The sequence below is a fragment of the Lytechinus pictus genome, chromosome 19 (genome assembly GCF_037042905.1).
Source record: "Lytechinus pictus isolate F3 Inbred chromosome 19, Lp3.0, whole genome shotgun sequence".
Taxonomy (NCBI): Eukaryota; Metazoa; Echinodermata; class Echinoidea; order Temnopleuroida; family Toxopneustidae; genus Lytechinus; species Lytechinus pictus.
The window spans coordinates 3,569,474-3,641,562 of record NC_087263.1 but is presented as its reverse complement, the minus strand read 5'-3'; the positions used below and the strand labels follow the sequence as shown (position 1 = coordinate 3,641,562).

Sequence of the window (72,089 nt, the reverse complement as noted above, 5' to 3'; positions counted from 1 at the left end):
ATACCAAATACGACATAGGTTACAACAGAAAATTTCAAGATAAGCCAATCTGAACACATGGTATACTACTCACAATGCACACATTATCAATAATAGAATTGTATACAATGTCTATGGCATAACGTATTATGCATGATCATCGTTCTGATACGTACTTTACACTGAGTTACGTTAATGAACTGTCAGGGAAACTTATATGCTTGTTCATATCACTCTCAGCGGCCATATGGTCTAAAAATGGACGAAATCTGTTTGACTCGAGAATGTAACTTCCTATGGAGGGCAAAATGTACCAAAATCCACTTTGATTAACATGTAATTTGTGTTAGTCCTCCCGTGCCTCCGCTCCTCATCCAAATTCATTCCGATTTGGTAAACATGATGTCCATGATGCATTATTGTGTACCTCTTATTTCATTTTCAAAAATCATTCATGCATGACAGTGCATGCGCCATTTTGAGTGAGTGACATCATCATCTCTCTCATTTGGATGTAACTGGCTCGTTAATATATAACTATTTTGTTAAAAATAAGCGAAACTTTGAAATGTCATAACTTTCTTATTTTACATCCGATTTTGATGGAATTTTCAGCATTGCGCTTGTCTGATTTTTCCCTATTGATTTAAATCAACATATTTCTGAGGTAGACTTGACCTTTCAATCAGACGCGTCAATGCATGCACATCGTTCTGAAACGATTGCAGTTCTAGTCTTCTTTGCATTGACGCCCAACGGCGACAATGCATTGTTCTTGTTCCGTATTCCTATTCCGTCGTCTTCTTCTTCTTCTTCTTCTTCTTCTTCTTCCACAAAATCCCATTTGTTTAACACATGGTGTTTGTTAGCTCTGCCCTGGCTCCGTCCCTCATCCAAATTCATCCAAACTTGGTAGACATGTTGTCCAGCATCCTTAGTTGTGCCCTTCGTCTTCCTTTTTTCAAAATCACTCATGCATGACCATCTAGGCGCCATTTTGTAAATTTCAAGTCCATTTGCATACCATTACTAATCTCGTCCTAACTCCCGCATCCTGCATTCTACAGACTTCTAACAAATTGCTATAGATAGTCAAAGAGTTGCCCCATCATTTGCGACGCATAACTTGACCTTCAAAATGCAATCTTCATGCCCTAAATTCAAATCCGAAATAGCCTTCCTTCAAAAACGTCATATTTATTGAAATGTAAAGTAAAAAAATCGTAAAATGGCCATAACTTTCTTGTTTTTATTCATTTCGAGCTCATATTTTAAGGAATTGATACTGGTACCATATCATACATAGGAATTAGTTTTCACGCATCACTGAATTTCCGTTACTGAAATAGCGCCCTCTAAAGTTTCAAAAACGCTTATCTTTGAATGCTCCTCATTGCGTCATGCATGGCCAAACCCGTACCCTTTTTTAGATTTAGGGTGTTCAAGATATGCCCTTTCATGCCATTTAGAAAAAAATATACCTTACCACTGACGAAATATCTGAAAAATGCTCCCGAAAATCAGCAAAATACGCAAAAATGCACTATAATGCCAGCACAACTTGAACTTGCTCTTATTTCCTTATTATTTAAGTTTATCCTTTCTAACTTGGCAGATATGAGTATTGATATATACTTCAACCGTTCGTTAACCTTTTGTGACAGAAACTGACATAGAGCTGACGTCAGCTCAAAATTATTGTGCAAAACTGTAATTTTTAATGTCTTTCTTTATATGGCATTTACTTCCGGTCTATTGCTTGCGCAAAAATAAAAGTGGTATCAATGTCACCGCATTGGAATGCCCTATCCAGTGATACCAAATACGACATAGGTTACAACAGAAAATTTCAAGATAAGCCAATCTGAACACATGGTATACTACTCACAGTGCACACATTATCAACAACAGAATTGTACACAATGTCTATGGCATAACGTATTATGCATGCACATCGTTCTGCTATGTACTTTACACTGAGTTACGTTAATAAACTGTCAGGGAAATGTGTATGCTTATTCATATTACTCTCTGTGTCTTTCTCTCCCTTCTCTCTCTTTTATTTGAGCGGCCATATGGTCTAAAAATGGCCCAATGGACGAAATCCTTTTGACTTGAGAATGTAACTTCCTATGGAGGGCAAAATGTACCAAAATCCACTTTGATTAACATGTAATTTTTGTTAGTCCTCCCCTGCCTCCGCTCCTCATCCAAATTCATTCCGATTTGGTAGACATGTTGTCCATGATGCATTATTGTGTACCTCTTATTTCATTTTCTAAAATCATTCATGCATGACAGTGCATGCACCATTTTGAGTGAGTGACATCATCATCTCTCTCATTTGGATGTAACTGGCTCGTTCATATAACTCTTTTGTTAAAAATAAGCGAAACTTTGAAATGTCATAACTTTCTTTTTTTACATCCGATTTTGATGAAATTTTCAGCATTGTGCTTGTCTGATTTTTCCCTATTGATTCAAATCAACATTTTTATGAGGTGGACTTGACCTCTAAATCAGACACGTCAATGCATGCACATCGTAATGAAACGATTGCAGTTCTAGTCTTCTTCTTCTTCTTCTTCTTCTTCTTCTTCCACAAAATCCCATTTGTTTAACACATGGTGTTTGTTAGCTCTGCCCTGGCTCCGTCCCTCATCCAAATTCATCCAAACTTGGTAGACATGTTTTCCAGCATCCCTAGTTGCGCCCCTCTTCTTCCTTTTTTCAAAATCACTCATGCATGACCATCTAGGCGCCATTTTGTAAATTTCAAGTCCATTTGCATACCATTACTAATCTCGTCCTAACTCCCGCATCCTGCATTCTACAGACTTCTAACAAATTGCTATAGATAGTCAAAGAGTTGCCCCATCATTTGCGACGTATAACCTGACCTTCAAAATGCCATCTTCATGCTCTAAATTCAAATCCGAAATAGCCTTCCTTCAAAAACGTCATATTTATTGAAATGTAAAGTCAAAAAATCGTAAAATGGCCATAACTTTCTTGTTTTTATTCATTTTGAGCTCATATTTTCAGGAATTGATACTGGTACCATATCATACATAGGAATTAGTTTTCACGCATCACTGAATTTCCGTTACTGAAATAGCGCCCTCTAAAGTTTCAAAAACGCTTATCTTTGAATGCTCCTCATTGCGTCATGCATGGCCAAACCCGTACCCTTTTTTAGATTTAGGGTGTTCAAGATATGCCCTTTCATGCCATTTAGAAAAAAATATACCTTACCACTGACGAAATATCTGAAAAATGCTCCCGAAAATCAGCAAAATACGCAAAATGCACTATAATGCCAGCACAACTTCAACTTGCTCTTATTTCCTTATTATTGAAGCTTATCCTTTTTAACTTGGCAGATATGAGTATTGATATATATTTCAACCGTTCGTCAACCTTTTGTAACAAAAACTGACAAAAATCTGACGTCAGCTTAAAATTATTGTGCAAAACCTTCATTTTTAATGTCTTTCTTTATATGGCATTTACTTCCGGTCTATTGCTTGCGCACAAATAAAAGTGGTATCAATGTCACCGCATTGGAATGTTCTTTCCAGTGATACCAAATACGACATAGGTTACAACAGAAAATTTCAAGATAAGTCAATCTGAACACATGGTATACTGCTCACAAAGCACACATTATCAACAACAGAATTGTACACAATGTCTATGGCATAACGTATTATCCATGCACATCGTTCTGCTATGTACTTTACACTGAGTTACGTTAATGAACTGTCAGGGAAATGTGTATGCTTATTCATATTACTCTCTGTGTCTTTCTCTCCCTTCTCTCTCTTTTTTTTGAGCGGCCATATGTTCTAAAAATGGCCCAATGGACGAAATCCTTTTGACTTGAGAATGTAACTTCCTATGGAGGGCAAAATGTACCAAAATCCACTTTGATTAACATGTACTTTTTGTTAGTCCTCCCCTGCCTCCGCTCCTCATCCAAATTCATTCCGATTTGGTAGACATGTTGTCCATGATGCATTATTGTGTACCTCTTATTTCATTTTCTAAAATCATTCATGCATGACAGTGCATGTACCATTTTGAGTGTGTGACATCATCATCTCTCTCATTTGGATGTAACTGGCTCGTTCATATAACTATTTTGTTTGAAATAAGCGAAACTTTGAAATGTCATAACTTTCTTATTTTACATCCGATTTTGATGAAATTTTCAGCATTGTGCTTGTCTGATTTTTCCCTATTGATTCGAATCAACATTTTTCTGAGGTAGACTTGACCTTTCAATCAGACGCGTCAATGCATGCACATCGTTCGGAAACGATTGCAGTTCTAGTTGCATTGACGCCCAACGGCGACAATGCATTGTTCTTGTTCCGTATTCCTATTCCGTCGTCTTTGCATTGACGCCCAATGGCGACAATGCATTGTTCTTGTTCCGTATTCCTATTCCGTCGTCTTCTTCTTCTTCTTCTTCCACAAAATCCCATTTGTTTAACACATGGTTTTTGTTAGCTCTACCCTGGCTCCGTCCCTCATCCAAATTCATCCAAACTTTGTAGACATGTTGTCCAGCATTCCTAGTTGTGCACCTCGTCTTTCTTTTTTCAAAATCACTCATGCATGACCATCTAGGCGCCATTTTGTAAATTTCAAGTCCATTTGCATACCATTACTAATCTCGTCCTAACTCCCGCATCCTGCATTCTACAGACTTCTAACAAATTGCTATAGATAGTCAAAGAGTTGCCCCATCATTTGCGACGTATAACTTGACCTTCAAAATGCCATCTTCATGCCCTAAATTCAAATCCGAAATAGCCTTCCTTCAAAAACGTCATATTTATTGAAATGTAAAGTCAAAAAATCGTAAAATTGCCATAACTTTCTTGTTTTTATTCATTTCGAGCTCATATTTTCAGGAATTGATACTGGTACCATATCATACATAGGAATTAGTTTTCACGCATCACTGAATTTCTGTTACTGAAATAGCGCCCTCTAAAGTTTCAAAAACGCTTATCTTTGAATGCTCCTCATTGCGTCATGCATGGCCAAACCCGTACCCTTTTTTAGATTTAGGGTGTTCAAGACATGCCCTTTCATGCCATTTAGAAAAATATATACCTTACCACTGACGAAATATCTGAAAAATGCTCCCGAAAATCAGCAAAATATGCAAAAATGCACTATAATGCCAGCACAACTTCAACTTGCTCTTATTTCCTTATTATTGAAGCTTATCCTTTCTAACTTGGCAGATATGAGTATTGATATATACTTTAACCGTTCGTCAACCTTTTGTGACAGAAACTGACATAGAGCTCACGTCAAATTAACATTATTGTGAAAAACTATCATTTTTAATGTCTTTCTTTATATGGCATTTACTTCCGGTCTATTGCTTGCGCACATATAATAATGGTATTAATGTCACCGCATGGAAATGCTCTTTCCAGTGATACCAAATACGACATAGGTTACAACAGAGAATTTCAAGATAAGCCAATCTGAACACATGGTATACTACTCAAAATGCACACATTATCAACAACAGAATTGTACACAATGTCTATAGCATAACGTATTATGCATGCACATCGTTCTGCTATGTACTTTACACTGAGTTACGTTAATGAACTGTCAGGGAAATTTGTATGCTTATTCATATCACTCTCTCTGTGTCTTTCTCTCCCTTCTCTCTCTTTGTTGAGCGGCCATTTGGTCTAAAAATGGACGAAATCTGTTTGACTCGAGAATGTAACTTCCTATGGAGGGCACAATGTACCAAAATCCACTTTGATTAACATGTAATTTTTCTTAGTCCTCCCCTGCCTCCGCTCCTCATCCAAATTCATTCCGATTTGGTAGACATGTTGTCCATGATGCATTATTGTGTACCTGTTATTTCATTTTCTAAAATCATTCATGCATGACAGTGCATGCGCCATTTTGAGTGAGTGACATCATCATCTCTCTCATTTGGATGTAACTGGCTCGTTCATATAACTCTTTTGTTAAAAATAAACGAAACTTTGAAATGTCATAACTTTCTTATTTTACATCCGATTTTGATGAAATTTTCAGCATTGTGCTTTTCAGATTTTTCCCTATTGATTCCAATCAAGATTTTTCTGAGGTGGACTTGACCTTTCAATCAGACGCGTCAATGCATGCACATCGTTCGGAAACGATTGCAGTTCTAGTCTTCTTCTTCTTCTTCTTCTTCTTCCACAAAATCCCATTTGTTTAACACATGGTGTTTGTTAGCTCTGCCCTGGCTCCGTCCCTCATCCAAATTCATCCAAACTTGGTAGACATGTTGTCCAGCATCCCTAGTTGTGCCCCTCGTCTTCCTTTTTTCAAAATCACTCATGCATGACCATCTAGGCGCCATTTTGTAAATTTCAAGTCCATTTGCATACCATTACTAATCTCGTCCTAACTCCCGCATCCTGCATTCTACAGACTTCTAACAAATTGCTATAGATAGTCAAAGAGTTCCCCCATCATTTGCGACGTATAACCTGACCTTCAAAATGCCATCTTTATGCCCTAAATTCAAATCCGAAATAGCCTTCCTTCAAAAACGTCATATTTATTGAAATGTAAAGTAAAAAAATCGTAAAATGGCCATAACTTTCTTGTTTTTATTCATTTCGAGCTCATATTTTCAGGAATTGATACTGGCAAATTATCATACTTACGAGTCAGTTTGCACGCATCACTGACCTTCCGGTATTGAAATAGCGCCCTCTAAAGTTTCAAAAACGATTACCTTTGAATGCTCCTCATTGCGTCATGCATGGCCAAACCCGTACCCTTTTTTAGATTTAGGGTGTTCAAGATATGCCCTTTCATGCCATTTCGAAAAATATATACCTTACTGCTGACGAAATATCTGAAAAATGCTCCCGAAAATCAGCAAAATACGCAAAAATGCACTATAATGCCAGCACAACTTCAACTTGCTCTTATTTCCTTATTATTGAAGCTTATTCTTTCTAACTTGGCAGATATGAGTATTGATATATACTTTAACCGTTCGTTAACCGTTTGTGACATAAACTGACATAGAGCTGACGTCAGGTTAAAATTATTGTGCAAAACTGTCATTTTTAATGTCTTTCTTTATATGGCATTTACTTCCGGTCTATTGCTTGCGCGCAAATAAAAGTGGTATCAATGTCACCGCATTGGAATGCTCTATCCAGTGATACCAAATACGACATAGGTTACAACAGAAAATTTCAAGATAAGCCAATCTGAACACATGGTATACTTCTCACAATGAACACATTATCAACAACAGAATTGTACACAATGTCTATGGCATAACGTATTATGCATGCACATCGTTCTGTTATGTACTTTACACTGAGTTACGTTAATGAACTGTCAGGGAAATTTGTATGCTTATTTATATCACTCTCTGTGTCTTTTTCTCCCTTCTCTCTCTTTGTTGAGCAGCCATATGGTCTAAAAATGGACGAAATCTGTTTGACTCGAGTATGTAACTTCCTATGGAGGGCAAAATGTACCAAAATCCACTTTGATTAACATGTAATTTTTGTTAGTCCTCCCCTGCCTCCGCTCCTCATCCAAATTCATTCCGATTTGGTAGACATGTTGTCCATGATGCATTATTGTGTATCTCTTATTTCATTTTCTAAAATCATTCATGCATGACAGTGCATGCACCATTTTGAGTGAGTGACATTATCATCTCTCTCATTTGGATGTAACTGGCTCGTTCATATAACTCTTTTGTTAAAAATAAGCGAAACTTTGAAATGTCATAACTTTCTTATTTTACATCCGACTTTGATGAAATTTTCAGCATTGTGCTTGTCTGATTTTTTCCTATTGATTCAAATCAACATTTTTCTGAGGTGGACTTGACCTTTCAATCAGACGCGTCAATGCATGCACATCGTAATGAAACGATTGCAGTTCTAGTTGCATTGACGCCCAATGGCGACAATGCATTGTTCTTGTTCCGTATTCCTATTCCGTCGTCTTCTTCTTCTTCTTCCACAAAATCCCATTTGTTTAACACATGGTTTTTGTTAGCTCTACCCTGGCTCCGTCCCTCTTCCAAATTCATCCAAACTTTGTAGACATGTTGTCCAGCATCCCTAGTTGTGCACCTCGTCTTCCATTTTCCAAAATCACTCATGCATGACCATCAAGGCGCCATTTTGTAAATTTCAAGTCAATTTGCATACCATTACTAATCTCGTCCTAACTCCCGCATCCTGCATGCTACAAACTTCTAACAAATTGCTATAGATAGTCAAAGAGTTGTTCCATCATTTGCGACGTATAACCTGACCTTCAAAATGCCATCTTCATGCCCTAAATTCAAATCCGAAATAGCCTTCCTTCAAAAACTTCATAATTATTGAAATGTAAAGTCAAAAAATCGTAAAATGGCCATAACTTTCTCGTTTTTATTCTATTCGAGCTCAAATTTTCAGGAATCAATACTGGCAACATATCATACATACGAGTCAGTTTTCACGCATCATTGACCTTCCGGTATTGAAATAGCGCCCTCTAAAGTTTCAAAAAAGCTTACCTTTGAATGATCCTCATTGGGTCATGCATGGCCAAACCCGTACCCTTTTTTAGATTTAGGGTGTTCAAGATATGCCCTTTCATGCCATTCAGAAAAATATATACCTTACCACTGACGAAATATCTGAAAAATGCTCCCGAAAATCAGCAAAATAGCAAAAATGCACTATAATGCCAGCAGAACTTCAACTTGCTCTTATTTCCTTATTATTGAAGCTTATCCTTTCTAACTTGGCAGATACGAGTATTGATATATATCCTAACCGATCGTCAACCTTTTGTGACAGAAACTGACATAGAGCTGACGTCAGTATAAAATTATTGTGAAAATCTGTCATTTTTAATGTTTTTCTTTATATGGCATTTACTTCCGGTCTATTGCGTGCGCACACATAAAAGCGGTATCAATGTCACCGCATGGGAATGCTCTTTCCAGTGATACCAAATACGACATAGTTTACAACAGAAAATTTCAAGATAAGCCAATCTGAACACATGGTATACCACTCATAATGCACACATTATCAATAACAGAATTGTATACAATGTCTATGGCATAACGTATTATGCATGCACATCGTTCTGATACGTACTTTACACTGAGTTACGTTAATGAACTGTCAGGGAAATTTGTAAGTACGCTAGTGCCGGGGGGAGGGGCACTCAAATCATTTTTTGATGGGGGCGTGCCTCACGAAACTCTGAAATGGGGGTCTATTAGGAACTGACTAAAAGGGTAAAATACGGGGTCTTGGGAACTAAATATATACCGAGCGGTGTGAAAAACAGGGTCTACGGAATAGGATCGCAGCGCTGCAAATACGTTGCACCATAGCGATGTGCATGCACTCGCCATGCATAGAGCGGCTACTAGTAGGTAGCTTTCGATTGTCTGCGACTGCAACGTATTCCTAGTTCACCGGAAGTGGTGACACAGCTCGTTCAGTATCACGTTCGTACATTAATGAAAACAGTTTCGATTTAAGTCGACGTATACCCGTACCAGGCCACAGCATATACCAGCGTGATAGCGAGCGGGCCGTGGGCCGATGCTCGGCCGGAAAATCAGGCGTAGCATCACGCTACGAACCAGTGGGGCGACTGTGGGTGCAACATTTGCACTCTTGCGCAAAAAGCCGAAAAAACACAGTTGTTTGGAAATAGAACATCAGTTACCTATCGGATTTGTAAAGTCTGAAAACAGGACACATTAAATGTAATGGAAAAGCAGGTAACAAGCAGTATTTTGCAGTTTACCAGCCCTGCTGAATCAACGAAACTCAAGTGTTGATGCGGCTTCGTTCATTTTTGCTAAGCTGGGATGACGTCATCATGTACGAACAAACGCTCGTTCGAGCACTATGACACCGAACGTCAAAACCCTCAAATACGAGTCACAGATTTGGGCAGTGAACGAGAAGGCTCGTCACAGATTACTTCGCGCGTGCGCAGCGCTCCCAAAATTCCTTAATCTCGTACGTTCACATGGCACGTCACAGAAAACGAAAGCTCTCTAGTATTATGTAGGGAGTTGCAAAGACGTACGTGCATCTCTCATATCATATGCGGTGCTCACGCTGGACAACTTTGGTAGAACTGAGATGGATGGTAACGGGGGTCTTGCGAGCGGGGCTGGGCGGCTACTGAACTGAAGTTTTGTCATTCGGAGTACGAGTATCTAGAGAACTGAAAATTGGGTCTGAAAAAGGGGGTCATCAAAGCGGCACGTCCCCGTACCACCAATATATGTGAGTGCTCCCCCCCCCCCGGGGCTAAATGTACCAAAATCCACTTTGATTAACATGTTTTTGTTAGTCCTCCCCTGCCTCCGCTCCTCATCCAAATTCATTCCGATTTGGTAGACATGTTGTCCATGATGCATTATTGTGTACCTCTTATTTCATTTTCTAAAATCATTCATGCATGACAGTGCATGCACCATTTTGAGTGAGTGACATCATCATCTCTCTCATTTGGATGTAACTGGGTCGTTCATATAACTCTTTTGTTAAAAATAAGCGAAACTTTGAAATGTCATAACTTTCTTATTTTACATCCGATTTTGATGAAATTTTCAGCATTGTGCTTGTCTGATTTTTTCCTGTTGATTCAAATCAACATTTTTCTGAGGTGGACTTGACCTTTCAATCAGACGCGTCAATGCATGCACATCGTTCTGAAACGATTGCAGTTCTAGTCTTCTTCTTCTTCTTCTTCTTCCACAAAATCCCATTTGTTTAACACATGGTGTTTGTTAGCTCTGCCCTGGCTCCGTCCCTCATCCAAATTCATCCAAACTTTGTAGACATGTTGTCCAGCATCCCTAGTTGTGCCCCTCGTCTTATTTTTTTCAAAATCACTCATGCATGACCATCTAGGCGCCATTTTGTAAATTTCAAGTCCATTTGCATACCATTACTAATCTCGTCCTAACTCCCGCATCCTGCATTCTTCAGACTTCTAACAAATTGCTATAGATAGTCAAAGAGTTGCCCCATCATTTGCGACGCATAACCCGACCTTCAAAATGCCATCTTCATGCCCTAAATTCAAATCCGAAATAGCCTTCCTTCAAAAACGTCATATTTATTGAAATGTAAAGTAAAAAAATCGTAAAGTGGCCATAACTTTCTTGTTTTTATTCATTTCGAGCTCATATTTTTAGGAATTGATACTGGTACAATATCATACATAGGAATTAGTTTTCACGCATCACTGAATTTCCGTTACTGAAATAGCGCCCTCTAAAGTTTCAAAAACGCTTATCTTTGAATGCTCCTCATTGCGTCATGCATGGCCAAACCCGTACCCTTTTTTAGATTTAGGGTGTTCAAGATATGCCCTTTCATGCCATTTAGAAAAATATATACCTTACAGCTGACGAAATATCTGAAAAATGCTCCCGAAAATCAGCAAAATACGCAAAAATGCACTATAATGCCAGCACAACTTGAACTTGCTCTTATTTCCTTATTTTTGAAGTTTATCCTTTCTAACTTGGCAGATATGAGTATTGATATGTACTTCAACCGTTCGTTAACCTTTTGTGACAGAAACTGACATAGAGCTGACGTCAGCTCAAAATTATTGTGCAAAACTGTCATTTTTAATGTCTTTCTTTATATGGCATTTACTTCCGGTCTATTGCTTGCGCACAAATAAAAGTGGTATCAATGTCACCGCATTGGAATGCCCTATCCAGTGATACCAAATACGACATAGGTTACAACAGAAAATTTCAAGATAAGCCAATCTGAACACATGGTATACTACTTACAATGCACACATTATCAACAACAGAATTGTACACAATGTCTATGGCATAACGTATTATGCATGCACATCGTTCTGCTATGTACTTTACACTGAGTTACGTTAATGAACTGTCAGGGAAATGTGTATGCTTATTCATATTACTCTCTGTGTCTTTCTCTCCCTTCTCTCTCTATTTTTTGAGCGGCCATATGGTCTAAAAATGGGCCAATGGACGAAATCCTTTTGACTTGAGAATGTAACTTCCTATGGAGGGCAAAATGTACCAAAATCCACTTTGATTAACATGTAATTTTTGTTAGTCCTCCCCTGCCTCCGCTCCTCATCCAAATTCATTCCGATTTGGTAGACATGTTATCCATGATGCATTATTGTGTACCTTATATTTCATTTTCTAAACTCATTCATGCATGACAGTGCATGCACCATTTTGAGTGAGTGACATCATCATCTCTCTCATTTGGATGTAACTGGCTCGTTCATATAACTCTTTTGTTAAAAATAAGCGAAACTTTGAAATGTCATAACTTTCTTTTTTTACATCCGATTTTGATGAAATTTTCAGCATTGTGCTTCTCTGATTTTTCCCTATTGATTCAAATCAACATTTTTATGAGGTGGACTTGACCTCTAAATCAGACACGTCAATGCATGCACATCGTAATGAAACGATTGCAGTTCTAGTCTTCTTTGCATTGACGCCCAATGGCGACAATGCATTGTTCTTGTTCCGTATTCCTATTCCGTCGTCTTCTTCTTCTTCTTCTGCTTCTTCCACAAAATCCCATTTGTTTAACACATGGTTTTTGTTAGCTCTGCCCTGGCTTCGTCCCTCATCCAAATTCATCCAAACTTGATAGACATGTTGTCCAGCATCCTTAGTTGTGCACCTCGTCTTTCTTTTTCCAAAATCACTCATGCATGACCATCCAGGCGCCATTTTGTAAATTTCAAGTCCATTTGCATACCATTACTAATCTCGTCCTAACTCCCCCATCCTGCATGCTACATACTTCTAACAAATTGCTATAGATAGTCAAAGAATTGCTCCATCATCTGCGACGTATAACCTGACCTTCAAAATGCCATCTTCATGCCCTAAATTCAAATCCGAAATAGCCTTCTTTCAAAAACGTCATATTTATTGAAATGTAAAGTCAAAAAATCGTAAAATGGCCATAACTTTCTTGTTTTTATTCATTTTGAGCTCATATTTTTAGGAATTGATACTGGTACCATATCATACATACTAGTCAGTTTTCACACATCACAAATCTTTCGTTATTGAAATAGCGCCCTCTAAAGTTTAAAAAACGCTTACCTTTGAATGCTCCTCATTGCGTCATGCATGGCCAAACCCGTACCCTTTTTTAGATTTAGGGTCTTCAAGATATGCCCTTTCATGCCATTTAGAAAAATATATACCTTACCACTGACGAAATATCAGAAAAATGCTCCTGAAAATCAGCAAAATACGCAAAAATGCACTATAATGCCAGCACAACTTCAACTTGCTCTTATTTCCTTATTATTGAAGCTTATTCTTTCTAACTTGACAGATATGAGTATTGATATATACTTTAACCGTTCGTCAACCTTTTGTAACATGAACTGACAAATATCTGACGTCAGCTTAAAATTATTGTGCAAAACCTTCATTTTCAATGTCTTTCTTTATATGGCATTTACTTCCGGTCTATTGCTTGCGCACAAATAAAAGTGGTATCATTGTCACCGCATTAAAATGCTCTTTCCAGTGATACCAAATACGACATAGGTTACAACAGAAAATTTCAAGATAAGCCAATCTGAACACATGGTATACTACTCACATTGCACACATTATCAACAACAGAATGGTACACAATGTCTATGGCATAACGTATTATGCATGCACATCGTTCTGCTATGTACTTTACACTGAGTTACGTTAATGAACTGTCAGGGAAATGTGTATGCTTATTCATATTACTCTCTTTGTCTTTCTCTCCCTTCTCTCTCTTTTTTTTGAGCGGCCATATGGTCTAAAAATGGCCCAATGGACGAAATCCTTTTGACTTCAGAATGTAACTTCCTATGAAGGGCAAAATGTACCAAAATCCACTTTGATTAACATGTAATTTTTGTTAGTCCTCCCCTGCCTCCGCTCCTCATCCAAATTCATTCCGATTTGGTAGACATGTTGTCCATGATGCATTATTGTGTACCTCTTATTTCATTTTCTAAAATCATTCATGCATGACAGTGCATGCACCATTTTGAGTGAGTGACATCATCATCTCTCTCATTTGGATGTAACTGGCTCGTTCATTTAACTCTTTTGTTAAAAATAAGCGAAACTTTGAAATGTCATAACTTTCTTTTTTTACATCCGATTTTGATGAAATTTTCAGCATTGTGCTTGTCTGATTTTTCCCTATTGATTCAAATCAACATTTTTATGAGGTGGACTTGACCTCTAAATCAGACACGTCAATGCATGCACATCGTAATGAAACGATTGCAGTTCTAGTCTTTTTCTTCGTCTTCTGCCAAAAACCCCATTCACTTAACACATAGAGTTTGTTAACTCTGCCCAGGCCACGTCCCTCATCCAAATCCCTCCAAACTTGGTAGACATGTTGTCCAGCACCCCTAGTTGTGCACCTGCTATTTCATTTTCCAAAATCACTCATGCATGACCATCCAGCCGCCATTTTGTAAATTTCAAGTCCATTTGCATACCATTCGATCCTAATTTCGTCCTAACTCCCGCATCCTGCATGCTACAGACTTCTAACAAATTGCAGTAAATTGTTTAAGAGTTGCCTTTTCATATATAAATAAGACTTGCCCTTCAAAATGCCGTCTTCTTGCCCTAATTTCGAATCGAAGATAGTCTACGTTCAAAATGTTCATATTTATTGAAATGCAAATTAGGAAAATTGTAAAAGGGCCATAACTTCCTTGTTTTTACTCATTTCCGTCTCATATTTTTATGGTTTACTAATGGTATCATTCTCCATTTTTCAACAAATTTTTACGCATCAGTGACTTTTGAATTACAAATAGCGCCCTCTATTGCAAAGTCAACAAATAGTAAAATGACAATAACTTTGTTGTTATCATTCATTTCAGTCTTATATTTTCAGGGCTGGCTCATGACATCATCCTTCATAATCCATATTCGTTTTACGCATCAATGACTATTACATTAAGAAATAGCGCCCTCTATTGCAAACTAAAGAAATGTTAAAATGGCCATAAATTCCTTAATTTCATTCATTTCGGTCTCATATTTTCAGGGTATGTTTATTGTATCAATAACTATAATCTGTTATGTTTTTCTACGCGTCAGTGACCATTACCTTTAAGAAATGGCGCCCTCTATTGAAAAGTTGAAAATACTAAAATGGCCATATCTTCCTAGTTTTCAATCACTTTTGTCGCATATTTTCAGGATTTGCTTAAGGTATCATCCCTCATAATTCGAACGTAGTAATACGTATCAGTGACCATTACCTGAATAAATAGCGCCCGCTTCTAAAAAGTGCAAAATAGTAAAAGAGCCATAATTTACTTGTTTTCATTTATTTCAGTCTAATATTTTCAGAGTTTGCTGATGGTAATATGTTTTCTAATTCCTTGGTTTTTTACGCATCAGTGATTATCAACTTTAAAAATAGCGCCCTCTATTGAAAAAGTCAAAATAGTAAAATGGCCATAATTTCCTTGTTTTCATTCCTTTTGGTCTAATATTTTCAGGGTTTGCCTACGGTAACATCCTTCATAATTCACTGGTTCGCTCCGCATCAGTGACCATTATCTTTAGATAAAGCGCCCTCTATTGAAAAGTCGAAAAAAGCAAAATGGCCATAACTTCTTTGTTTCCAATCATTTTGGTCTCATATTTTCAGGGTTTGCCTCTAGTATCGTCCTTCATATTTAAATGGTTTTCACGCATCAGTGATCACTACCTTAATAAAAAGCGCCCTCTATTTAAAAGTCTCAAAATGACAAATGACAATAAATTTGTTGTTATCATTCATTTCGGTCTCTTTTTTTCAGGGTTTGCTTCTGGCAACATTCTACCTAATTCACTTGTTTGTTACGCATCAGTGACCATCATCTTTAGAAATAGCACCCTCTATTGCAAAGTCAACAAATAGTGAAATGACAATAACTTTGATGTTATTATTCATTTCGGTCTTATATTTTCAGGGCTGGCTAATAATATCATCCTTCATGATCCATATGCTTTTTTTTTACGCATCAGTGACCATTACATTTAGAAATAGCGCCCTCTTTTTTCAAACTGAAGAAATTAAAAATGGCCATAACTTCTTTGTTTTCAATCATTTTGGTATCGTATTTTCAGGGTTTGCCAATTGTATCATTTCACATAATCCAACTGTGTGTTACGCATCAGTGACCATTCTTTTAAGAAATACCGCCCTCTAACATTTTGAAAATGCATATCATCTAGAGTTTTCTCTCTATATCCTTCTGTTTCTTTCCCTCTATTAAATCACAGGCGTCAATGCATGCACATCGTTCTGAAACGATTGCAGTTCTAGTCTTCTTCTTCTTCTTCTTCCACAAAATCCCATTTGTTTAACACATGGTGTTTGTTAGCTCTGCCCTGGCTCCGTCCCTCATCCAAATTCATCCAAACTTTGTAGACATGTTGTCCAGCATCCCTAGTTGTGCCCCTCGTCTTATTTTTTTCAAAATCACTCATGCATGACCATCTAGGCGCCATTTTGTAAATTTCAAGTCCATTTGCATACCATTACTAATCTCGTCCTAACTCCCGCATCCTGCATTCTTCAGACTTCTAACAAATTGCTATAGATAGTCAAAGAGTTGCCCCATCATTTGCGACGTATAACCTGACCTTCAAAATGCCATCTTCATGCCCTAAATTCAAATCCGAAATAGCCTTCCTTCAAAAACGTCATATTTATTGAAATGTAAAGTAAAAAAATCGTAAAGTGGCCATAACTTTCTTGTTTTTATTCATTTCGAGCTCATATTTTTAGGAATTGATACTGGTACAATATCATACATAGGAATTAGTTTTCACGCATCACTGAATTTCCGTTACTGAAATAGCGCCCTCTAAAGTTTCAAAAACGCTTATCTTTGAATGCTCCTCATTGCGTCATGCATGGCCAAACCCGTACCCTTTTTAAGATTTAGGGTGTTCAAGATATGCCCTTTCATGCCATTTAGAAAAATATATACCTTACAGCTGACGAAATATCTGAAAAATGCTCCCGAAAATCAGCAAAATACGCAAAAATGCACTATAATGCCAGCACAACTTGAACTTGCTCTTATTTCCTTATTTTTGAAGTTTATCCTTTCTAACTTGGCAGATATGAGTATTGATATATACTTCAACCGTTCGTTAACCTTTTGTGACAGAAACTGACATAGAGCTGACGTCAGCTCAAAATTATTGTGCAAAACTGTCATTTTTAATGTCTTTTTTTATATGGCATTTACTTCCGGTCTATTGCTTGCGCAAAAATAAAAGTGGTATCAATGTCACCGCATTGGAATGCCCTATCCAGTGATACCAAATACGACATAGGTTACAACAGAAAATTTCAAGATAAGCCAATCTGAACACATGGTATACTACTTGCAATGCACACATTATCAACAACAGAATTGTACTCAATGTCTATGGCATAACGTATTATGCATGCACATCGTTCTGCTATGTACTTTACACTGAGTTACGTTAATGAACTGTCAGGGAAATGTGTATGTTTATTCATATTACTCTCTGTGTCTTTCTCTCCCTTCTCTCTCTTTTTTTTGAGCGGCCATATGGTCTAAAGATGGCCCAATGGACGAAATCTGTTTGACTGGAGAATGTAACTTCCTATGGAGGGCACAATGTACCAAAATCCACTTTGATTAACATGTAATTTTTGTTAGTCCTCCCCTGCCTCCGCTCCTCATCCAAATTCATTCCGATTTGGTAGACATGTTGTCCATGATGCATTATTGTGTACCTCTTATTTCATTTTCTAAAATCATTCATGCATGACAGTGCATGCGCCATTTTGAGTGAGTGACATCATCATCTCTCTCATTTGGAAGTAACTGGCTCGTTCATATAACTATTTTGTTAAAAATAAGCGAAACTTTGAAATGTCATAACTTTCTTATTTTACGTCCGATTTTGATGAAATTTTCAGCATTGTGCTTGTCTGATTTTTCTCTATTGATTCAAATCAAGATTTTTCTGAGGTGGACTTGACCTTTCAATCAGACGCGTCAATGCATGCACATCGTTCGGAAACGATTGCAGTTCTAGTTGGAGATTAGAATCGTTACATTCCCAACCTCTTTTACTCAGTTCCTGTCTCCATCCCTTCCTCTGATTTCACTCTGTCTTTCTTTCTAACACGTCCTCGCTGTTCTGCCCTACCTCACATGCCTTCTTGCCATATGCTGAGTATTTTTCTTATAATTTCATATAATGTATAATCATTTTGTAGAACAATTTCATTTTGATATTTACCTATTTTTATTCATATTTAGTCATATATATTTTTTTATATGTCTGCATATATCATTTACTGATTGTACATGTAATTTAGCCTTTTGGCTGCCTTTTTTCAGTGTATATTTGACAAAAACTATTTAATAGTGTCGGCAACTTCCTGACCACCCCCCCCCCCGGCTCCACGGCCTCGCCTCAGTAGTGTGTAATGCCAATACTCTTCATTTTCTTGAGCTTGTCCAAAAACTCCCATAGATAATGATCGAGGCCTATATTTCCTTGTCTAATCTTGTTTAATAGCACCAAAACCTCTGATCTTAACGTGATAGAGGTGAAATAACCACATACTTACGAGGCTAAATGCAAAAGAGCTATTCTAGTCCTCAATCATACTCATCTCGTAGTGATCCTATAGGGACCAATCATTTTGGAGTGAACTGTAATCCCTTTAGAGTATATCGTAGCTCCTTTTTGGATTGAACTGTTATCTGTGTTCAGACACTTTCACTCCAAAAGGAGGTAAAATTTACTCTCACAAGATGAAAGTCTCATTCAGGAGTGAGATCGTCTCCCTGTGAAAGAAGTATGATTGGGAACCAGATTATCTCGAATCCTATAGCCGTGGCGTGTTTTCCTTCAACAAGAAATTTATCCACACTGTGCTGCACTCAACCCAGGTAAGGTAAATGGGTTCCGGCAGGCAGTAATTCCTCAAAAAGCTGTGTGCACCTGAATCGGTAGCCTAGTTTAGCCGGGTAATAATAATAGCAGGGCCCGCTGGGAGAACAGTTTTCGGAACTGAAGTGGCTACCCTGGGTAAATATACCGTTATTATTATTATCTTTGTTCTATTTAATTTGTTTTCGTCTCTTAACAGGCCATTCATCTTGATTGTCATCGCCGGTATTGGTGTTGGACTATACTTTCTCACCCGAGATACTCCTGAAAACCTCATTTCTCTGGCAGGCTTGATTTTCTTCTTACTCTTCACTTACGTTTTTTCCTTTTCACCAGCAAAGGTTAGCAATGTCATTTATGTCATTAAACGACGCGAAAGATCCTGATCACTGATTGGTTATCATAAACGTCTGCTTAACACCATTATATATGATGGCCAATCAGAGCTCAGAATCTTTCGCACCGTTTCTTCTTTTTAGCTTCCTTTCCGTTTCTACTGAATGTACAATTGGTGCAAGTTTATTTAGCAATATCCTTTTTTTATTAGGTTGACGTAATAACTGAACTGGTAAGGTATTTATAATGTTAACTTTGTGTAATTTAACTGCATGTTTTAAGATAATTTCACAGCGTGTTCAAGTTGTGTTCCACACCGCACTGTGGACACACTATGAATACATTTTACTTTGTACTTTCCAGCAGTATTTTTGGTATCCCTTGGTTTTACAACGATCCATTGTCACATTCACAGAATGGATATTTTCGCGCTTATTATTATAGGCTCAAAATTATCATGTCTTATTTCAGTGAAGCTCATCAGTTATTATTAAAGATCTCTCTTGACTGCAATATTTGGTAATCTTGTTTCTACGAAAAAAACCCAGTATCATCCTCTAACTTTCTAGGTCAGGTGGAGGCCAGTGGTTTGGGGACTTGCCCTCCAGTTTTTACTTGGCTTATTCATCTTACGTACATATCCAGGGTACGTTCTCTTCGAGTGGCTAAGTGATGTCGTCTACCAATTCCTCAACTTCTCCTCTGCCGGCGCCATCTTCTTATTCGGCGAAGGTTATCAGGAACATTATTTCGCATTTGCAGTAAGTTTTTATTTCATGTTAGATGAAGTCGAAACCCTCTATTAAAGGTCAAGTCCACCACAAGAAAATGTTGATTTAAATAAATAGAGAAAAATCAAACTAGCATAACACTGAAAATTTCATCAAAATCGGATGTAAAATAAGAAAGTTATGACATTTTAAAGTTTTTTTTTTCTTCAAAAAACAGTGACATGCAAATGAGGTAGTCGATGATGTCCCTCACTCACTATTTCTTTTGTTTTTTATTGTTTGAATTATACAATATTTCATTTTTTACAAATTTGACAATATAGACCAACTTGACTGAACCATATAGTATTAAAGTGGTGCGTTGTGGCCCAGTGGATTAGTCTTCGGACTTTGAAACAAAGGGTCGTGGGTTCGAATCCCAGCCATGGCGTAATTTCCTTCGGCAAGAAACTGATCCACAATGTGCTGCACTCAACCCAGGTGACGTAAATGGGTACCGGTAGGAAGTAATTCCTTAAAAAGCTGTGTGCGCTATGAACGCCTAGCTTAGCCGGGTAATATAGGAGCGCCTTGAGCACCTAACAAGGTGGATATGTGCGCAATATAAATACCCTATATTATTATTAAACAATGCTAATTCCATATGTTCAGGGAGGAATTATTGTTGTTTCACTTGACAATGAGGAGAATATTAGAATATTTCATATAATAAAATACAAAAGAAATAGTGAGTGGATGACGTCATCAGTCTCCTCATTTGCATACCGACCAGGATGTGCATATAACTGTTTTGTGAAATTAAGCGAAACTATAAAATGTCATAACTTTCTTATTTTACATCCGATTTTGATTTTTTTTAGTGTTATGTTTGTTGGATTTTTCTCTTTTTATTCAAGTAAACTTTTTGTTGGAGTGGACTTGTCCTTTAAATATGTTATCATTTACCCACATTATAGTAGATTTTGTACATTATTAGGAAACTGTTGCTGGTGAACCATCAACTACCGCTATCATAGCCAGTGGCGTAACTACGGGGGGGGGGGGCATGGGGGGCACGTGCCCCCGCCCCCCCCCCCAATCGGCTGACCAAAAAACAAAACAAAAAAACGGAAAAAAGGAGAAAAAAGGGAAAAAGGAAGAGAAACGTAGTGGGAAAGAGGAAATTATTATTCATTATAATGTTATAATTATGTGACATAATAAACATTTTTTATCATAACTTAATGAAACATAATTTGATCAGGGCCTATGTCTTCATTGTTCCTGGTGCTCGCATTATCTGTATAACGAGATATACATGTATAATCATGCTGTACTAAAACCTCCCGTTTTCAAGGCAATGTACACCAAATATATTTCCCGCACTTCGAGTTATTATTGTTTTACGTAGTGACATATGTTTCTTTTTCATGACTACTTAAAGTGATTGCCCCATGTTAAGGTCTTTATATAAACCATTTCCTGTCCGTGATTACGTTCGCATTAGTGGATTGGTGAGATATGTTTGCTCTTCATGAAATCCTAAAATCAGTCCTTAAAATGTCCCTTTTTCTGATCTGAATATCAAAATTTTTCAGCTCGCGCTTCGCGCTCGCATCATTTGGTTAGTGAAATACGTATGGCTTAGTGAATTCCTACAAACAAGCCTTAAAATGCCCCTCTTTAGGTCTGAATTTCCTAAATTTTCAGCTCGCGCTTCGCGTTTGCAATATTTGATTAGTAGACGGGTCAATATATGGTTTGACCCGGAAAAAATTGCAACAAATGATTTTTCAACGGTATTTTGTACTATTTGACCTCAGGAATAACATACTAAAAATCTATCAAAATCCGCATCCGGGAAAGTAGTTATTTTCAAGATGGCGTCCAAGATGGCCGCCATTCACTAAAAAATGGATATAACTCACTCATTATCCACCCTAGAATCCTATTTGGGTTCATATTCCATGGTCCAATGGGTAAAAGAATTTATCTATACAAATTAGAGTGAATATTAGCACTCCAGGGTACCAGGAAAATCCAAGATGGCGCCCAAAATGGCTGCCGTAGTCTAAAAAATCCACAATTCATCTATTACTTACTTAAGTGGCTTCAATTTGGTGTCCATCCGATTGTTTTAATGATGAAGTAGTACGTCGGGACAAGTTACAAGGACAGCCAGTGGTCTGGTGTGTCCAAAAATTCAAGATGGCTTCCAAAAATTGAGTTTGAAATGGCTGTTAATCCTTAAAATGGACATAGCTCCTATCACATGCACCTGAGAGATATGATTTTGGTGTCTAGACCATGGTTTCAATGGTCAAATAATACATTGGGACAAGTTACAAGGACAGTCAGTGGTCCGGTATGTTCAAAAATCCAAGATGGCTTCCAAAAATGGAGCAAAATATGCTGTTGTCACTTAAAAAAACCCAACATAGTTTGTTCAATATCCGGGAATATGATTTTTTGTGCCTATACCATGGTTAAATGGGTCAAACAATAAATTGGGATAAGTTACAAGGACGATTGGTGGTCAAGTATGTCCAAAAGTCTACGGTGGCTTAAAAAAGTAGTATCATTTAGCTGCGATGGTATTTAAAAATGGACATAGTTCATGTTTTATTCGTCAAGGGCATATGATTTTGTTGCCTATATCATGGTTTCAAAAGGCAGAAAATTAGTTACAAGGACAGTCAGTGGTCCAGTATGTCGAAAATCTAAGAAAGCTTCCAAAAGTCGGAGTCTAAAATGACTGCTGTTACTTAAAAAATGGACATAGTTCATTTAAAATCCACCTAGGAGATATGATTTTGGTGTCCACACTATGGATTCATGGTTAAAATAATACGTTTGGACTGGTTACATTGATATGCAGTTGTCCAGTTCGCCTAAAACACAAGAGGGTTTTTAAAAAAGGAATCTGAAACGACTTATATCATTCAATAGTGGTCAGAGTTCTACAATATTCATCTGCAAGAAATAATGTTGGTGTCCAAATTGTGGTATGAAGGGTCAAATAATTCATTCAAACAAGTAACAAGGGTGGTTAGTACTCCATTTTGTCAAATAATCCATGATGGATTCTAAAATTTCATAAAAATGGGTGCTGTTACCAACTCATGAAGCAATATGATAACTTTTCCCCATGCATTTAAGTGTAGGCACCAAGATTATTTCTAACAGGTAGATATTTTATGTAACAGTAGTCACTTTAGAACCCATTTTTTAAGCCAACATGGATTTTAATGCAAAATGGATAGCTGCATATCATGGTAACCAGTCCCAAAGTATTGTTTGGCCCTTGAAACCCTAGTGTAGACACCAAAATAATATCCCCAAGGTGTATTCATAATGTTCTACATCCACTTTAAAGTAACAGCAGTCATTTAAGACCCCCATTTTTAAAGCCATCTTTGATTTTTGGACATACCTGACACCTGAATGTCCTTTCAATTTAACCGAATGTTTTGCTTGACCCTGTAAACTCTAGTATAGACAGCAAAATCATACCTCCAAGGGGTATTTATAATAAACTATGCATACTTTTAAGTAGCAACAGTCAATTTACACCCCATTTTTTGAAGTAATCTTGGATTTTTTAACATACAGACAACTGACTGGTCTTGTAACTTACCCTAGTGTATTACTTGACCCTTTTAAACCATGCTTTTAACACCAAACTCATATTCCCCAGACAGATATTAAACAAACTATGTCCTTTTATAAGTAACATCAGACATATTTTTACTCCATTTTTGGAAGCCATCTTGTAATTTTGGACATACTAGACCACTGACTGCCATTGTCTTGTCCTAATATATAATTTGACCCTTGAAACCATAGTTTAGACACCGAAATCATATCTCACAGCGGATTTAAAATGAGCTATGCCACTTTTAAGTATCAACAGCCATTTTAGAATCAAGTTTTGGAAGCCATATTGGATTTTTGGTCATACCAGACCACTGACTGGCCTTAAAACCTGTCCTAATGTATTATTTTGGCCCTTAAACCAGTGGTTTAGACACCAAAATCGCATCTCCCATGCCGATATGAAATAAGCTATGTCCGCTTTAAGTAGCAGCAGTCAATTTAGAATCAATTTTTGGAAGCCAACTTAGATTTTTTGACCGACCAGGCCACTGACTGTCCTTGTAACTTGCCCTAATGTATTAATTGATCCTTGAAACTAGTGGTTTAGACACCAAAATCATATTTCCAGGCCAAAATGAAATGAGCTTTGTCCGCTTTAAGTATTAGCAGCCATTTCAGAATCATTTTTTTCAATCCATCGAGGATTTTTGCACATACCAGACCACTGACTTTCCTTGTAACTTGTCCCAATGTATCATTTGACCCATTTAACCATGGTAAAGACACAAAAATCATATTTCTGGACATTGAGCAAACTATGTCGGGTTTTTTTAAGTAGCAACATCAATTTTCGACTCCATTTTTGGAAGCCATCTTGGACTTTTGAACAAACTGAACCACTGACTGTCCTTGTAACTTATCCCAATGTCTTATTTGACCATTGAAATCATGGTCTAGACACCAAAATCATTATGTCCCAGGCGGATATGAAATGAACTATGTCCATTTTAATTATCAACAGCCATTTTAAACTCCATTTTTGGAAGCCATCTTGGATTTTTGGACACACCAGACCAGTGGCTATCCTTGTAACTTGTTTCAATGTATTATTTCACCCCTAAAACCATTGAATAAAAAACAAATTTAGATGAATTGTGGATTTTCAGCCTACGGCAGCCATTTCGGGCGCCATCTTGGATTTGCCTGGTACACTGGAGGGCTTATAAGGCATTCTAGCCTAAATCAATTTGTGTACCTCCAGACCATGGAATATGAACCGAAATAGTATTCTAGGGTGGATAATGTGTCAGTTGTATCCATTTTCAGTGAGTGGCGGCCATCTTGGACGCCATTTTGAAAATAACCACTTTCCCGGATGCGGATTTTGGTAGATTTTTAGTATGTTATTCCTAAGGTCAGATAGTACAAAATACCGTTGAAAAATCATTTGTTGCAATTTGTTCCGGGTAAGGCTATTTTTGGTCGTATATTGACCCGTCTATAGTGAGGTGCGTATGATAATCATGATTACAAAACTACAAAAGTGCTTCATGTGTTCAGATGTAATTCTAACAAAATCAGCAAGTGCTTAGCACTCGCATTGGATGACTACGGTGAGATATGTATACTATTAATGGATTCCTAAAATATAGTCCCTAAAATCTCCCTGTTTGGGGTCAATATACACAAAAATTTCAGCTCGCGCTTCGCGCTCGCATTGTTTAGCGAGACAGGTATCATGATTACAAAAATTTGATTATAATGTCCCATTTTAGGTCTCAATATAAAAAATTTCAGCTCGCGCTTCGCGCTCGCATTATTTGATTAGCGAGATGCGTATGTTATTCATGATTACAATGACTACAAGAGCTTCCTTAAAATGTCTCTATTAGGTCAGTATACCTGGCAACTAAGCGCGCTTCGCGCGCTCACTAAGTGACTCAAAAATTTTGCTGGTGCCCCTCCAATGCCGTGACACACGGTACGCCACTGATCATAGCCATTGGTGTATCGGTCTGATTAGGCGTCCTGGCCGAGATGAAGTGACTTTGTGAAACGCAACAGCTTAAAATAAAGTGAGATATTTGCCATGATTTCTACCTATGTGGTACACCATTTACAACTAGGAACGGACGTACTTGTTCGAAACTGCAAAAGTTAAATCGTCCTTCATAAAATATTTATATTTTAAACAAACGGTGTAATACGATGAACCTTTCATACCGGGTAAAGGATACGAAGTACAATCTCAAAGGGCGCCAAACATAAATTCCCTGCACCTCCTAATCGTGTAATGGTGCATCCGATCCCCTGCTCAGGATTTCCTCTCTTTCATTCGAAGTTGTGCAATTGAACATTCCTTTTGTAAGAGCATAGAGCTATTGTATTAATAGCTCCACGGTAAGAGGGACTAGTTTATTTGTTTGTTCAACTGCTCGTGGGATGAGACTTGTCACACTTTAACTTGTAAATGGCAAAGTATTTTTTTTAGTTTGAAGTTGATCACGATAAGCATTGTTTTTACACGCTTTGTGTTGACATTATTCAATATATATTTTTAACATGTCTTTATCTCTCATTTTCTATCTATCTATCTATCTATCTATCTATCTATCTATCTATCTATCTATCTATCTATCTATCTATCTATCTATCTATCTCTCTCTCTCTCAATCCCTCCCTCTCTCTTCCCATTCTCTATCCTTCTATCGCACTCTCTCTCTCTCTCTCTTTTTCTCTGTCTCTTCCAGGTACTTCCAATCATCATTTACTTCAGTAGTGTAATCTCAGTTCTGTATTACTGGGGAGTCATGCAGACTCTTATCCAGAAGGTCGCTTGGTTGATGCAACGTACCATGAAGACATCGGCTTCAGAATCACTCAATGCGGCAGGCAACATCTTCGTTGGCATGGTAACGAGGGACATCATTATTACTATCATCATCACCACCACCACCCCCATTGCCATCACCATGACATCGCCATTATCATTGTCATCATCATCACCATCATCATTTTAATCATTATCATCATCATCACCATCATTTTAATCATTATCATCATCATCATCATCATCACCATCATTTTAATCATCATCATCACCATCATCATCATAACTATAAACATCATCATCATCATCATCTTCATCATCATCATCATCATCATCACTGTCGTCGTCGATGTGACCACCTCTTCATCATCATAATCATCATAATCGTCATCATTTGACAAAGACATCATCAACATCTTCATTACCAACATCACCAGCATTATCATTACCGTCAAAACCATCGACATTGTCACCACCATCTTAAGAAAGTCAAAGATATTTGTAAAGCGGGTCCTTGTGAATGTTTTGACCGTTTTCCTCCACGTATTTGCTTCACACACTCTTTACTTTTCATACATACTTGCTAAAGAATATTAGTGTTTAAGCCAATTTGTTTGGCAAATTAGATATCTTCGTCTTCATAAAGGCAAATAATTTTAAATCGTTTTAGATAAAGAAATAAATTAAGATTAATAAATAATAAAATCAATCAATCAATTTCTCGATCATAATCTTGATGAAATTACTACTCTCCTTTAGACGGAAGCTCCCCTGATGATCAAACCATACTTGAAGGATATGACACGATCGGAGATTCACGCCATTATGACAGGTGGCTTTGCAACCGTAGCTGGCAGCACACTCGGTGCCTACATTTTATACGGCATCGATGCGACCCATCTCATCACGGCCTCGGTAATGTCCGCCCCCGCAGCCCTGGCGATATCGAAGCTCTTTTACCCCGAGACCGAGAAATCGAAACATATCACGGAGAAGGATATGGTGTTGCCAAAAGGGTGAATAAATAAATTAATAGATAAATGAATGAATAAACAAATAAATAGACAGATACATATAGAAAAATAGATGGATGTATACATAAACTATTAAATGAATAAATAAGTGATAAATGAATATATAAATGAATAAAGATATAAATAGATATAATTCCATTTTGCAAGCCATACCTTTTAATGCCTTACTTTTATATGCCATTATTTTACGTCTCTATTGAATTTCAAATGACTTGGTTTTATTTGATTTCAATAATTGGTTTATTTTCGCATTTTACAAGAATCATTCAGCTAAACAGTTTAATCATTTCACAAATAGTCTATAAAAGGTTTGAGCTTCAATTTTTTTTTTAGAAAAAATGGTATTTAAAACTCTGCTTCATATTTGTATTATATAGAGATGAACTGAACGTCATAGAAGCAGCGGCGAATGGAGCGTCGCAAGCCATCCCACTGGTCCTGAACGTCGCCGCAAACCTCATAGCTTTCCTCTCTCTGTTAGCCCTGGTGAACGCATTGCTTGGGTACTTTGGAGGACTTGTTGGCTACCCGCAATTAACCTTTGAGGTAAGACAGACCTTGATAGCCAGGTGACCTTGATGTGAGGCCGTTGGTGGTACTGTCTTAACCAACGAAACTGCATCCAAGACCCCGTCTTACAAAGAGTTGTGAACTTACGATTGATCTAATCAACCACAACTATGGAAAGCCAGCAGCGTCAACATCTAAATGCATTTTTGTTCAAAAAATTTTCCAGATATGATGTATAGCCATACTTTCATTGTTTTCTTGGAAATTCAGTGTGCTTCTCTTTGATGTCAAAGGACTTTGTGAAAATTTTCGTAAGAAAAAATTGTGACAATGATGGATTTCAATCTACCTGAGGTTGATCGGATCAATCATAACTCTTTGTAAGACGGGGCCCAGACCGATAAAAGCTATGAAGTCTTATTTGGAATGACATACCATCGGTCGGATTGGAGTCGGTCTTGTTGATCTGACTGTAGCATAAATCGTAGTTCCTTTGACGGAACTGGGGCCTGTTGCAGAAAGTTAAAATATCAAGTGCAAGTCCCGAATACCGGTGCTTCATTGGCAGAAAATCAAGTTTCGCAAGATATTTTTAATTGCGTTTGATCTCAACTTTTTCTGCAACGGGCCCCTGGATACCCTTTTCATGTGATGCCGTTGATGGCGCTGTCATACCAACGAAACTGACTCCAGACTGATCAATAGCCATTAGGGTTACATTTTCATTTTGAATGGCATATAATCACTTAGGTTTCATTTGTGTGACTGTAATATAAAAGTCTTAAGGCTACCGCACACCTTACGACTGTTTGCGAGCCGATTTTCGAACAAATCGCATTTTGCTCATTTTCTGAAAATGCAAAATGGAACATATCATTTCATATGAGGTTAAAATCAATTGAAAGAATACTAATATAACCATTTTGAAAGATTGCAAGCTTTTACTTTGGAGTAAAGGCCAAATTAGTTTCAAATCGTAGCCAATCGTACGACTGCTATGACGTCATTACGACTAAATATTGAATTTGCTTTAAGTCTAAGAAGGATGATAGCATAGTCACAGATTTGAACATAAGTATTCGTACGATGATCTCGATCATTACACAGTAAGATATTCCAAGTCTCAATTAGCATCTAATTCTACTACATTTTATTCTGAAATCTGGTCGCAGACTAATCGTAAGGTGTGCGGTCGCCTTTAGTTCGGAGACATTCCACGCTCTAAAAGCAACTACTAAGGCGGTCTCATCTCGGAGCAGCTGAATAGGTGCTTCATTACACCTTCACTGACTAGAAAAGTGCAAAATTTCATCTGTAAAAGGTGTCCTCAACGACATGAAAGATATGTTGCTGAAGATGCCTGGTTGAAATCTACACTTTTAGACGTGGGTTGATCATCGTTGGGAACAAACCCCAGTGTCCAGAGTATCCTCTCGGTTGATCACTGAAAGTTAACAAGGTTTTACTTTTATCCTAAAAGGCATCTCATCTTCTTTCTGGTCATGCTGTTAAGTCACGAGAAAGAGTTCATTGTTTGGACCTACTCGAGTCAACCGCTGCTTTTCGAATTACTTGAATCACCAGTTCGTTCTCTCCCTCCATTTTCAGTTCATATGTTCGTATGTATTCGTACCTGTTGCGTTCATCATGGGCGTGGAATGGGCGGACTGCAGGATTGTCGCCGAACTTATTGGACTGAAGACCTTCGTCAATGAATTCTATGCATACGAGGTCCTTGGCAAGTACATCGACAACAGGACAACTGGGGCAGGGCCTACACTTTCGGTAATTGCGACGGTGGCGGTGATGATGATTGTGGTAGACTAGTGGTGGTGATGATGGCTGTGTTGTTGTTGGTGATGATGATAATAATGATGTTGATGATGGTGACGACGATGATGATGGTGGTGGTGATCATGATGATAGTGGATAATGATGGTGATGATGATTATCGTGATGATGATGATAATGATGATGGATAATGATGATGGATAATGATGACGATGATGATGGTGATGATGATGATGATAATGATTGTGATGATGATGATGATGGTGGTGGTGGTGATGATGATGATGATGATAGTGATTATGATGATGATGATGATGATGATGGTGGTGATGATGATGCCAATGAGGATGATGATGAGAAGGAGGGCAGTGGGGCATTATGGGAAGAAGAAGAAGGAGGAGAAAGAGACGAACGAGAAGGATTCGGAAAAGAAGACAGCTAGAGAAAAAATAATACACATTACAAATATATGGAATAATCATATCATAACAAGTTAATTTTTGACAAATCGAAATGGATCGAATCCATTAATAGCATTTGATTACTGACTTTCCCATGTCCAACCCCTTTTCTAATTAAGGTTCGGTCTGAGGTGATAGCGACCTACGCACTCTGTGGTTTCGCCAACATAGGTTCTGTCGGGATTGTACTTGGTGCTCTAGGTCCTATGGCGCCCTCACGGAAGGGTGACCTAGCAGCAGTGGCCATCAGAGCTCTGGTAGCGGGAACGGTCGCTTGCTTCATGACGGCGTGTATTGCAGGTAACTTAAAGAGGCACCGAATACACTGATTTATTAGAGAACGCCAGCTATTGGCAAAACTGTGACACGATGTACCAATATGTGTATTCATAATGCACCATGTTCCCCTTTACGTCAAACGATAAATACGTCTGGAATTTTTCGGAATCCCAGAAATGCTAGAAGATTGACAAAACCTCTTGTGGAAAAAATGATGTGTTGTTGCTTTCTGACAGACTACTGTTTCGATTTCCCATAAAATTTTAGGAGATCATTTATCAACATTGAAAAACACTTTTACCTTTAAAAAGTAAGCTAATATATATGTTATATTCTTGCTTATTTGAAAGGAACATAGTTTAATGCAATTCATGATGTAATGGTCTTTGATTGGGGCGTCGTGGTCGAGTGGTTACGACTCTCGTCTTTCAATCGGGGGACGTGGGTCCGAACCCCAGCCATGGCACGTTTTCCTTCAGCAAGAAATTTACCCATATTGTGCTGCACTCAACCCAGGTGAGGTGCATGGGTACTCGGCAGGATTAATTCCTTGAATGCACTGAGCGCTGGAAGGCAGCTCGAGCTGGTAATGATAATAATGCGCCTCGGAATATATTATTTCTAGGTATATGGCGCTAAATAAATACCTATTATTATGATTATTATTAGTCTTGATTCAAAGATGTCTGACTTTGTATGAATGAAAAATCTCCACTTATTTTTCTTTCTTTTTCGTCTCAGGAATCCTTTATGTACCCCCGGAGGGCAACGAATTCACCAACGCAACGACAACAGCCATACCACCGATTAGTACTGTATACTAAAACCGATGTAAATCTAAGTAAATCTAAATAAATAATTATCTTAAAATAAAAAGGTCAAAATGTATTCTGCAACGTTTAAGGAGGAAATGTCAGTTGTTCAAACGAACTACTGTTTATAAAAATCTATTTAAATCAATCAACCAAAAACGCTCGTTAAAGGAAAAGGTCAAACTGCGATTTCAGACATTGAAAAGGAAAATGTAGATAGTTGAATAAAAAAAAGAAGAAATAACATCGCAAAAGATGATGTGACGTCATATTCTCACGAGTCTACAGTCTTACAATATTCATTATCTATCATGAATGAAATATATATATGTTTCATTACACACACACTCTTACATGCATATATATACATGTATATATAATGAAACATAGGCCTATAATATTTCATCCATGTTTCGTGAAATAAAGCTAAACAAATTTCCTTTCATTTCCATCCAATTTCGATTACATCTGATCATACTTGCCTATTTGCAGATATTATTTTGACCCATGTATTGGACATGTTTCATTCAGTGTATTTGGACGGTCTGAGGAGGCTTGATAATTTTTTATGAAAATGAGACCAATTTGGTATCGAACCTATGACCTACTCAAAAACAGTATTTGTGTTGACAGGGGAACCTAGTGAAACTAGTGAATAACTGTACATAAGAAATTTAAGAAATATGCAGAGTACTTCAGATTTTTATGTAACAGAACGATGGAATTATATTGTGTATATAAATATTTTAAGGTTTTAGAAGTACGTGTACATACTTGTATCTTTTGGATTTGAATCCATTGAGAGAAAATAGGATCAGAAAAAATTACAATTGATGACAAAATTAATATCTTCTTGCAGCGCCCCATTAAACATGTTAAAAAGGCATTTACATGCACCTACATCATTTTCGAAGAGGTTGGAATTTGAATTCTTCCACTAAGTACTGCACAATTGTAAACAAAACTCGCGATCATCCTGTTCATCTATTTCAAGTATTATGGTATGGCCATCACCACACTGCCTTATATATTATTAGACAATGTTAGACTTTGTGGAAATTTCTGTTCATTTCGTTTCTTTTTGCCATTGCTGAAAAAAAAACACCCGAATATCATTTTCTGCTGGTTATCGGTAATATTCATTGTGTATTTTTCTCGTTAAAGGCACAAACGATGTAATCCGCATACTTCATTTTATTATTTTGAGCCAGTCGTTTTTTCCAATAAACTGAAATGGGGAACTTTTCTTCACCTTTAACAAGGCAAATTCGCTTTGTTCAACGGCTGTATCTATTTTAAGATTTACTTGTCCTGCTTTAGTTTTTACAACTTTTAAAATTTAATGAGCGATGACAGCGATGTGGTCACGTTTCTTAGATTTACACATTGTATTCGAGTAGGTTGCTAAAAATGTGCATTTGAATCTATTTCCTATCTCAATTCACACTTCGAATATTGTCATACTGTATCAAATGGGGCGCCGTGGTCTAGTGTTTACGATTCTCGTCTTTCAATCTGAAGGACGTGGGTTCGAATCTCAGCCATTGCGTGTTTTCCTTTAGCAAGAAATTTATCCACATTGTGCTGCACTCAACCCAGGTGAGGTGAATGTGACCCGGCAGGATTAATTCCTTGCATGCACTGAGCGCTGAAAGGCAGCTCGAGCTAAAGCCTGGATAATAATGATAATAATCATGCGCCTCGGAATAGATTATTTCTAGATAGATGGCGCTATACAAATGCCTATTAGTATTATTATTATTTAGCCCTGTGTCAATGTTTTCCGGAGAAAGGTTAGCATACATGTGTTTTCATTTCGAATTATGTCTTTCGTTTTAATTTGAAAGTGATGGTAAATCGCTCTCTTTGCTGCAATAAATGTAAATAACGTCTGTACATTGCACGAAGTACTCATCTCGACGAATCAGGTCAATTTATTACAATGAAATAAATGTACTAATTTTATTTGTGAATAAAATATGATTACAGATCTTTATCAATCTTTGTTTCTTAATTGGTGTTTATTTAAATTATTTAAGGTAAATGAGTGAGTTTTTTTTTATAACTTACACAATGCAGTGGGAAGAATTTCGCTTGAAACTAGGGATGTACCATAAAAACGTATACGATCGGTATTTATATCCAGTTTGAGATATTTAAACATGATTGATACCTATTTCAAAGTTTGACATCAATGTATGGATTGATTATCTTTTCCATGTTCCATGGCCGATTTTCAGCCATGCAGCACTATTTCAAACAAAAACTCACCTCGAGCAGAAGCACATTAAATGGCGCAACAGAAAAGTACCAAATGAGTAAAATTCGAATGTTTCACATTTCAAAGGTTTTATTTCAATTCAATTCTTTATTCCATTTACATTCAAAACACAATACAAAGTAATATAAAGTAATACAAATCAAATACAATTTTACAAACGAGCATTCTTACTTCGTAAAACAAAAAACAGTATAATATTGAGCATAAATGGAAATGAGGGGGGTCCACTAAAAAGCAAAGCTTGTAAAGTGTCGATCCCCTTGGAAATGAAGAAAATATAATCGACTTATTCATATATGCGTTTATATACAGGAAAGAAAAAAGAGAAGGAACAAAAAGGTCGGAATCATATTGATGTAAGCATAATTACAGAAAAAGTGCAAAGTTATTCACACAAAGAGGTCTTCGCTGTGAAGGATATTTTTTTCGCAATAGACAGAAGAAAAAGCAGAAAAAGAGAGGGAATGACAAGACATAGAAGAAAAGTTATAATCTTTTGAGTTATAATCTGATGACGACGCGATCAAAGTCTGAATAGTGTTTGGTCTGATGTCAGTCTGGTATGTAGACTAATGTCAATGTGTTATATCGTGTAATGACGATTTTGTATCGGTTTGATGAATAGTTTTGTGACGAATTTGTGTATGTATGGTGTATTAGGCTGATCACAATTTGTTTAGGGTCAGATATATAGTCTGATGACGGTTTGGTATCAGTTTGGTGTATAGTTTGATGACGGTTTGGTGTCTGATGCATCGTCTGATGACGGTTCTTTAACGATCTGCATGTTGTATAGTATGATGATAAAGTCAGTTCGGTGTACAGTTTGATGACGGTTTGATGTCGGTCTAGTGTAGCCTATAATCTGATGACTGTTTGGTGTCCGTCTGTGTATAGTCTGGTGTCTGTCTGGTGTATATCTGATGAAGGTTTTGATGTGTCCTGTCAGTCTCATGTCTAGTCTGATGTTGGTGTATTGTATGTCTGATGTCAGTATTTAGTACATCTGATGTCGGTCTTGTGTATGATGAATACATTTTCCGCTTTGGTGTATAGTCCGAGGTCAATCTGGTGTTTAGACTGGTTTCTGTCTGATACACACTCCGATATCAATCTGGGGATACAGTCTGTTGTAAGTCTCATATACAGTATGTTGTCAATCTGATATATAGGATGATTTTATCTGAGTCAGAGTGGATAACGGTCTGATTTCGGTCTATTGTCTTGTCTGATATCAACTGCTTAAAGTCTGTCGATGAAATTTGAAATTTAGGATGATGGTATGATTTCGATAAAGTCCGATTCTAAGAACTTGAATCTTCCGCCCTTGTGCCCTTCCAAACGCTCCCTATTAAAAGAAAACAAAACTTTTAGAATGAAAAACAGAATGAATGAGGTAAGAATGAAGAAAAAAGTATATTCTTTTATTGACAGAATGGTTGCGTCTCTGATATAAAAGTAATCCAGTCAAAACCTGTCAGAAGCCCTGTACAGAGGAATTTGGTTTCAATTTGGAAGAACAGGAAAAGCTGTACTTTGAAATTGCTAATATTGAATCTTTAATCGTAAACTTACAGAAGACTATAATAGTGACAGTATATATGGCATCTGTTTACATAAGAATATTTGCATAATCTTGGTCCGTGTCGCTTGATAAATTTACCTTTTATAGATCTATTGAAAAAAAAATTCTTGGTTATAAATATTTGTATTGTATAATTCTGCATTAACATGGTGTCCTAAAAGAGACACGAAATTATAACCCACACATTTGACAAGAAGGAATAGAGGACGAAAAATACAAAGAAGAAGAAGAACAGAAGAAGAAGGAGACGAAGAGCGAGGAAGGGGAGGAGGAGAAGAGGAATAAGAAGAAAAAGAAGGAGGAGGAGGGAGAAGAAGAAGAAGAAGGAGGAGGAGAAGAAGGAGAAGAAGAAGAAGGAGAAGAAGAATTAAAAGAAGAAGAAGATGATGAAGAAGAAGAAGCACGAGAAGGAGAAGAAGAAGAAGAAGAAAAGAAAGACGAAGAGCGATGGATAGAAGGATGAGGAAGAGAAGAAGAAGAAGAAGAAGAAAAAGAAAAAAGGAAAATGAACACGGATGATCAGGAGAGGATGAGGAAAAGAAGATGGAGATGAAGGGAGAAAGAAAAGCAGAAGAAGCAGAAAGCGGAGACCAATCAGAAGAGGGGAACCAAATGAAGACGACGAAAGATCTTGAAGATTTGAAGTTGAGTTATGAGTTTTTTTACAAATACAAATGGTCTTCCGATTTTTTTTTGGAACACACTACAGCGCGTATCAAAAAAACGTTTACACTTTGAAAAAGCCTTGGGAATTAAAAAATATACAAAATGTGGGTAATTTTTTCACATATAATCTTGGGTTTGGGTCTTATCTATCTGACGAAAGTAAAAAGTTTTGACAGAATGTTACACTTAAGTGAGCACTGTCCATTTTTGTAAAGCTCGCAGAAATCTGTTTGCGCAGAAATGCTCGTTTTCATGCTGTGTCAAGGGAAAAGGGCAAAATCAAACTTACCCAGCGAAACATTTCTCATACATGTCCCTTGCACTTTTAGTCAATTGAAATAAAATGGATACATTCAAGCAGTTTGTAACAATTTTGCCACCCAAATTGAAATTTCAACACTTAGTAAGCACGACTTTTACCCTGTTTGTGCAAGCTGGATCTGAGGACATAACTGAATCTGAACAAAAGTTTGTATCAGACATCTCCAGCATATTTTCACAAGTTTTATCATTGAAAGTGGGTTTATATTTCATTTTTCATTTAATACTTGTTTCTCCACACTTTTCCAAGCTTGACAATGATTAACAAATTCAAAATCAAGCCAAAGCCATTTCATGTAAATCACAGCTCAGTGTAAAGCAAATATCGTCACGATGGCCTCGGTTTGTGGGGGAGTGGGATGGGGCGCAATGCACTCTTCGAAGTGTTTTGGACAAGGAAACAAGTTAAAAAAGGTAAAAGATATCTTCAAATCAATTTTACTAGCTAAATTCCACGTGTTCTTCATGATTATGGTCTACTTTTATTCGCATAACTATTTCAAAGTTTAGCGCAAATCATTTTTCACTAACTTTTCAAAAGTAAGTGGTGCTCACTCAAGCGGAAATATTTTTCAACAGTTATATCGTCATTTGGTTAAATGGATCTGCACCAATGTCAAAATGTGGAAAAATCTTCAGGATATTACAAATGTATAATTTTACAGGATTTTTTCTAAGTGTAAACTTTTTTTGATACGCACTGTATAGTATATGTGTAAAAGTGATATACGCGTCGTCATAGCAAGAATCGACGCAGCGTTGACCATCCTCTCCTATTTAACAGTCTGAATAGGGTATATCGACTGTCTATATCACGCACTTGGACACCTGGAGGTAAACATGTCATGGTTTGCATTATGATAAATTCAACATTATACAAGTTTATAACTGAATGAATATGAAGATTTCAACGTTGTTACCAGCTGTACTTTAACGGAACTGTTTCGGTATTATTGACAGGGGTGAGTTTAATACACAATTATATTGTAAAAACAAATAATAGGCCTACTATAGTTTAGATCATTATAATGATTTGATTCGATCACATATTTTGCATCAGGTATAAGACTGTAATATGATCTGAGAGTAATTTTCTTTACACTACTACTACTACTACTACTACTACTTCTACTATTACTACTACTACTTCTACTACTACTACTATTACTACTACTTCTACGACTTCTACTATTACCACTGCTACTATTATTATTATTACTACTACTACTACTACTACTACTACTACTATTACTACTACTACTACTACTACTACTAACTACTACTATTACTACTACTACTACTACTAATACTACTACTTCTACTACTACTACTAATACTACTACTACTACTACTATACTACTACTACTACTACTACTACTACTACTATACTACTACTACTACTACTAACTACTACTATTATTACTACTACTACTACTACTACTACTACTACTACTTCTACTTCTACTACTACTACTACTACTACTTCTATACTACTACCATTCTACTACTACTTTTACTGCTGCTGTTGCTACTACTACAACAAGTACTTATACAATGAGTACTACTACTATAATGACAATAATGGTAATAGTGATCAGAATTATAGAGGCGCGATAGCTCAGTCGGTAGAGCGGGGGACTCGTATTCCGGTGACCCGGGTTCGATTCCCACTTGGTGCGCTAGTGCCCTTTGGTAAGGCATTAATCCTCAGTACCAGGTCCTTCGGAGAGGACCTTAAGCCGTAGGTCCTCTGGTTGCTTGCTTACAAGCATTCATGCTTTCTTAGCAATCAGGTAAAAAATCACCACCAATACCAATACCAATAGTAATCATGTTAATGATAATAATGATATCAATTTATTGTAATGCCAATATTATTGATCACAATGACCATGGGACAAAAAGTAATGAAAAATCAAATAGTAACAATAAATATATAATTAGCGTATCAATTTGTTTTTCCCATCTACCCTGTTAAGTATACTTCCCATTGTAAAGTTTATATACACACTGTAATGTAATCAATAATTAAATCATTGTACTCTTCCAGGGTCATTATGAGCCGAGCAGCAGCCAGATACAATGACACCGGAAGTAATAGGAAGGTCAGTTTACCAGTTTTACCGTCAACCTCAGTTTTAGCATTTAATAGGCATATATAGGCATATATGCATATAGGCACATATATATATATATAAACATGTATGTATTAACATGATAACGTCCATATATATATTACCATGATAATGTCAATTTCCAATATCGAAGCTGATTGTTTTGGAGCGTTTCATGAAAGGACATATACGATATTTTATCCAACACAGACTGATTTATCCGACAGTTACCATAGTAACAGTGCTTCTCAGCCAATCATAATCAAGGAAAGATGTCAGGTCTAATGTTGATGAAAATGTCACTCAGCTCTAATCTAAATTATTCATTGATCACTGCATAAAAATTCCCTGTTTTTCGCTTGATGGGCATGGTGGCTCAGTGGTATAGAGCGTCCGCCTTATAAACGGGACTTATACAAAATTGGACCTTCTGCCTTCTTGCTTGGCGCTCAGCATTTAGATTGGAGAAGGGTAATAATAACACATTATGTTATGCAGGGCCCGCTGGTAGAGCAGTTTCCTAACTGAAGTGGCTACCCTGGGTAAATAAAACGTTATTATTATTATTTTTTTAATATTCAGTTAAAAGATAACAGTCCAAATATGGAAGAAATAGAATTAAGATACAACGAAAGAGAAATAATGCATGCTGGTGATTCAGATATAACAGAGGCAGGAGACAATACAGAAGATCAGGAGGACGAAGACTTACAGGCAATCATCTGGAAAGTAAATTACATTTTTATTATTATTTTTTACTCCTTATATGAATCCAATCAGTGTATATATACATGTTTTTATATATTTATTCCGACGTTGTCTCAATGCAATGTATATTTTTATACTGAATTCCCTTCAATATTTTTACGCTCTTATTTTAGTTGTCCTCTTAAAGTTGTATGCGTGAAACAAAATCTTGCGCAATATGACAGTTTACAATCGTTGTATATTCATTTTATTATTCCTTACCTACAACGGTCGTTTGCTCCTTGCGAACAACTTATTTCAATAATATGATAGCAGCCTCATTCATTCATCTTTTAAAATATTTCGTTTTGGGTGATAACTCCCTTTTTTTGTCAAATTTGCCGGGGAATATGTGACCCCCTTCGGAAAATCCTGGACCCGCCCCTGGTCCCCCTACCTTTGGGGAGAGAAATTTCCGCCAATGACTGAATTTGGGCTATCCATCCGTTTTGTATTTATTTTTTATCCGGAAAATAAACACTATACAATCCCATAATATACCATACAATTGTTTTACAATCACGATCATAGTCATCGTAATCATGCTGAAGAAGAAGGAGAAGTTCACCCTGACTAAAAGTTTATTGTAAAGATAGCAGAAAAAGTAATAAAAAATATTGCCGAATGTTTGAGGAAAAATCCATAAAAGAATTAAAAAGTTATTAGAATTTTGATTATTTGATTTGTGACGTCATATGCGAGCAGCATTCCGAAATAACGTTTAGTAATAAAATCAATGAAATGTCATTTTCTCAGAAAATTAAAAATGATTTTAATTGTACCTCTAGTATTATCAATAGAAATATCGTTTCACACCCGTTTCTAGAAAGAAAACAAAAATAAGTCACCACGAACCATTAAAAAATAATTTGAAATTTATGCATATTATACTACATAACGTATGAGGCAGCTGCTCGTTTTTGACGTCTCAAATCCAAAATTTTAAATGTTAATAACTTTCTTAATCTTTGTTGGAATTTCGAACCTTCACCAATATTTTTTTTTTAATTATATTTTGTGCTACTTTTGCAATAAACATTTCTTCACGGTAAACATTCCTTTAAGCTTACTATATTAAAATCATTGTTAACAGGGAGTAATGAATGTCTATCCATGTCTATCTATGCAGTAAACGAAGAGTACATTTCAAAGAAATTTTCCTATAAAATGAAACTTGCCCGTTAATCGTTATTGCTTACAATTTAAACAGGGGAATATTATAAACATTTTTTCTCATTTTAATCAAATGTCGAATAAAAGCATACATTTCAATACTTTTTCATATGAAGAAGTAACATCACGTTCTTAATTCTACTGATAGTGATCATAATAAGATTCTGACCTCTTTTAAACTGTTTGTCAACGTTGTGGCAATCAATATATATTAAAAAAAGAATCGGCATGTAGATAAAGTTGTCTTTTTCACCAAGTTCGACTATTTACATGGGCGCTAATTGAGAGTTGACATATATTTTTCAATTCAATTCAATTCTCTATTCCATTTCCATTCAAAACAAAATACAAAGTAATATAAAGTAATACAAATCAAGTACAATTTTACAGACGAGCATTCTTACTTCGTAAAACAAAAGACAGTATAATATTGAGCATATACATCAAGGGTCCATAACGTTTTAAATTACTTAGTATTTACAGGGACTCCCCGGTATGCCAGTCGCACTGCAGGAATACATTTGTCCAGATTAAGATTAAATTTATTTAGGGGAAGGGGTGAGGGGGGGTACATATCCCTGACTCCACCTGCGGGATTGCACACATACACACACACACACCCTCACACAAAACTTGATTAATGCTGGCCTATTACCCCTAGATTAGCAACTGCTACAGATTCGTTAACAATCAATGGTCTTCACTTTTCATGAATTCAGAAAATCTTCCAGAAGACAGGAATTCTTAGCGCGTTCTTCAAGAGGAATAGAAAGACTCTGAAGGACGTCTTCATCGTTTTACTTATATGCCTGTATTCCGCCTACCTCATCGCTGCGTGCATCAATGACTTCGAAGCAGCCCTCATCCTCGTCATCATCACGAGTATAACCGTGGTCGTATACAGCTATGTCCTGATCAGGGATACTAAAGGGGAGGTCATTGATGACCGCTGCATCAAACCGATGTGGAGAGTGATTGAACAGAAATGGACCTACTTAAAATGGTATGCAACTGTAGGTTCGCGCACCCTTCGGCACGTGCTGCGCGACTGGCTGATGACTGCATGCATGCAAATCACGTCGATGATCTTCGTAATGAAGATGGCGGCGAGTACAAAACCGTCCAACAGCGCCGAGGATCGTGCTCCTTTAAGGTTTCGTGCGCTCCATTTTAAACAGCTTGTTATATATTATATTTTAACAACAAATCGTACACTCACATAACCAAAACTAATCACATTCTTCAGATCTTAAAGATTGTTGGAGACTTTCGAGGAGTAACTGAGTGAAATGTTTCTTTACTAAGCCAACAGGGGGGGGGTGTTTCTTAAAGCTTCTCATAAGTTAAGAGCTACTTTCTGTCTGTCGACAAACCCTTCCATGCAATTGTTGCAATACAAAGTACAATACCTTTATCCATTGACTACTGCCTAAATCCAGAGCGAAAGAAGATTGGAATATCTTCATTTCGTAATTGGACGCAACATGAGTTGATAAACAGGGTACAATTAACTTAGTGTATCTTTTATTTTGTCTTCCACAGGCCCTTGATGGTTGCATCACTTGTTGGATTCGGAGTTGTGTTGTACTTAGTGACAAGAAATAATCCCATCCAACTCATCTCATTCGCAGGGCTGGTCCTTCTTATTCTATTATGTTATTTTACGTCAACAAATCCAAACAAGGTAGTAGGAATATGATTTATTTTCACATTCTGAATGAAATAGGGCCGCGGAACCGGGGGCTAGGGGACTTCAGCCTTCCATCTTTTTTTTCCCAAAACCGTTCACAAAAACGTAAAAACGACCATCCGATTGTGATTTTTTTGCATGGTCAGCCCCCCCTTTCAAAACCGTTCAGCGGCCCATTGGAAAAATGTTTCAGTTCGCAAAGGTTCTGCGATAAGGAGTGACTTTGCGAGATTTTTAACTACGCAATAGTAAGCAAGCGCTTAGGTGCTTACAGATCTGAGTTTAAAAGCAACATAAGAAATAATATCAAAGTTCGATAGCTTCTTATGAGCGACAAGTCTTATTTTATCCGACAGTGACGGTAGCGTAACAGTGCTTCTCGGCTAATCAGAATCAAGGAATGTCAGATCTGACAACTTGTCGGACAAATACACTTTGATTAAACGCTCCCATGTTTGGATGTTGCATTTGATAGAAAACCCTTCTGCGCTGACCCCCTGATCATGCTGATATTTTCTTGAACCCAACTATTCTTTCTTACAGGTATTGTGGAGACCGGTCATATGGGGCTTAGTCCTGCAGTTTCTTTTGGGCTTCTTTGTCCTACGTACCTACGTCGGGTTGGTCATCTTCGAGAGGCTTAACACGGTGATCGTACGGCTCTTCAGTTATTCCTCTGCTGGTGCCATCTTCCTCTTCGGCGAAGGGTATCAGGAACACTTCTTCGCATTCGCCGTACGTTTCCTTCCTTACACTAAATGTGACTGTAACCACCTCAAAACCAAACGAGAAGTCGTTACGCAGGGGATGGGGGCTCTGTAGATAGCCAAAGTAGTTATTTGGCCTACAAAGGGTAAAAGTAATAAATAACTTTCTGAAAGCGTAATTCTTTTTCTTCTTACTGTCAAAACGCCGGAGCATTTCAGGAGCCTCCAAGTACAAAATCGTAGTGACCTAAACGTGATTGAAAGTAGGGCCTATTTTACATATTTCTTTGGTAATTCATTAAACTCTGTTGCAGGGGTGTAGTCGAGGTCGGCCTCACTGAAGGTTACATTTTGCGTCCTTGGCCTTGTCGCATCGGGCGTAGTCACGTGTAAAAAGCATAAAGGAGAAGGTTTTCTCCAGCGGCCTCATGACTCGAAAGTACTAGCTTTTAAACAAGGCCTCATGTCTGGTATGACATTTTTTCAGAAACTGATCAACGAGCAATGAAATCGCTCGATATCGCATTCACCCGGGTTTCGCGAGCTCTCTTCTACGACGTCTAGTCTCGTTTTAACCACTACTTGGCGAAGATTAGGCCCCTATAGCCAAGTCACGAGGCCTTGTCAAAATGCTACGGAAGTACCGGCGTCGACTATTTCCCTGCTCTGCTGAAATAAAATTAGACTATCGTCAACGTTGCTTCCTCTTGCTTATCATCCAACTGTAGGTGCTCCCCATAGTGTTCTACTTTAGCGCCCTCATCGGTGTACTCTACTACTGGGGGATCATGCAGGTATTGATCCAGAAGATGGCCTGGCTCATGCAGAGGACCATGAAGACTACTGCCATCGAATCCATCAACGCTGCTGGGAACATCTTCTTCGGCATGGTAAATAAATAGGAGATGGGTTGAGAGCTGGCCGTTTGTTCGAAGCTGTTAACAGTTTTTGGCTCTTGGCCATTCCTTTCTATGTCGTTGCACAGTTGAAGCGCGTGTAAATGGTAGGGCGTTGTCATGAGTCTCAATCGATCTCCTACTCTTTATTATCAATCAACCCCACATTTTTATTTTCAAATAGTTGCTCGTCACCGACGATTCTATTGTTTAAAATACTCATTACTTTGCAGTTAGCATTGGGTAAATATGTTAAGGTCCACGGCTGGAATAATTTGGATAAACTCCTCTAAATGCCCTCTATTAGATGCTCGACTTTGTGGGCGTATCCAGCTGCAAGGCCTCCCTCCTCATGTTATTCACGGCATCGTTGCAAACCTCTTATGATTACAATACAAAAATATTTTACAATTTTCGAATCATCATGATCATTTAATTAAAAGAAATATAATCCTGTGTCACGATGATGCCCTCAATGGATTGCATTAATATAATTGTGATAAAGCCTTTACGACTTAAACGGAATACTTGTCCTTTTCACCCATGTTGCAGAGTGAGTCTTCCGTGATGATCGCGCCTTACCTAGAAGTCATGACCAAATCGGAGCTCCATGCCGTAATGACCGGAGGTTTGGCCACCGTAGCAGGAGCCACGCTCGGTGGATACATCTTCGCTGGGATTGACCCTTCACACCTGATAGCTGCATCGGTGATGTCGGCGCCGGCAGCCCTGGCTATATCCAAGCTGGCATTCCCAGAGACCGAGAAATCAAAACTCGTCACAGAGAGCGACGTTGAGCTTCCAAAAGGGTATACACATTCTCGCTATGATCAGAAATACATAATTATAACATTTTTTAAAGAAGCTCCATCTTTTTCGAATGGTAACGTAAATCCAGAGGGGTCGATAGGAGGGGGGGGGGGGGCGATTGATTGCCTGATAAAAAAAATGGGGAAGGGGCAAACATTGTCCTATTTTTCAAGAGAGAAAACTTTTTTCATAACTTTTGATCACTTTTTCTAGAACTGAGCGCAACGTGGTTGAAGCAGCAGCAAACGGAGCAGCACTGGGTATATCACTTGTCCTCAACATCGCTGCCAATCTTGTGGCCTTTCTATCCCTCCTAGCCCTCCTAAACGCACTCCTCGGATACATTGGAGGACTTGTCGGTTATCCGGAGTTAACCTTTGAGGTAAATCAATCATCCCTAAAACCTTTTTGAGAGCAGACCTACTACAGTATGAATCTCTGTACGTTGTCCAAATTGCCACCACCCGTCATTTTAACCAAAGTCATGACAGTAAGCACAGTTTCTATTTTTTTTTGGGGGGGGGGGGAGGGAGGTGGGGTGGGGAATTCATCGTAAAATAGTTGTAACTTGATTGTAAAAACCATGTTGGCTCAGTTGGTAGATGACCGGTGTGTTGGCTCAGTTGTTAGAGCGTCCGTCTCACAACCCATGCAACCGGGAGGTCGGGAGTTCAAACCCCGGCCGCGACAGACCAAAAGACGTTAAAGATGGGAGTTGCTGCTACCCTGTTTGGCGTTCAACGATTAAAGGGATAGAGCCACGTCGAACTGGCGCTGCACATCGGCTGCCGGGCTCACGATCAATGGGCAAGGCAAAGTTTCGGAGTATTTCATTTCATGTCTATTTCGAACAATAAAATATTTCATCATTTTTATTTTTCATCAAAATCTAGTTTTCGAAATAATCAAACATCAAAATAGTTTATTGCAGTATTTAAGTTCCCTGGCTTCCGTCTGTTCCAGTTGATCTGTTCCTACGTCTTCATGCCCTTGGCCTTCATGATGGGGGTGGAATGGTCGGACTGTCAGGTGGTGGCAGAGTTGATCGGTCTCAAGACGTTCCTAAACGAATTCTATGCTTACGGTGTCATGGGGGAGTACATTAGAAACAGAGCAACGGGAAATGGACCAACATTGTCTGTGAGTATTAGCCTAATTGTGCCGCAGAATTGTGGTACAAAAGTTGGCGTTGAAGGACACCTTTCGATGGAGCACGCATTGTATGAACGTGTTTGAATGTATAAATGTGTTTTCTGAAAACCATCATAAGAATAAAAATGTATGTATGTGTGTATGTGGGTGTTTATTCGCACCCTGTACGTGTGGGTGATTGTATGTATGTGCACGTGCAAGTGTGTGCGTTCGTGGGTGTGTGTTTAATTGACGTTATTAATGGTAGACAAATATTGCGAGTGCCTCAGATTTCTCGTTTAATGGGTCACCGAGCTTTTCCATTAGTTAACATATACCAATACTGCACTTGGTTTGACGAAGATTATATTGCTTGAAATTGATAGTTTTGTCTTACGCGCAACTCTATCTCTGCAGTACCCTGTAATTTCGATTAATTCGCGTGTCCGATGCTAGATATGTCACTGGTGTGGTTTTACTTATCATGCTGTATCTTTAATGATTGCCTTACAGGTACGTTCAGAAGTTATTGCGACTTACGCCCTCTGCGGCTTCTCAAATATAGGCTCAGTAGGAATGATCTTGGGCATCCTTACCCCACTGGCACCCAATCAGACTAAAATCCTGTCCCCGGTGGCTCTCCGTGCCCTCTTCGCTGGATCCGTTGCTTGTTTCACCACAGCTTGTATCGCAGGTAGATATGAAAATGGCGTAGGCCTATCCATTTCTGTTCAATCATATCCGTCTTAAGGTGCCGGTACATCGATTAGTACGAATAACCGTGTCCCGAACCGGATAAAATCATATTCACATCGAGTGCATAATGATCTGTTCAGGTAGCCATTCTTTTTACCACAAAAATAGTTTAGGATTGGTGTGAACTGTCTTTCGAATTGTACAGACCTACATTAACAGACGTACAATTTCATTTCCATTTTTTTATAAACCCACTTTTACCTGTTCGGTGTGCAGGCACCTGGACAATTCGTTTCGTGGATTTTCAATTTCCTTGTATGCTGCCTCAATAAATTTGAAAAAAAAATATTCGAATGCACGAAGGCAATTCAAACCATGGGTGGTTTATATATAATATCTATACATATCTAATATATTAATAACGTCAGTCCTGGGGCAAAAAACCCAAACATAATAATAAGCGGGGCATAATTAAGGGGGAGGATATGGTACAATTGAAAAGAAGGGATGTTATCATGGTAATTGTCAACCGAAAAAGACAATGTCCTCTTATTCCATTGGACATTGATCCAGGGGGTGGGGCGGGTACCCCCCCTCCTTTGGATCCACCATTGCCTACATAATAAATAGATAATTTGGCAGTAGATCATATTTTGTTTAGAACGATATATTTTTTCTTTATGATACATGCCAAAAACAATTTGGTTTCAATCTATAAGTTTGTTATGTTATGGAAATATGTATTGTACAAATATGAATGCAGAAGAAAACAATAAAATCAAATCGAATGTGTTTTGGCTCTGAATAGTCATACAGAGATTGGCATATCAAAGATAAATCATCATTACACCCTTTTTTATTCTTCTTTATATGGGTGACGTCAAATTGTCATAAACCTTGTTCAAACTGCTTTTCATTAAATAACAGGAATTCTATACGTACCCGAAGACGTCCTGGTAACCAACTCGACTTCGATCCCGGGGATGACCACCGTATATTGAAAGGGGAGAGGGGAATGATGAGCGGCACGACTGCTGAGGCTGATGAAACGGTTCTTGCATTGTTTCAATCAATTCTTTGTACATCATTTCTCCTATCAGGGCCCCGTTTCATGAAAGAATCACAACAGTTGTAACTTAGTCACTATGGCATGGTAACAAGGCTTTGCAGCCAATCACAATCAAGGGTTCCAAGGTAGTTGCCATAATGGAATAGTTATAACAGTTACAATTCCTTTATGAAATAGGACCCAAGAGTTGCGAGATGCTCGCACTCTGGGAATGCTATATTTTAAAACTTACCGTTCAAATGTTTCTGTTACTAAGCTTGAGAGATAGTGTCATAGTGCTCATCATTTTCACCTTGATTTATCGACTCTTCGCATTGACTGTACTCAGAACAAACTTTTGATGACCGCGAAATATAAGTAAGTTTGTTCACCACTTTTGATCATTACCGGATTGTCAATAAGCCTGTTCACGGTTGTAAACTCCGCACGAGCAGAAAAAGGTCATTGGAGACAACCATGAAGGTGGCTTTCAAATTCACTGACATAGGCATTTGTGATTTGATGATTATTCATGTATTCCTTTCAAAATATTTATCACATCCAAGCTGAAGACTAATATAATATAGAGCCTTCATAATCACTGGTATTTGACAGTAGCCTAAACAATAGTCAAATGTGCCAAATGCAGACAATAAAACAGATTTCCAAACTTTATCCCTGATGTACTATTCTAGTCACCTGGTCTATACAATGTCTTTTGTTCTTAGAATTTGAATACTCTACCGGTAAAGCTTACGCAACATCTACATTTGAAAATGATAATGCTTATCCTAATGAAAAATCACAAAGGTTATTTGAGAAAAGTTGATCATGAGCTAACCGTGAACTGGCTTATTGTGACAGAAGGGATATTTTTATCAGCGACTTTCTGATCTATATAGAAGAAAATGTCAACCCAGTCCCATCTGATATTATTCTTGTAGTCTATCTCACATAAAACTTACCGCCCTTTTACACGCTAAAAAAAAATCATAATTTGAATGATGATTCCAGTGAAAACTAAGGCTAATGACGAATATATTTAGCACGTGTGAAACCAAACTAGAACATGATTAGAATCACGAACGCTAATCAGAGTCACGATTACAATCGCAATCATTATTACAATGATGATTCAAGATTCACGTGTGAAAAGGCCCTTGAACTTTCATCAATCAGTAATCTCCTGAGCATCTATTCTTTACCCTGGGATCTACACAAGGATTATTGCTGGACTTAACAATGGCTAATACATGGACCACCAAAAATCTTGTCAAGGATGTATAGTATAAGTAGCTTTAAATACGAAAGCAGCGTGGAAGTTAGAGGGCCTTTTCACACGTGAATCTTGAATCATCATTGTAATGATGAAAGCGATTGTAATCGTGACTGTGATTAGCGTTCGTGATCCTAACCATGTTTTAGTTTGGTTTCACACGTGCTTAATATTCGTCATTAGCTTTATTTTCAACTGGAATCATTATTCAAATTAAGGTTTTTACCGTGTGAAAGGGCGGTTAGTCAGATAAAATCCTAGAAGGGTGATTCCATACGTGTCGTACGGGACATTTAGAGAACATTTGACAGTTTTTTTACAAGAAAAACAAAAAATATTCCAGTAACTAAATGTGATCATCAAGTACTACCAGAGTGTTAGGAAAACAAAGACTTAACATGACTTAATTTAATTTAAAATAGTAATGTGTCGTACGGACGCAGAAAAGTGGCTTTTTTAGAAATCTCAAGTTTGTACTCTAAAGTCTGTGAGTTGAACAGATAATTTTCATAGAAACCGAACTTAAATTGATATTCAATTACCCAAGAACAAACACATCTATGAAAGAAAGCAAAATAAACATTCATGAATAAATAAAGCAAATTACAATTTTCGAGAACATTGTGGCGTACGGGACACTCAAAATGTGTCGTACGGGACATCTCTAAATTGAAGCCAAATTTTCCTACATTATGTCTCTTTGACTTCTTCAATCACTTTATTTGGCTGATGATAATGATAATCCTATCAAACTAAAGACATTCATTATGTTAGAAACCGCTTTTGGCTGAATATATATGTCAATATATCATAAATAAAATAATGTGTCGTACGGGACACTTGTGTGTCGTACGGGATGCTTGTGTGTCGTACGGGACACATGTGTGTCGTACGGGACACTTGTGTGTTGAACAGGCACTTGCGTGTTGTACTGGACAGCCTGAATAAAACAATGAACTTTTCATCGATTAGAAGGGGAGCATTGCCCCTAAATTCTTCCTTTTTAATGAAAAGCCTTTTAATAAGTAGTCATTCAGGACAATATAATTAAGTAACCTCAATATATACAATCGGGCGCAATATATTATCCTTTTTCTCATGATGGGAAATGTACTATGGTTCACAGCATTTTTACGAGCTGAAAAACTCGAGGTTTTGTGTGAAGTTATATTTTAGTGAATCAATTGATGATTTCCAATACACTATTTAAACAATGAATGAATGAAACTGTTTGTGTAAATTATGGGGCAAAAATGTTATGATTTTTCATATAAAATGTATATATACATGATATGTCACAACTGTCACTTGAAATTCCACAAAATATTTTTTTCTAAAGAAATGCGATTCTACTTTTTCAAACCTTTCTGCATTTCATGAAACCATATGATTTGTCTTATTTTCCAGATTTTTTTTCACAACTTCAAAAAGTAAGGAGTTTCAATACTGTATATAAAAAAAATAGTGATCATCAAGGAAAGTCCACATAGATGATTGATATGTAAATATTTTTTTTTTTTACATCTTATGATAATTTCACATTAGCATGCAAGAGGAAGTCATCTTCCAGGCTAGGGCGAATCAATTATAGATCATATTTTCTTTTCATGCTCAATGACAAAGAAATTAACCTGCTCTGACAAGTGAAAATCACCAGTTTAGCTGAAGGGATTCACAAAAGAATACGCCTACATGAAGTCAATTAAAATGGTCAGAATCACCTATTTCATGTTCTATGTGGATAAATGAAGTACTTTTTCAGTTCACTTTATGTCAAATCAATTACTTAAATTAAAATAGGCCTACTATTTATAGTTTCTGAATCCAAATCCTGCAATTAAACACACTGTGTCGTACGGGACAACTTTTAATAGGACAATTATAGAAAAATGAAGGGCAGTAATTAGATCCTTATGGGATAAATCGATCACCCATGGGTCAAAGATAGAGAAACTGATATCGTGAAATTGCATCATCAAAAATAAAATTGTAGGAAAAACTTTTGCATTTTCATGTGTCGTACGGGACATTGTCAAAAATAGGTTCGGAAAAATCAGGGCTGCCCCTATTATGGATCATGAAAATGTTGTAGATATTATTTGGAACCATCAATGATACATTATTCCATTGACCCGCAATATTTTCAATCTTCTCATGCTTTACCAATAATCGTTTCAGGCAGTGTTTGTAAATGACTATTTATTTAGCAAAATTATTGAAAATTGAAAATGCCATTGTTTCCCCCCCCCAAAAAAAAATATATCTGACTTCATTTTTGGTTAAAACCCACAGTTTTCATTAAATTTAGGTATCATAGTAAAATATTACACTACTTATGACATATTGAAAGCATGTTGAAATTTATGATATTTTTAAAGTTCTAGTGTGGAATCGCCCAGAAGCATATGCACATTGGAACATTTCGTTAAATGAATAGTCGGAGTGTTGTCAGCAACCGGATCCTCGGCGTGTTGAAATACATCATGGAGAAAAAACAAATCAACAAATGATTTAGATTTTTTAAATTTTATTTCTTTTCAAAGATCGACATACTCGGTATTTACAGAAATAAAAAAAAATTCATATGGGTAATATCGGCACGATAGAAACTCATAAAAGAAAATATTACTCTATGAAATAGATTTGAAGAGTACGCCTGTATGAAATGATACGTTCATCAATGGAAGTCATTGTCTTTATAATGGTATATTTAATGAAGGAATTGATGTGTATTGAAATTTGGGTCAATGATAACTATAATCAAGCAAAAAATCATTCATGGCAGTGTCTTTAAAAAGCATGGCTTAATGAAGAAATAGTGTATAGACTTTACATATCTGAAATTAAAAAAAATGCATGGAAAATATGTAATAAATTGTTGTTTTTAATTTAAAATATCAAATATTTTGCCAAGTAATCGCGTCAGCAACTTTTAATAATTGGTCCATAATCTGGAGACAAAGCGGAAGTGACTCGTGTCTCGGTCAGATATTTTCCACTTTAAATCCCCGTTGAGTTCTTACAAAATAAAATATAGGGGGCTGTTTCAAGGGTATGTCGTATACTACCACCATTTACACATCTTTAGATTAATTCGTGTTGTATTTTGTAGTAAAAAATCTCCTAAAGGCGATTCCATCGATTTCTGTCAGAATAAAACACGCCATACACCTGCCTGTTGCTTGGAAGCATACAGGGTTTCCTCGTGCAAGGCATTGTGAGGAACCGATTTGAGGGCAGATAGACTTGAAACGTCTCTTCGTTTTTACTTTTGTTTCATTTTGTTTCAAACCTACAACTCTAATGTCATCAGAACATCTAAACATTCTTAAAATAGTTAGGCAAAAAATGCCCAACTTTTAACCAACCCTGGGCAACACACTGTCCACACAACTATTAGTTAAAATCTGTCAAATTGGATAATAAAAACTAATAATTGGGTAATGAATTTGCTCAATTGGATAATAATTGCCCAGAATATATATTTTTTTTCTTTACCAACATACATTACCCAACACAGTGGACAGTATGTTGCCCAACATCTTAAGTGTGAAGAGTAATCAAATTGGAGTAAAATTACCACTATTTTGTGTATTGACCAATAATATCCAATTATATCAAAGTCTATCAGTTACGTCATACTCGTAGATGATACCAAAGCAATGAAGGCATGAACACTCCGGCGGTTGCCATGGCAACGGATACCGCCAACATCACGGGTTGCGCATAGATCGTCTGCGCACCGGAGATGAGTCCCGGTGAGCCTTTACCAAGACAGCTGAAACCCCAGCAGTCATATGCTGACGATGTGTTCATAGAAGGTGTAAATGGCGATAGGACAATATCTGTTGGGTAAAATAAAGAAGTAAAAAAAATATATATTTCATATTAAAGATTTATGATATAACACACAGGTGGAACCGACTATCGACCGACATGACTGATCACTTGTGATCAGTGATTTCGAGTTGGTTCATAGGTATGACGGTAGCACAATTAGGGGATAAAGATGGCTGGTTACGTGTTAAGTCTGTTATAAAAATGAAATCTTCACTCTTATCATTGAATTTTAAATATTTATGTTAAAAAAGACTTGAATATACAATTTCGTTCTGACATTTCTTTTGATGCACCAGAATATGAAACTGTTTTTATTGAAATACAAGGAAAAACAAAGCCGATTATTGTTGGCTGTGTTTATAGACCTCCAAATACTGATATTACTTGTTTCCATGATAAAATGAATGAAATTTTGGTACAATTGGAAAGTGAACGGAGAGATGTTTATATAATGGGAGACTTCAACATTGACTTACTGAATTATGATACACATTCCAAAACAACTGATTTTCTAGATTTAATGTTTTCTTTTAATATGTATCCCTTGATTACTAAACCCACACGTATTTCGTCTTCCAAAGCTTCTTTAATAGACAACATTTTTACTAATTCAATTAAAAAAAGTAAATACCAAGGGCTCATTTATTCAGATCTCTCCGATCATTTCCCTATATTCTGTGTATGTAAAGATAGAGAAAATTTTGTCTTACCGATTAATAATAAGAATCATAAAAATAGATTAGTAAATGACAGAGGAATAGCAATGTTTAAAGAGAAACTTAGTACAGTTGATTGGCAGACAGTTTATAGTAACGATGATGTGAATATATGTTATGACTTTTTTATTTCCAAATTTTGTATGTTATATGATGTATGTTTTCCTGTCTGTACTGCAAAACCACGCAGTAGTAAAACACATTTTAAGAAACCTTGGATTACAAATGGTATATTGAGGTCAATGAAACATAAACAAAGAATGTATAAAGGTACGATGAATACATTGAATACAAGGGAAAAAAGGAAATATTATGATTATAAGAATAGATTAACTTCCATAATTAGAGCGTCAAAGGCTAAATATTACTCTATGATATTTTTATCAGTCAAGGGGGACATGGTTAAAACGTGGCGAGAAATTAATAATTTACTTGGAAAAAATAAACAAAATTCGCTACCACAAAAAATGTTTTATGGAAATTCATCTTTCCATTCATCTAAAGATAAAGCACAAGCTTTCAACTCTCTTTTTATCAATATGGCTAAAAATATTTCAGCATCAATTCCTAATTCAACTAAGTAATTTAAAGACTTTTTGACTACACCCTCCATGTCCTCTTTGTTTCTGAATCCAACCTCTCCATATGAAATTATTAATCTTTGCCATGAACTTAAATCATCTAAAGCAACAGGCCCAGATGATGTATTAACTTCTGTTTTGAAAAAATGTATACACTTTTTTGTTGAACCTTTGTGTTGTATTTATAATAAATCTCTTGTATCAGGAGTATTCCCCAAAAAACTTAAAATTGCCAAAGTTATTCCTTTATATAAGAAAGGTCCAGTTGATTGTATAAAAAATTATAGGCCCATTGCACTTTTATCTACTTTTTCAAAATTACTCGAAAAAATTATGTATAAAAGAATTTATAAATTTTTATCAAAAAATAATCTATTAGTTTCAGAGCAATTTGGCTTCCGGAAAAAACATTCTATTTCTTTAAGCATATTAAATATTACAGATTATATATCACGTAAATTTGATGAAGGTAAATTTTGCTGTGGGGTTTTTATGGATCTTTCCAAAGAATTTGACACCATCGACCATCACATACTGCTTGAAAAATTGTATTATTATGGTATAAGAGGTGTATCTCTTGAATGGTTTAGTAGTTATTTATTTGAAAGGAAACAGTATGTGATGGTCGATGGTGTAGCATCCAATTTTTCATATATAAATACTGGTGTTCCACAAGGTTCTGTGCTTGGACCACTGTTATTTTTGTTATATATAAATGACATTATACATACTTCAAATATTCTCAAATTTTCATTATTTGCTGATGATACTGCTGTCATTTCATCTCACAAAGATATAAATATTCTGATTTGTAATATTAATGTTGAATTAGAGAAACTAAGTGAATGGTATATTTGTAACAAACTCTTTTTAAATGCTGATAAAACACATTACATAATATTTCATTCCAAACAGAAAAAAGTTTCTTGTCAAGTTCCCCCTGTGTATATTAAAAAATGATATTCTTAAGAAATCTGATATTGTGGAATTTTTAGGCATCAAACTTCATGAATCACTAGATTGGTCTCACCACATTTCTCATGTTTGTTCTAAAATCTCAAGGGGGGTTGGTATTATAACACACTTTAGAAACACACTGCCAAAACATATTTTATTAAATATTTACAACAGTATTATATTACCACATATCAATTATTGTAATATGATATGGGGCAACTCTTATAAGACATACCTTTACAAAATTCATATTCTTCAAAAAACGTGCTGTCCGTATAATTACTCATTCTAACTACATGAAACCAAGTACTCCTCTATTTTGTGACCTGAAATGTTTGCCAGTTTTTGATCTTGTTACAGTAAACAATTTAATATTTATGTTCAATTTAAAAAAAAAAGAGCTCCCATCAATATTCAATGATATGTTTAAAACAAATTCCTTTTATCATTCTTATGAGACCAGAAACAAATCAAAATTTCTTATTCCTTTTGCACGTACCTCATTAAACCAACATACAATACGATTTCAGGGTGTTCATGATTGGAATTTGTTACCTTATGTTGTGAAAAATTCTTCAACTTTAACGAGATTCAAATGCTTATGTAAACAATTATTGTTTAAACGTTTGATGTGCACTGAGTAGAGGGCATTCTTTCTCCCTCTCGATCTCTATCTTCCCTCTTTCTTTCTTCACTATCTCTTCTTTACTTTTTCTTTTCCGCTATCGCTTCCTTTCTTTCTTACTTCTTTGACTTTGTGAACTTCTCAATGTTCTGCATATGGGTGTGTGTTGGTATGCTGGTGTGATTGTGTGTGTGTATGAGGCTTGTTTTTTTTTTTATCTTTACACTTTAACAACGTGAGATCTGTTTTGTTTTGTAAATTATTGTACAGGGCCCCATCCTCGCAAGCTATGCTTTTCTTGGGGTCCTTCCGATTTTTATTTATGAATTTTGTATGTATTTATTTTGATTGAGTTTTTAATTGAGTTTTTAATGGAAAATAAATGAATTTATTATAATAATAACAATAATAATCATTTTATATACCGCAAATTGCAAATGCCTCTAAGTGATTAAGAGAAAGGAAATATGAAGTGAAAAGGAATAAAATACTTTGCACTACAAAATGTATCAAAATAATACTTATATTACAAATTACTACTAGTCCTCACCAGATCATGAATAATACATTCCCGAGTGAGAATCCTTCTTTTACTTGTCCAAACTTATTGCGGAAAAATATGTAAACTTTCTCCCCCCCCCCCCCCACCATTAGTCTGGACCCTTTACCGTTTTTCGTTGTGTCTATCGCCTTGGCCTGTTTTACTACACGTCATTTTCTCATAGCTCGTGTACTGTTTCGGGCTGTCGACGTTTAAACCATTTTAATTCATAACGTCCTCGTTTGTCGGTTAATTAGACGACTCGTGTGTGTATTCGCGGGACTCGCTATTGGAGTACAGTCAATGTCAAGTCACATCGGGTAAACCTACTCCAGACCGATCACAGCTAATACGTTATTACCAATGACATACCATCGGTCGGTTTGGAGTCGGTTTCGGTTACAGTCACACCAACGAAACCGACTCCAGACCGATCAAAGCTATAACGTTATTACCAATTACATAGCATTGGTCGGTTTGGAGTCGGTTTCGGTTACAGTGACACCAACGAAACCGACTCCAGACCGATCAAAGCTAATATATTATTTCCAATGACACATCATTGGTCAGTTTGGAGTCGGTTTCGTTGGTGTGACTGTAACATGACCCAACCACTTCATTTCCAGAGGGAGTCAGCAACTCTGCAAAGTATTTATGCCCTCTACGTTCGTTGATTTCCACTTACTGTTACAGTAGTCGACTTTCTTCGGGTCGTGACGATCGCAGACCTTGTTCATGCAATCACAACTTCCGGTGATCTGGTGTGTCCTCATACCCTCTGAGTAACAAAGTTTACCGGTCTGAGACAGCTTCAGGTACTCCTCCACCAGCTCCCGGTTGTACCCCTGCAGGTACACGTTCTCTGCGTAATCATGCATCTCGTCAATCACCTTGTTGTCGCAGGAGTTGTGGCCGTTCTTGGCGAGTTCGAGTTGGTAGGGGGCGCAGACGGCGCGGAGGTGAAAGGTGACACCCCTCTCGGGATTCAGACCTATTAAGGTGGGTCAGGAACAGGTGTTAATTGTCAATGTATAGGCCTAGACCAGATTATCGTTGTAATATTGTTCATCACTATCATTATTTTCATCATTTTCATCACCACCATCTTCTTCTTTTTCTTCTTCTTCATCATCACCATCATCATCATAATCACCATCATCATGATCATCATCATCATCCCCCCCCCAAAAAAAAAAGTAAATTGTGCGCCAGATCTTTACCTTTTGTCAAAAATATTTTGAAATAAAATTCAATCTCGGTTATTTGCTCCATCGAGACCCTCGCTTAGTTAATCCATGGATAGGTCCATGGTTAACCCAATCCAAAGGCGCCTTTTCCTTTCAGTTACAAAGCACTGCGCATACACTATTCCATATTTGGGCTACTATAACAATAATCAAACACCTCAGAATGAGCAGCTTAGTTTATAATTGTGCTCTCTTGCAAAGTCTAAGTAGGTCCCAGATTGTCACTGAAAGTTTGAGATAACATTTCACCTTCACATGAAAAAATAACGGAAAATTGCCAATTCGTCTACTGCCAACTCGTCCACTCATCAAATAGTCTACTTTCATTTAGTCTAATGCCATTCCGTCCATCAACATTCCGTTTAACAACCATTTGGTCCAATCATCACTTCGTCAATAATCAACATTTCGTCTATGACCATTTCGTCTCATTACCTGTTGGTCTAATATCCATTTCATTTTCATTCATTTTGCACAACTAAAACTCAGTCGAATTGGGCCAAATGGTATATGGACTAAATGGCTATTAGACCAACTGGTTATTAGACGAAATAGCAATTAGACCATGTGTATTGTAGACGAACTGATGGTAGACTAAATGATAGTTGACGAGTTGGCAATTGGACGAATTGGCATTAGACCAATTGGAAATTAACTGAAAAGACCTACCCTGTGCTTTGATCGTATGCCACATGGTAGCAAGGCTCAGCACTGCTTGGAAGATACATTTGATCTGTAAAATAAAGACATAGATTAAAAGATTAATTTTCATTTATTAGGCATAACAAAAAAACTGGGAGTGGGTCAATTGCCAAAATCCCACGATGTCAAAAGGCATATTTTGGTCTATAGGTGCTAATGTTTTATTTTTTCTGAGAACATAATACTTATAGAAAACTATGCTTAAAAATTACATGCGGTCAGTACTTAGAATTAGATTAGGAAATTAGGATCTAGGAAATTTATTCGCTTTAAAATTGTCGCGTTCACTATCCATCACTTGGGTGGGAAAGTTCGTTAATTTTTCCATGATGGTATCCCAACCCGTTGATCAATTGATTTTAACTAAGATTTTTAATCAATTAGACCGGGATATAATCAATTTGTGCAAAGTCATACGTTTTTATGGTCTTTTAGCTTATGTCACTTTTGTTTCAAATTCAGATAAGGTTGTGGTTTAGATTAATATATATATTGGATTTTATTGCGATAAAAATATCGAAATACAATCACAAGCAGTCAAAGACTGAAATGTGTGACTGTTTACATGTACAAATAGAAACATAACAAAATATAAAGTAAACATTATAAATAAATATTCAAATACAATACAGATTCGTACAGATGAAAAAGAAATGTATCATAAGATAAATGCCAGAAGCTATAAGATAATTACTGCAAGGTGTCATGCAATAATGAAGAAAAGGGGGAATGGAAGATTTAGGATGAGAGGAGAGAGAAGAGGAAAAGGATGAGAAAGGGAAACAAATACATGAAATAGAGATAAGTCAAAAGAAAAGGGAAAGCAAGAGGTGGAAACTGAAAAGGGAATAAGAGGCAACCTTAAGAATAAAAACCCATTATACAATATAAGACATTTAATAATGGTAATAGTAACTGAAGCAAGCACAAAAAAGGGAAAGTAGAGATGAGGATACAGACTCCCTGGAAACTGACAAATATTTGAACATTGTCATTATTATCACTATTATTATTGTCATGCAAGACGTGTAAGTACTATGTTGAATTATGTTATTATTAATTCGAATATGATTCAATGATAATCACATATAGCCTCTTGCCGAGTTCATCATTGGATGATCCATGTTACGAGAGAACCCCGCCTAACCTCTGTGTGGGCCACCAATAGGGAGAAAGAAAACACGGTTTCCCCTTCCTAGATTCCCAATACATTTTTTTATTATTCTTTTATTCGTTACATTTTCAGGGAAAACATATCTAAGTCATAATACCTATATCTTATACTTATCATTTCTAAGGTTTTTGGGAGGACATTTATTTACAATTTTCGTAGTGATAACCTGTTTATGTGCTGACAATGACAGAGCACAAGAACCATTTTCAAACTCTGGATATGTCCTAATTGAATTGATTATCGCCTGATGTCGTTGGACGGAAATTGTTAAACGGGGATATACGTATTGACTTTCGGTAGGTGTAATCATGGACCTACTAGGCTAGAGGAAGGGGCAGTTTAAGAAAATGACAAGCAATAAAGAATATTTTTTCGAGGAAGGGGGGGGGGTGGGTCGAGGGGTCTATGGCACAACCCCCCCCCCTCCCCCTCGAGCCCATGCTGTGTGACAAACCACATTATAATGTTCATATCTCCTTTTGTCTACTTACCTTCAAATTCATTTTGAAAATTCCAGCTTTTTATACTCCTGGTCGCACTCGAAATAAGATGAAGATGATCTGACCGATAGTGTACTCCTGTTTATATGTTGCAAAATTATTCCCGTATCACTAAACCATAACGCATTTATAATGAGCTGATATAATTTTCGTAAAAATTTAAACTCGTTGAGACGGCGATGTATTGAGTATAGACTCGATGGAGTATTTTTCTGCCAGGCATGGACAATAGAACTGCTGATTGTATTACTGTGTCCAGCTTAAATATGAACAATGTCTTTCTCCCTTGGGTCAACGATTGATTCTTTTGAACAATCAACGTTTGTTTAATAAATTTGTACAATTGTATATATATATTCCGGAAAGGGATTATAACTGGGGTGCCCCTTTGGCGTGGTCTGCCAAATTTCTGACGCGCAGTATCCAGCCCATTGTGAAGTGTCCTGTCTGTAATTATCATTATCTTTATTGTCCGTGTCAAGAAAACCCCAGTTGTTTGTGACTCACCCCACTAATCACATTGTTTAGGGGAAAATAACAGTTGGGGGCACCGAACAATGAACTGAGTCATAAATGAACTTAATTGAGATTTTTTTTCTCTTAAACCAATATTATAATATTAAACAAGCAACGTATGGGGTATTGATCCATCGGAAAGAAAATAGAAAGTTTAGACATTTTGACGTTTTGGATAATTAAAAGGAATTATTAAAAAGTATTCTAAAACCATTAGTTGGCCACCTTTTTTTTTTGAAATTATGTCAATAATTCACCCAAGTTGTCTGTTTTATTATGTTTAAATTATCAAAACATTTTAACTTTTACTCTGAGAATAAGTAAATATTTTTTTATTTCACGTGGGATGGATATGGAATCCTCTGAAGCAAGTTACAACTATGCACAATTAAAAAAATTACGGTGTCTAAATCGACACCATTTGGTGTCCCTAGAGAATCTCATCCTTACGTGTTGGACGAAGCTGACTATTCTGAGGTGTTTAACCCTACTTTAACTGGGCTATTTCAGACCAGGAGACACTGGGGGTCAATTTGACACCCCCCCCCCCCCTCCCTCAAATCTCGGCCGCTGATTGCGCGATCGGCGCGAAAATTTGCTCGCGCAGAGCCGGATGTAAACTACAAGACTGTAATAATAACATTTTCTAAAAAAAGTTTATATTTTTATTACTTAATTATGCACATAAGCGTATGAAATTTGCCCTAAATTTGTTTTTGTGTACGTTTTTGTCTTTAACTCATAGCTAGTAGAATGCTAATTTTTTTAAGAGTATTTTTTCTCTCTTTAAACCTCTTTCGAGGGACTTTATTTACATCTCTATAATACAGTTTACAAATCACAAAGTATATACAGTAATCAAATCAATCAATCAATAAATGAGTTCCAGCAATTTGTCAATTTCTTTTGTATTCTTATTTTTGGTAACATATTTTGAACTTAAATACCATCTCAGTTTCATTTTCAAATTCATCCATAATCTATTTACATTAACAAAGTAATAACCTTTTTTCATACTCGTTTCAATATAATTTCTGTAAATAGTGTATTGAGTAAAATTCAAAATGATATTAATTAACCAGTATTTCGGTTCTTGTATATTCCAACCTAAAATTACTATATTTTCATTAACACAGACCTGTACTTGTGTCTTCTACCATTTTCCATAGGGGTTTTATATTCTCACATTTTATCAACATATGCATAATTGTTCCCTTAAGTAAACAAAGATTACATTTATCATCATTTTTTAAACTCCATTTAAATAAATTTGATTGGGACGGAAGTATTTTATGCAGGAGCTTAAAATTAAATTATCTAACCTTGTTATCTTTTATTTGTCTAAGTTTAGAATACAGGACTTTGTCCCAATTAATTTCTATCTGTAGTCCCAAATAATTTTGCCAAAACATAAAGAAAGATGCTTCTGTTTTGTTATGTTCTAAATAATAATGATAATAATGCCTAGCTTTCAAGATATTTACATCAATTAAATCACCATTTGATATTTCAATAAGATTAGGTATAATCGTTATTTCCTTTTGTTGTGCATTTGATCTATTTTCCAGCCAGGTGTTGGGAAATGCTTTCTTCAACTTTTGTAGTTCAAAATTGTATATTGTAATTGTTTTTTTTAAGAGTATAATTTTTTACATTTCTAACAAATATCTACAAAAAAATGCCAAAATATCATTAATTTCTTATGTATTTTATTGTTTTTTTTTATTCTTGATGTATTTCTGTGTTTTTCGAATCTTTGACTTTTATTGTTCTTTCCGATAAACTTGTCGAGAACCCTATTGCGATCTTAAATAGTAAAAACTAAATCCATTTACAGCAATAAGAGTAAAAATAATCATAAATTTATAATTTTGGTTGAAAAACACAATTTGCATTGACCTTGTAAACGGAATCACGTTTTTGAGCAATTTCGGGTCTGACATGCACTTACAAAATGTTGCGTAATTTCAGAACCGCGTACCCGGACGTCGCAAATTTGGTGTTAAAACTAGCGCAAGACCTGAAAGTAAAAAGTCAGCGAGCGGCGTGGTCGAAAAAATTTCGCGCGACGGTGTTGTGACGAAATTGTCGAGGGGAGTCAAATTGATCCCCTCCCCAATTAAATAAGGGTTAGTTATTGTTACAGTGGCCCAAACATGGAGTAGTGTGTGCGCAGCGTTAATCGAAAGGAAAAAGTGCTATTATAAATGACCTTTGGATTGGATTAGAAAATTACACCATATAGTTAGAACATAACACCAAATAGTGTTTAAATATCAATCAAAGGTGTTGCGATATCACCCTTGTGTGTTGAACTAACAGTGTAAATTTAACACCAGATTATAATGAATAGTGTAGTCCTTTACGCACACCGGTTAGCACTACAGTTTAGCTTCATGTAAACACATCACACAAAGAGTCAATGTTGTAATCATGTATACGTTGCATTAATTCTTGGAACATAAATCTGGAATAATATTATTGAAGATCGCATAAATATATTCAAACACTCACGTTATATTAATCATATAATGTATATTTTGTTATGTTTCTAACAAATAAAAGAACATTTGATAATGCCACATCAATGTAATTTTAAGTCGATTTACGATCTTCCTGTTTTATTGTTTAGAGTCACTCTACTGTATATATATTTACTGTATTCATAATTTTCTTATATACCAGAGTATTTGTATAATACAAGGTGACCCAATTCCTAAAGTAGGCCAATTACCTGCCGATGTTATTCTTCACGTATAATATTTATTTCTATTCTTTTACACTTCCTGTCATCATAAACACGAAAATAAGAAAGCTGAAATCTTATTTTCTCCTTCACTTTTCTTAAATTACACGGCCATGAAAGAGATTGAAAGCCAAATGGGGAGTTAGAGAAACAATAATGTTTATGGTTTTCTTAACGAGCTATGCTCCCTGCAGCGAAAAGCGATGATTAGTGTGTTACTACCGAGCATCAAAAGATGGATAAAAAGCATTCAATTTTTTTCATAAACACCAATTATTTGCACTTTAATGATTTCCTGTCACAGTCATGGATATGAGAAGTCTGAGAGATATTTTCTTTGTTTTCTTTCTTTTTCTTTTGATGATTTTGATTTTGTTTTTCTGTTTTAATTTTGTTTCTATTTCGTTTCATCCTCCCTCTTTGATTTTGTACATAAGTTTTAGTTTTACTTATTTTACTTTGTTATGATTTGTCATTCTTTGTATTGTTTGTATATTGCACGGCCTCTCTGAAAACCAGCCATTGGCTGATCGAGGGCTTTTTAGTACCGTGTTTAAATAAAATAAATCAATTCAATTCAAATCAAATTTTTTTAAAGGCCATTATACGCCTTAATATGGGCATATGATATTGGAGTGTCAGAGACAGGTTTTGCCGGTAAATTGCCCATTCGACTACAGCCAACTCGTCCACTTTCCACATGTTCTACTTTGATTTAGTCTAATGCCATTCCGTCCATCAACATTTCGTCTAAAAACCATTTGGTCCAATCATCACTTCGTCTAATCACCATTTCGTCTATGACCATTTCGTCTCATAACCAGTTGGTCTAATATCAATTTTGTGTGTATCCATTTTGCACAATTAACACTATATAGTCCAATTAAACCAAATAGTATATGGACTAAGTGGTTATTGGACCAACTGGTTATTAGACAAAATGGTGAGTGGACGAATTGGGAATTAGACCAAGTGGATAGTGGACGAACTGATGGTAGACCAAATGATAGTAGACGAGTTGGCAATTGGACGATTTGGCATTAGACGAATTGGAAATAAATCGTTGTTCCGATAAGACAGTTTTAGCACCGCCACGCAGAACACTTTCAAGAGCATATAGAAAATGTATTGTCAAATGCCCTTAATGACAATAACAACTAAGAAGTCTCTGTCGAAAATCGGTGAGTCAAAACAGCAGATTCGTCCTGGACTCTGGACAAACGACCAACTTGCAATTTTCATCAGGTCCAAAACTTAGGATGAATTGCTGTTCCGGTTCACAAATTTTCGACAAAGGCCTCCCAGCTGTCCATTGTCATTTGACGGGCATTTACAATACATTTATTATGTTCTAGAATCGTTCTGCGCCGCAAAATTTCGCTAATGGCAAATGTCCCCCGCGGCGCCTTTTCCCCTTGAAATATTTCTCATTTGTTTTTGTTTTTATCTGCACGAAAACAAAAATCAAAATAATGACTCGCATGCAGTCGTAAAAACTATTGTGCTTCAAGAAAGTTAATTGATTGGAGACAACCTTGAAATTAATGAAAATATGTTGACAAAGATTTTGATCAGAATGATGATAAAAAGAGGAACAATTTGTGAAATGCTAATTGGTTTCAGATTAAAAGATTATGAAAATTAACAAAAAGAAGAACAATGATAGAATTTGTTAATTTGTTTGATTGAATTCATTTCCGGTTATACAATAAGAAGATGCTAGATTAAAAGTATTACCAAAAATAAGCAAATGGTCATACATGAACATTTTGCCTCCAAATACAAGGAAAATAATCACATTGGAAAATGACTTAGAAATTTGTTAAGAGATGAAAATGACGTAGCGGAGAGCAATTTTGATTTGTTAATGAATTATTTAGTCCTAGGTCAAGCCATCTTTCAAAACTATTCTTATTTACCGCTGTATATACTTCCCTGATCTCCCTCAAGTCCAAATTGCTTATTTAGGATGACTACGTAGGGGGCTAGTTTTCTCTTATTTAAAACTGATTGTGAAAAACTTTTAAAAAATGGTTTACCAGCTGTTTTAGCGGATAGATTTCCTTCACGAGCCACTTTCCAAATTGAATTAGAAGAGCACGCTCGAAAATCGAAAAAAAAATTAAAATAGCACATCAGCTGTTTCGATCCTATACAAAGAAAATTAGGTTGTGTCTATAATATACCAAACGTAAAACTTTATAGATATAAGCCAACAGTATTTGCAAATGAATATTAAGTTTTAATGTGGTGCGTTTTTATAATAATTTATTGTTTGCGTTGAAAGCAAATGATTAGTATGTTCCGGGTGAATCTATCATGTTTCACGGGGGAGGGACACACAAGTTACGTTGATGATGTCCACAGAATTTTATAAGAGCAAAATAAATAGATGGGAAATAACATATAACAGGCATTTTCTCCAAAAAGACGTACATTTTTACGTCTTTAATAATTCAGAAGGAAATGTGACAATCAAGAAAAAATATGATCATTATGAAATAAATATTATTAAATAAAATATAAAAAGGTTTCATTCTCGAAAGAATTTTTGCCTCCCCCAAAATGTAAAGCAAATACATTAACTTTCTTCGCTCACTTCAAACGATTACGTATCACCCCTTAAAGGGGTACCCCCTTTATCAAGGTTAACTCTTCTTTTGCAGTTGACCAAGAGGGAGCGCAGACCCTCTGTACCCCATGGGCATGCTGGATCGCCTCATGTGTTTTGTCAACATCAAAAGAAACAAAGACGGCTGAAATGACCCTTTTGCGCAGAAATAGCTATGGCTTGGAGCCAGAATTAACAGCTTCACATAGGTTACAATTTGATTTTCCTCTGGCACTCTATTTATAAAACACAAACGCTGTAAAAAAAAATTGGCACATATATTCCATTTGAGGGGTAGGGCGGATGGGGGGGGGGTAGAAACTGTATCATTAATAATTGTTTTTTTTTTTTTATAATTCTGTTTTTATTATACAAATTGAAATAAATCACAAAATTTACAAATGATTAATAGGTGATTGCAAATCACATAAACACAATTTAGTTACACAAAAAAATAACAACCATAATAATAATAAAAAAAAACCTACCCACTTATCCTCCCCCACCCCCCCCCCAAAAAAAAAAGGAATGTGGCAATGTGTTTGGTAAATAAAGTAGACAAAGCAAAATATACAAGCTATGATTATATGAAGTGGTTTCCAAACAACTATTCATAGGATTAAAAAGCACAACTGGTTATCCAAGACGACATAATTATAGAGGTTTTTAAACGAATACTAGTAAGTATATCAAGGTGACTGAGATACAAGTTGCATGAAAAAATGGGATCTGATGTCTACAACCATATAACCAATACAGTGCAGTATTATTAAAAAATGGGACACTAAACCTGTTATACAAAATATACAGTGTTAGTTATCGTGTAACCTGCTGACATTTTTGACAACCAAATTATAAGGTGAATCGCCACTTCTTAAAGTGAGCGGGCAACTTGTTTTTTTTCTTAGCTATCAAATATTCCAAGTCTTGTTGTTTTTTAACAAATGTTTTAAAAAGAGCAAAACTTGGAGGATTATTCTTAAATTTACATGTATGAATATAATACTTCAAAAGTAAAAAAAGGTATGAAATGAACTTATCAGTTGAGAGTCCGAACATTTTTTCAAAATTAGAACCATTTATTTGAACATTATTTTGGGAAATTTTCGTTAAAAGGGATTGCCAAATAGGAATTACCCTTTCACATTCGCAAAACAGGTGGATAATTGTTTCCTCACTTTTATCACAGAAAACACAATTGGGTGTATCCTTAGATTTAATCTTATACAAAAAATCATTTAATGCTATGGCTTTATGAAAAATCTTAAAATAGAATGATCTTAATTTAGTATCAATGGTACAAAAAAAAATTGTGTAGTGTACCTTTTCCCAATCGATAGATACTGGTATTGGTAAACGTTCATCCCAATAAGTGTATCTTTTGTCAGGTGTGTGTGATCCCCTAAATAAAATGTATGAATGTCTAGGGACTTTTTTATAACTCAACAATTTATGTACAATTGTTTCATGAACACCAATAATATCAGGGTCAAAACTCACTAACCATTCTTCCGGGATGCACTTAATTAAAAAATTATATTTCCTTCTGTCTGTTTGGGGGATTCCAAAATCTAACACAAGCTCTTCAAAGAGTTTGTGACCTAAAAGAGGAGGATTAAATAAGTCAGATAACATTAATACATTTCTCTCATGCCACATTGAATAATTAAGATACTGTTTAGATTTTGAACGAATTAATTTGTTATACCACAGGAGTTGACAACCACTCAAATCTGAAAATTTGTTACCATAAAATTCGACAGCAGCTTCCTCCCTAAATGAATACCACATTCTCAATGCTTCAGCTAATTGTATATTACCAAGACTGTTTAAAATGCTCTCAGGAGCATGAGATTTCCACAAAATTTGAATATCATGATTAAATTTTTCTAAAAAGGCTACTTCAATCTTTTTCCATGGAGCATCAAAATTCTCATTCAATAGGTGTTTTACCCAGACCATTTTTTGAGCACATGCAAAAGAAAAAGGGTCAATCATTTTAAGTCCAGCCTGAGTATAATCATTACACATTATCTTACGTTGAACTCTATCCTTGCCTCCATTCCAAATAAATTTAAAAAATAATTTATTTAATTCTTTAAAAAAGGCTCTGGGTAATTTAACAGAAAGAACAGAAAAAAGATAGATTAACTGTGGCAAAATAAGAGTTTTGACAACACAGATTCTACCAATTAGAGAAAGGTTTCTAGTTCGCCAGCAGTTTAAAGTTTGCTCCATTCTTTTTAGTTTCTCTTTATAATTTAACTCATAAATTTGTGCAACATTGAGAGATAAAACTACCCCTAAACATTTCAATTGTGAAGCCTTCCAAGAAACACCACAGTTTATGTAAGGGAAATGTTGATTACCCTTCTTAGAACCTATCCATATTGCTTCAGTTTTGCTAAAATTAATTTTGCAACCAGAAAAACTACCAAATTTCTGCAAGGTTTCAAAAAGCTCAAAAAAAGAATTATCAGAACCATTTAAAAAGCATACCGAATCATCAGCAAAAAGAGATATTTTAACATCTCCATTTTCAAGTGGGATACCTCTAATAGCATTGTTTTGTCGGACTGATATTGCCATTATCTCTATCACAAGTAAAAACAAATATGGAGAAATCGGACAACCTTGAAAAATACCTCGTTCCATAAGGACACGTTCAGTTAGAAAACCATTGTTCAAAACATAGGCATGGCGAGATGCATATAAAGTTTTAACTGCCTCAATAAAAAAATTGCTGAAATTAAACTTTTCCAATGTAAGAAATAAAAAGTTGTGAGATACACTATCAAATGCTTTCTCAATATCTAACAGTACTATAGACCCAGGAATATCTTTCATGTCAGTGTATTCAATTATGTCAAGAATCAAGCGAATATTGTGACCAATAGTCCTACCTTTCATAAAACCGGATTGATCAGTACTGATAAGATCATCTAAACATCGTTTGAGACGATTAGCTAAGCATTTAGCAATAATTTTATAATCAACTGTCAATAATGTAATTGGACGATACTTTTTTATAAGGAGAGGATCTTTGTCTTTCTTTGGAAGAAGTGTGATTATGCCATTTCTTTGTGATGGAGACAAAGTGCCATTTTGTAGTGAGAAATTCAAAGAATTAATTAACATTTCATTTATATCTGGCCAAAAAACAACATAAAATTCTGCAGGTATCCCATCAAAACCAGATGTTTTATTTGATTTCATGGATTTAATGACATTAAAAATTTCTTGTTTTGATAGTCCAGCATCCAAAAGTTGTTTTTGATCATCAGGTAGTTGTGGAATATTGAGGTTATCAAACATATTTTCATTTATATCTTTTTCATTTATGTTCCCCTGAGCATCATCCTGGATGGAGTATAATTTACTATAAAAACTTTGAATTTCTCTTTTAATTCCAACCGGGTCAGTAATGAAATTACCATGATGATCTTTTAGCCTTGAAATATTTTTCTTATGCCAACCCCTATTCTCTAAATTACAGAAATATTTTGTACTTTTCTCTCCTTCTTCAATCCATTATCATTAATAATTGTTACTATTGTTCAACGATTTTTCTCATAACGTCCTCTTTCGTAGATCCTAACGAAGCAAAAGTTGAGTTTAAATAAAATTCTTGAAATTGTGATGTCTAGGTGTCATTTTAGTATTGACATTGTTTACATTTTTATGATTCTATCATTATCAATTTCATCTCCCCCTCAATGCCTCTTTTCTCACCCTCACCTCTCCGCCCTCCCCCCCACTCCCTCCCTGCAACTCTCGCTCTCTCTACACATTTAAAATGTTAGGCGACATACTGTCCACTGTGATGGGTAATGTAAGTTGGTAAAATATATATATATATTCTGGGCAATTATAAATCCGATTGAGCAAATTCATTACCCAATCATTATTTTCTATTACCCAAGTTGGGCAGATTTTAACCAATAGTTGTGTGGACAGTATGTTGCCCAGGGCTGGTTAATTTTTTTTAAGAGTGTATATAACTCTCGCTCTCTCGCCCACGTTCACTCACATATAGACACAAAACACGCATTCTCAATAATGTATTTAATTGTTCTTCTGTCTATCCAACTATCGATACCTTCCGTAAAAAAATCTACACTTCGTCTCCTCACTGCAAAAACTCTGGTGTTGATTTAACACCAGCCCGGAATCTATAATATGTCCACACCAGAAAAATATTGAAACAACACCAGTTTGGAATCAAACCGATGCTGTTTTAATACTTATTGGTGTTGCATAAACACCTATCTCGTGTTAGACCAAAACGAAACTGGTGTTGTTTAACACTTCTCTGATGTGGACATATATAGATTCCGGGCTGGTGTTAAATCAACACCAGAGTTTTTGCAGTGCTTGATTACTCACTCTCACCCTCTCATCTTTTCTTTCTACCTTTCCTTTACTCTCCCTTTTCTATCTTTATTTTTTATCCCCCTCATTCTCGCTCTCCTCCTTCTGTCTTTCCCGACACATACACACCCACACACACACACTCTCTCTCTCTCTCTCCCTCTCTCTCCCTCTCTTATCTAAATAGCTCTCTATCTTTTTTTTGCCACTGCCTTTCCTTTTCTCTTTCCCTCTCTCTCTCGCAATGATTTCTCTGTTCACAGCTTTGAATAGTTTCTTCTTGGAACAAGAAAGTTAAAAAGAAATAGATTAATTATTTTTTCGGATATCTTTGCATTTATTGAAAATAATAAATAAATAACACCAAACCTTATATTTTCCATCATTAATAATCAAGTCAAAATAGGAAAATATTCAAATGCTATTTCATCTTAAAATATGCGAATGATCTATGATAGTATCTTCGTGGAAGTATGACACATGAGTATTCATTTAAAACTTCAAAACGTAATCTATGATGTGCATACACCAGCGCCAAGAAACAGGTATGGCTAGCAAAATAGGATTTCGAACAGAATAAACAACGTATGAAATGAATTGTAATTATTGTAAAATAAACGTTACCTTGTAAAATACAGCTAATGTTCATATTATCACTCATTCACTGGTGAAAATAGCAATAAGTGAGTTGGAACCAAAAGAAAAAAGGGTGTGAAACAAAATATGTTCTTACCTCATAAACTGTAATCATAACTCATATTCAGAAGAATTTATATTACAATTTCGTTTCCATTTTACATATAATTTCTTGAAGCGCCATGAGCACCTTAGGGTAGGTAGGTACTGGTATGTGTCGAATTTGGCATGATGATTTTCATTTATATTTGGAGGTTAAACTTCGAAAAAATCGTCCCTTTTCCATTGGTAAAAAGTTCTAGGTCAGAAATTGATTGAAGAGATTTTCTGTTCCGTCTGTAAACAAATTCGTATCACTAAAGGTAAAATTAAAGTTAAGTATGAAGACCATAATAATGTCGTATATAATTTTGCCGGATTCTAACGATACTTTTGAAATATTAACTTACTTATGCAATTAGGCACCTTAACACAAAATCACTAGAATGTATTCAAACAAACATGAATAAACGAGAAAATAACAGAAATTGAATCTTATGATTTTGAGGAAATATTTATGGGGCCTGTTTTATAAAATTGCAATCAAACGCAACTTGATTTTATGCCAACCAGGGCCTCGTCTTACTAAGAGTTACGATCGATCCAATCAACTACGACTATGGAAAGCCGGCAACGTCAAAATCTAAAATACATATTTGCTAAAAAAAATCTTGATATGACGTATACTCGTACATCCATCTTTGTGTTGAACAGTTCAGTGTGCTTCTCTTTGTTTAAAAATGATACTGAGCAAATTTCCTGGATGATAATTATGACAATGACGGATTTCCATATAGTTAAGATTGATCGGATCTATCACAACTCTTTGTAAGACGGGACCATGGTATGCGTACTGATGACTTTCGATGGATTTTTTTTTTTTAAGTTCTGATCAAAGGAAACTCTCTGCAAAGGGCCCCGTCTGTTCTCGGTGGAGTTGGTTGTAGTTTATTTTTGTTCGAACCGCTTTTCCCGTCATTATGACCGTCAGCACAAATGGAATGCATTATTGTAGATTTCTTAAATAGTCGTATAAATGTTTCAAAATAAGAAAGAAAAAAAACAATAAACTGAACTTGAATTATATTCAATATGAACGATAGTCCTTTACCTACCCCAAATACCATTTTGGAAAGATAACGAGTAACAATGACGATGGTGGTGGTTGAATGAGATAATCATGTCTCAGTAGACGAAGATCTGTGACGATCTTGCTGATGACAGCGATGTTGATAAAGAAAATGATGATGAGTTTCAAGACGATACAGTAACTGTGCTGACAGTGACACCAATGATGTTGATGATAATGCCCTCACAATTCACGACAGTTGAGGTGATGATGATGATGATGCCGACTTTTTTTAGTGATAATAATGCTCCACATGATGATGGCGATGATGCTATCCGTGATAAACAATGATGACAACGATGATGATTATAACTACGATGACGATGGTAATGATGATGTCCACACCACTGTCGACGATGAGGACGATTTGCAAATAATTGTAAGCAATAACGGTGAATTTCATGACGACGACGACGATGATGATACTGTCCATGACACGGATTTCGATGATGATGATGATGATGATGACAAAGACGATAGTGATGATAATGCCAATGATGTCCATACCACTGTCGACGATGAGGACGATTTTTTTTTATGGTGTCAATGATTGTAAGTGATAGCGGTGAATTACATGACGACGACGATATTGCTGTCCATCCATGAGGATAATGTCGATGATGATGCTGATGTCTATACCACTAT

At 36.3% G+C, this 72,089-nt stretch overlaps 5 protein-coding genes across 5 annotated transcripts in view; 3 read left to right on the top strand and 2 right to left on the bottom strand.

Annotated features, from left to right (window-relative positions):
* LOC135157620 (solute carrier family 28 member 3-like) overlaps positions 1-1,448 on the top strand; it is a 9,062-nt gene extending 7,614 nt beyond the window's left edge. The window contains exon 4 of the mRNA XM_064113952.1: positions 1-1,448. This exon is cut by the window's left edge and continues 1,724 nt beyond it. The gene's annotated coding sequence lies outside the window, so the exon portion shown is untranslated.
* Positions 1,449-19,215: 17,767 nt separating this feature from the next.
* LOC129283355 (solute carrier family 28 member 3-like) lies at positions 19,216-33,372 on the top strand. The gene is made up of 8 exons (XM_064113779.1): positions 19,216-19,353; positions 19,918-20,109; positions 26,406-26,567; positions 27,245-27,501; positions 27,897-28,065; positions 29,638-29,814; positions 30,401-30,581; positions 31,302-33,372. Exons 3-8 carry the CDS (start codon positions 26,466-26,468, stop codon positions 31,382-31,384), a joined length of 969 nt encoding a protein of 322 aa, XP_063969849.1. The 5' UTR covers positions 19,216-19,353; positions 19,918-20,109; positions 26,406-26,465; the 3' UTR covers positions 31,385-33,372.
* A 3,576-nt stretch (positions 33,373-36,948) lies between these two features.
* On the top strand, positions 36,949-50,762 carry LOC135157623 (solute carrier family 28 member 3-like). The gene is made up of 12 exons (XM_064113954.1): positions 36,949-37,187; positions 38,276-38,330; positions 38,922-39,068; positions 40,979-41,262; positions 41,802-41,943; positions 42,493-42,684; positions 43,385-43,546; positions 44,105-44,361; positions 44,576-44,744; positions 45,326-45,502; positions 46,007-46,187; positions 47,117-50,762. The coding sequence occupies exons 2-12, from the start codon at positions 38,283-38,285 to the stop codon at positions 47,188-47,190; spliced, it is 1,833 nt and encodes a 610-aa protein (XP_063970024.1). The 5' UTR covers positions 36,949-37,187; positions 38,276-38,282; the 3' UTR covers positions 47,191-50,762.
* Positions 50,763-51,051: 289 nt separating this feature from the next.
* Positions 51,052-61,193, bottom strand: LOC135157624 (uncharacterized). The gene is made up of 4 exons (XM_064113955.1): positions 59,388-61,193; positions 57,690-57,753; positions 56,459-56,764; positions 51,052-52,358 (listed from the first exon to the last, which is right to left on the bottom strand). The coding sequence occupies exons 1-4, from the start codon at positions 59,397-59,399 to the stop codon at positions 52,150-52,152; spliced, it is 591 nt and encodes a 196-aa protein (XP_063970025.1). The 5' UTR covers positions 59,400-61,193; the 3' UTR covers positions 51,052-52,149.
* An 8,760-nt stretch (positions 61,194-69,953) lies between these two features.
* The window catches only part of LOC135157628 (uncharacterized), a 4,751-nt gene continuing 2,615 nt past the window's right edge, over positions 69,954-72,089 (bottom strand). The window contains exon 4 of the mRNA XM_064113970.1: positions 69,954-72,089. This exon is cut by the window's right edge and continues 312 nt beyond it. The gene's annotated coding sequence lies outside the window, so the exon portion shown is untranslated.

Bases quoted from the DNA above. Each gene is read 5' to 3' on its own strand.
- LOC129283355 (XM_064113779.1), top strand. From the start codon at position 26,466: ATGCAGACTCTTATCCAGAAGGTCGCTTGGTTGATGCAACGTACCATG. The intron at 29,815-30,400 runs GTAATTGCGACG...TTTCTAATTAAG, and splicing joins GGGCAGGGCCTACACTTTCG to GTTCGGTCTGAGGTGATAGC. The intron at 30,582-31,301 runs GTAACTTAAAGA...TTTTCGTCTCAG, and splicing joins CATGACGGCGTGTATTGCAG to GAATCCTTTATGTACCCCCG.
- LOC135157623 (XM_064113954.1), top strand. From the start codon at position 38,283: ATGAGCCGAGCAGCAGCCAGATACAATGACACCGGAAGTAATAGGAAG. The intron at 44,362-44,575 runs GTATACACATTC...CACTTTTTCTAG, and splicing joins GACGTTGAGCTTCCAAAAGG to AACTGAGCGCAACGTGGTTG. The intron at 45,503-46,006 runs GTGAGTATTAGC...ATTGCCTTACAG, and splicing joins GAAATGGACCAACATTGTCT to GTACGTTCAGAAGTTATTGC.
- LOC135157624 (XM_064113955.1), bottom strand. The intron at 56,765-57,689 runs GTAGGTCTTTTC...CCACCTTAATAG, and splicing joins GCATACGATCAAAGCACAGG to GTCTGAATCCCGAGAGGGGT. The intron at 52,359-56,458 runs GTAAGTGGAAAT...TTTACCCAACAG, and splicing joins GAAAGTCGACTACTGTAACA to ATATTGTCCTATCGCCATTT.